Raw genomic sequence first — 72,089 nt, 5'->3', positions numbered from 1 at the left:
CAGTCGATGATCATTACCGGGCTTCGGATGGCTGTTGAACTGGGATCTCTTGGCTCTAGGATCCTCGGGGTCATCAACGGGAATAATCTTCAAGAAGGGGTTGTCCTTGAACAATGTTGGGAAATGTTCATAAGCCCACACCTATACCAATGTGAAATGATACATATAAAAATCAGTAAATTTTATGAAAAGGGTACATGTGAAAAATATAAATAAGAACATAAATTTAAAAACAAAATTACCTGGAGTAGAGTGAAATTCCCGACAAATTGGTTTGTAACCGCCAAAGAGGCCCTTCTCATCTCTGTCATCAAATGTGCCATTACCATGGTGCCCCAAGAATAGCTAAAGACATCTTCCAACGGATCCAAGTATTGAAGGTAGTTTGCACTAACCCTGTTGCCACTAGTGTCAGGGAATACCCTAGTGCCCAAGATGAATAACAGGTACGCAGAAGCTATATAACGAATCTGTGTGGGGTCCCATCCATCCTTCAAACTTCTTTCCTTTGAGTTTTGAAACTTCTCCTTAAGCAGGGTCAGCTTGATGGTCTTTGTCCTACTAAGCTTAGATACATGAAGCTTTCCACAGAAGTTTTATAGTCCCAACCAAGCAACTTTTTAGTAAGCTCGTGCAACTTCGTCCATTCTAGCTCAAAAGAATGATTATCTCCTTCTGCAATTGATTTGCCGGTAACACTCAAGCCTAGGATGTTCTGAGCATCATCAGGGATCAAGGTCATCTCGCAAAACGGGAAGTGCATGGTATCTGATTTACCATGATACCTTTCGACGAAGCAATTGACTGTCACAATATCTGGTTTCACATAATTTTCAACCAAAGGATATAGACCAGAATCCTTAACTATTGCTTGAACATATTCATGATCCTTAGACAAATCCCAATGAGCCGCGGCTTGGTTTCGGCAAACACGCACAACCTTCGTATGATCCTACAATTAAGAGATAATATGATTAAGAGATTATGCGTAAATACAAAATAATACATATACACGAGATAGAAATTCTAACATGGGTTTGACTTTGATATATAATATGAGCCCACAAGTGCTTGTAGCCAAATAGATACTCCGGATCATAAGAAGTTGCGCTCCAAATTCTACCACGATCAAGGTCGGGCATCATGTCATCAACATGAGGAAGGTGCGAACCTTTAACTTTTACTTTTCCTTTGACTTTGCTTTTCCCCTTGCCTTGTGTGGGTTGTTGACTTGGACCACCTTGTTCCACTACTCCTTCGCTTTGGATTGCTAATTGAGTTAGTTCAATCTCATTATCTTCCTCCTCACTTTCCTCTTGCTCATCTTTCTCATCTTCCTCCTCAACAGCTCCGGTTTTACTACGATCACGACCACTCTCCCAAATTTCCCCTCTTGTATTAGCACCCAAATTATTTTTTTCCCTCCAGGAGGCAGAGATCGAGGAGTATCAAGACCATCCTTCCTTCTTTTCTTAGTGACATCATCTTTAGATTTTCCTTTGTTAGCCTCCTTTGATATAGATTCCTTTTCTTTAGATTTATTTCAAAAGAAGCACGAAATAAATATAAGACAACTAACTTTAATTTCTAATACCGGCATAGATAAACCACATTACGGCATAGAATCATAAATACCGACATACTGAAAAAAAGTATCGAACATGCCGGGATACAATACCGGCATAGTATATCAAAACGATTACATGTCGGGAGCAGCTTCCGGCATTGATAAATAAGTTTTTAGGATGCCGGTTTACTATAGGAAATTCCTGGATAAGAAAACTCAAGTACCGGCAGCTACGTAAATAAAAATAATTGCTGGAACGGAGTACCGGCATTGAAACAAAATTGTCCAGGATGCCGGTAGTAGTTCTAAAGTTTTTGGATGCAAAAACTCTAGTACCGGCATGGAATCTAATATACAATGTACGCCGGAACAACTAACAAAATCATAGGGTTTTCTGTTGATTAGAAACTTGCTACCGGCGTACTCGTAAAAGTTCAAGTAAATGCCGGTACTAGGTTCAGAAATGGTGTTCATCCTAAATTCAATGCTGGAACTAAGTTCATGTGCGGTCTTCAACCTAAATTGAACACCGGAACGGGATACCGGTGTGGTCTTCATCCTAAATTAACTGCCGGTACTAGTTTCCAGTGTGGTCTTCATACTAAAATAAGTGCCGGAATTTCTGAAACTCAACTGTTTTTCACTTAGGGTTTCGCGATTTCGACCTAAACCCATTGCTACAAATCAATTGAAACACTAATTAAACAGTTTTAAATGACTTACCTTCTCACATAAGCCATATTTATGAGTAGTTGATCGTCCGATAACTCTTGTTCTTCGTTTTCTTGCTCTTGAGCAATCAAAGCAAGCCTTTTCTTTAATTTCTGTTGAGCAATTGATTTTGATTTCGATTGAGCATCTGATTTGTTTCGTGGAGGCATTCTTATTGGTTGGTTTTAATCAACGAAGAAATTTTTGGTTCAACGATTAATCGTAGTATATGAAAAACGATGAAGAAGATGAGAGGAAGATGGAAGAAAAAAATATTTTCAAAACCTAACCCTAAGTATCGAGTAAGCCGGCACAAATCAAATGGGGGATAACTGATTTTGATTTTAAGTTTTTAATTTAGTGGGGAGGGTATAACAGTCTTTTCATAATGTTTTTTAATTAATCTAAGGGTGTTTTAGTATTTTCGCCCCAAAAAACACCCCTGATGAGTGCTAAATAGTGCTTATTTATATATATTTTTGTTGGCATTTAACTCATCTTTTGTGCATTAATTCTACATTTTATCCCATATTCTGTATTTTCATTGTTTTCAAGAATAAATATTTTTCTTACTTAATTTTGCATTTTTAGGTAACAAATAAAATCTGGATGAAGTGCGGAGCAAAAAGAGCAGAAAAGTAGTGAAAAGCCGGGAGGAATTACGCAAGGAAGCCGCGAAGAATGTTGCGCACAAGACCAAAAAGCTAGGAATGGGCTCAAGAAGGAAGAATTGTTCTTAAAGAAGATATGGGCTTGGCATACCCAAGGCCCAAAACCCTTACCCAAATCCATTTCCTTTATCCATACCCATTTCCATGAGAGCCGTCAGATTGGATCCATCTTGTCATCCAACGGTCACCTCATCATTGTGCATCAAATCCCGATGATTCCGCCCAACACTACAGCACCTAACCTAATCTAGCACCGTTGACTTCGTTGTGTTCCACATCCAACGGTCGCTACAAACTGCTTCTCTCTTAGCCGTCCGATCTACCTACCATCTCCATATCCAGCGGCTCAGCTCGCCAAACATCGAACCAGATGCTCCCGCTTCACACCCTAGCGACCGAATCCTATTATCCACCCAAACAACCCATCGCCCCAAAACTTCATCTCCTTCACCCGACAGTTGCAGAGCTCTGCAACTCCACCACCTCCCCTCTCTGCCGCTGTCACTTCCGTCACCACCACCAGTTCCATCACTGCCACTACTATCTCTTCACCGACAACACCCCCATATCCCTAGCCTAGTTATTTTCTTCATCTCACAACCTCTGAAACCCTAGGTTTTGGGGTGAGTAAAATAACTCGAAATTAGGGGACAATAGGAGCAGAGGAAGAGCATCAAGGACTAGAGGAGGCATGGGTCGAGCAGATTTTGGGAGTTTGTAAGTTAAATTTTGTTTAATTTAAGAAAACCCTAATTTGTAATTTGGGGGAAACCCTAATTTTATTGTCTGGGTATAAATTGAGGGTTGGGTATCACTGTTAAAACTTGTTCTTGGACTAGCCAAGTTTCCACCCAATTTGGGTTAGGTTAATTCCAATTTCAAATTGCACTGTTAATGTCTAATGTGTGATGCTCCTGTTCATTTTTAATTGTTCTTGTTAGTTGCATTTTTACCTTAATTGCATTTGTTCTTGTTCTTGATTTTAATTCTCTGTTTATATGAATATTGTCATGTTAGTTCACCATGTTACTCACTGTTATGCTCACTGCCCTGTAATGATAGTGTAATGTTTGTCATGTTCTAAACCATCATGCTAGGGACTTGATGAATCCCTAATTTCTTATTGTGTAGTACATTGATCATATTGCTTTAGAAGGTTAAACAAGTTTAGGAAAGACTTGAACTTAGTTCATCATCACCTCACTTTCACAATGTATGCCAAGTATACTTTGTAGTTAGGTTCATGAGCTGTTGATAAGCTGCAACTCAAGCTGAATTCATAATCCTTTGACTAGTTGTGCTGTAGAAAGACAATTAGTGCTTTGGAAAGAATACCATAGTTGTGTTTAACTTTCTATAGGAGAATACATAATAAAAGTCAGAGTGAATTCAACCCCTAGTTCCCATCCATAATCAACCTTCCCTGTCATCCATAAATCCATCTTCAACTGTTAGTCTTGTTTTCTTTCACTTGTTTGTTTTACCTGCATTTTCTGTTTTGCATTTTCTTTACTACTTGCTTCCCCTCCTGCCACTTCTGTTGCATTTCTTCTACTGTTGCAATTGCTGCTGCAGCACTTGTGTTGCTGTGCTTTCCCTTGCTGCTGCCACTTCTTCTGTTGCTGCTGTAGCTTCCTCTGCTGCTGCTGCCTTTCTGCAGCTGCTGCTGCCACTCCTTGCCCTGTAGCTGCTGTTGCCTCCTGCATCTGAGCCTCTGCAGCTGCTGCTGCCAATCCACTTCTGTGGCTGTTGCATTGCTGCTGCTTGCTTTGCTCTCCAAGGCTCACTTCACAACTGAGTCCAAGGCCCTAAGCCCAATTCACAGTTGAACTGTTGAGCCCAAAGCTCAAATCAGTTCACTGAAACAAAGCCCAGCTTTCAAAGATCAAGCCCAGTTTCTAAAACCAAAGCCCAATTACTGTGAAAGACCATTTCACTGTTAAGGTGAAATTGAGCCCAAAGCTCAATCAAAGGACCAAAGCCCATTTGCACTTCAAAGATAACTGAGCCCAAGCTCAGTTCATTTTATCTTTAACAAACTCACTAAGCCCAATTCATTCAAAGGGCATTCAAACCCATTAGCACTCAAAGCCCAATCTAAGCCAAAAGGCTTCTAAGCCCAAAGCAAACTAGAAACCCAATTAGCTAAAACACTTCCGAAACACACCCGATCTCTGTGGATCGACCCGTACTTGCACGAGCTACAACTGACGACCGTGCACTTGCGGTATTACTGTAGGCCCGTTTTCATTGCATCATTTTTACACACTAGTCCGGACCTGCCAAGTTTTTGGCGCCGCTGCCGGGGATTGGTGCTGTGTTTTATCTATGTTTTTCTTAGATATTTTGCATTTCATTTCATAGCATTTGCATCTGCATCTGCTTCATTTCATTTGCTATTGGACCTGCTGATTCTGAACCTGTTTTTCCTCTGCTGGGACGCCACTAAGGAAAAGAACCAAAACCCAACTGGGTTTTTGCAACAATATCAGAGCAGCTGGGCTGTGCTACAAAGGTAAGCCTAAACCCATTCAATTGAGAGAACCCAACCTGTGGGCTTCCAAATTTTTTAATTGTGGGCTTGTAATAATTAACCCAATTTTTTTGGGCTTTTTATTTTTCTATTTTGGGTTTGTAATAATTTATTTTTGGGCTTTGTTGTTTAATTTGTGGGCTTGTATTTATTTTGTGTGGGCTTGTTTAAATTTTTCCATTGGACTTGTATTTTGGACTCTGGGTTTAAACCCAGCTGAGCTGATAACCGATTGTGGGCCGCAGCCTTCCTTCCATTTCCTTAGAGGCTTGCACAGTGGGCTTGCTCCCATTCAAAAACCAAATTTTACTTTTACTTTAAAAAAAAAAAAAAAAAAAAATTCTTTTGCTCCCAATTTTAAACCAAATTTCTTTTATATCCCACCAAAACCAAATTTTTTCCCAAAAATCCAAACCCATCAAAAACCAAATTTTTGAAAACCCTTTAAAAACCAAATAGTGGGCTTTGTGTCATTTCAAAATGGACCAACCTCGTGCTCTCCATGAATACATGTATCCATCAATACAAATTCCATTATCATGTATTGTCTTACCTCAAACCAATAACCCTTTTAAAATAAATGCAAGCATGATACAAATACTTCCTATATTTCGAGGGTTCGATTCTGAGAACCCCTATACTCATGTAAGGGAGTTTGAACAAATTTGTCGGACTATGCAACCTGATCATTTGTCCGAGGACTCTCTGAAATTGCGTTTGTTTACATTTTCTTTAAAAGAAAGGGCCAAAACATGGTTTTACGGTTTGAGACCACAATCAATCACCACTTGGGAACAACTCACTAATCAATTTTTCCAAATATTTTTCCCACACCATAGGACCATCGCTATTCGTCAAAATATCAATTGTTTTGTCCAATTGGATGAGGAAACTGTTTTTCACTATTTTGAACGTTTTAATGATTTGTTGAGTGAATGCCCGCACCATGGAATTGAGAAGTGGAGACTTGTCGTCATCCTCTATGAGGGACTAGACTTTAAATCTCGAACCATGGTTGAGTCTATGTGTAATGGTGAGTTTATTGATAAATCTGTGGATGATGCATGGAATTTCTTAGCCGAGATTGCAGAGAAAACCCATCAATGGGAATCCGTTAGGGAACCAGGAACAACACCACATGATATGAGTCACCCCCATGAATTAGAGTTTTATTCTTGTAATAGCTCCGACCTTAGGATTGAAAATTATCCTAGATTGCAAAATTCCTATCATGATGATGATGATGATTATGATGTTATGTTAGAAGAACATGTCTATACTGAAAATGTTATGGAACCTTTGGGTTCAAATACATTAGGCTTCTCTGCCCCGACCTTAATGCATGATATTTCTTCTAGTATTCCATGTGATGTTTCCCCTGATGTGCCGATACACGAAAATAAATCTGTTGATGATGTTGATAATTCTGATTGTAATCTTGCCAATTTGATTGATGATTGTGAGCATGATGTGACATGTGTAGATGATTTAGAAGATTTTGATTTGATTGATAATGATATGCCTATTCTTCTACCTAAGTCACAATCTGATGGTCTTCCACCCAACCTAGATTTGGTTTGTGCCAATATTGTCAAACCGACTTTTCTGAGAGTCCCTAATCTAGGTTTGGAACTGTGTGCTTCCCAAGTCCTCTTGGACTATTTTGCTTCTAAGTATAATATCTTTGAGGAACCACAGTTGGAATTAGCATGTTTGCCCGTCCCTAGCAAAGTTCACTTTGAGCTAGACCTTGTACATGATGAACCCCCAAAACTGCGAGATTTTGTTTTCAAAATTATATCTTCTGTAAAATCCAGGTTTGGGGGTAGCTCATTTTGTTTCACAGTTTCACTTGCGTTTCTATCATATTATTATTGTGTGAAGCTGTTGAAATGTCTACACTTTGTCTTTTGGGTTGATCCTCAACTCTTTAGATTGTTAGTGTATGGTGAATTTTTCTGTATATAATCCAGTAGATAAAAATTTTAAAAACCCTTTTGTTCCTTTTGTATATATTTTGCTAATCCAATATGATCTCGGCTGAAATATGTTGGATTTTTGCCTTGAATAACGGAGTTTTAATTCTGCTTTCGCCGAAATCGGGTATTCTCTCTCCTTTTACACTACTCAGCATGTCCCTTTCCATATGTTGCATTTTAATTCTTTCCATATTTTGAAACATTGAGGACAATGTTTAGTTTAGGTTTGGGGGTATAGAGTAGATACCACGATAATATGCCATAAATATGCCATAATTGAAAACAAAACTCCTTCTTTTTGAAAAAATTAAAAAATTCCAAAAAAATTTGAAAAATCAAAATTCAAAAAAAAACAAAAAAATTAAAAAAAAATGAAAAATCATAAAAATGGAGCTCATTTACCTTGAAATGTTGACTCTTGTGCAAATATGTATTTTTATTAGGAGTCTTAGTCTAGATATTTAGGCACCCTGATTCTAGCACAATTCACATAGTGATAAGAAATTTGCACGCGCACGATCTACCAATACATGTATGGCCTCGATCTTCAAGGTGTTGGATAGGAAGTTACGATTGCCAATCACTTTAGAATACTGAACGAAACTTGACTAGCTTGTTCTTTGGTTGGTTGGGATAGAAGATGGAGGTTACATTAAGAAAGACAACCATCGAATTTAACTGGGTGCATCAAAAAGGGCTACCTCTTGCAAAGTGTCATGTAATCTTTTGTTTCTTTATTGTTATGTATCAAAAGTGTTTCCTTAAAAAAAAAAAAACGATGTATATATTCAGAAAAAAAATATATCAGAAAAATACCAAAAAAAAAAAATCAAGTATTTATCAATTCCATCATCTCTTGTTCCAAAAAAATAAAAAGAGATTTGTCAATGTAAATAAGAGTCATGTAAATAGTCATCTTTTGTTGTTTCGTTGTAATAAGCAAGGAGGGTGTATGCCATTGATGTACAACGCGAGAAATTGTGAAATACCTCCAACTCATTCACAATTCTCGTAAAGTCCGGACAGCTAGCTAGATTTCGACCTCAGTTCTTAGCCTGAGAAACTATCTCTTGGTGATTAGTAGTCATGACTTCAGATCTTTCTTTACACATGTGTAGATACACTTTACACTCTTATCACATGTCTTTTTTTGTTATCAGTGCTAGGATTGTGCCTTCGATAGCTAGATTGACATCTCCATTTTGCTGTGAGCTTAAACTGTTTTGCACATGTCACGTTTGATGGAATATGAGCTTATATTTTGTCCTTAGGTTTTGTAGGCACACCTCTGGTAAACCTTCACGAGACTTCAACTCGTCCACTAGGGACACTTAGTGGTTTAAAAGGCTTAGTGCATACGCTAAATGCATTCGAGAGACCAGCGACAGTGGTATAGTTAGGATTTCCTTAGTTTGTTTTTACTTGAGGACAAGTAAAATTCAGGTTTGGGTGTATTTGATGAGTGCCAAATATTGTATATATTTATCCCTTTTTGTTGGCATTTAACTCATCTTTTGCGCATTAATTCTACATTTTATCCCATATTCTGTATTTTCATTGTTTTCAAGAATAAATATTTTTTCTTACTTAATTTTGCATTTTTAGGTAACAAATAAAATCTGGATGAAGTGCGGAGCAAAAAGAGCAGAAAAGTAGTGAAAAGCCGGGAGGAATTACGCAAGGAAGCCGCGAAGAATGTTGCGCACAAGACCAAAAAGCTAGGAATGGGCTCAAGAAGGAAGAATTGTTCTTAAAGAAGATATGGGCTTGGCATACCCAAGGCCCAAAACCCTTACCCAAATCCATTTCCTTTATCCATACCCATTTCCATGAGAGCCGTCAGATTGGATCCATCTTGTCATCCAGCGGTCACCTCATCACTGTGCATCAAATCCCGATGATTCCGCCCAACACTACAGCACCTAACCTAATCTAGCACCGTTGACTTCGTTGTGTTCCACATCCAACGGTCGCTACAAACTGCTTCTCTCTTAGCCGTCCGATCTACCTACCATCTCCATATCCAGCAGCTCAGCTCGCCAAACATCGAACCAGATGCTCCCGCTTCACACCCTAGCACCGAAGCCTATTATCCACCCAAACAACCCATCGCCCCAAAACTTCATCTCCTTCACCCGACAGTTGCAGAGCTCTGCAACTCCACCACCTCCCCTCTCTGCCGCTGTCACTTCCGTCACCACCACCAGTTCCATCACTGCCACTACTATCTCTTCACCGACAACACCCCCATATCCCTAGCCTAGTTATTTTCTTCATCTCACAACCTCTGAAACCCTAGGTTTTGGGGTGAGTAAAATAACTCGAAATTAGGGGACAATAGGAGCAGAGAAGAGCATCAAGGACTAGAGGAGGCATGGGTCGAGCAGATTTTGGGAGTTTGTAAGTTAAATTTTGTTTAATTTAAGAAAACCCTAATTTGTAATTTGGGGGAAACCCTAATTTTATTGTCTGGGTATAAATTGAGGGTTGGGTATCACTGTTAAAACTTGTTCTTGGACTAGCCAAGTTTCCACCCAATTTGGGTTAGGTTAATTCCAATTTAAATTGCACTGTTAATGTAATGTGTGATGCTCCTGTTCATTTTAATTGTTCCTGTTAGTTGCATTTTTACCTTTAATTGCATTTGTTCTTGTTCTTGATTTTAATTCTTGTTTATAGAATATTGTCATGTTAGTTCACCATGTTACTCACTGTTATGCTCACTGCCCTGTAATGATAGTGTAATGTTTGTCATGTTCTAAACCATCATGCTAGGGACTTGATGAATCCCTAATTCTTATTGTGTAGTACATTGATCATATTGCTTTAGAAGGTTAAACAAGTTTAGGAAAGACTTGAACTTAGTTCATCATCACCTCACTTTCACAATGTATGCCAAGTATACTTTGTAGTTAGGTTCATGAGCTGTTGATAAGCTGCAACTCAAGCTGAATTCATAATCCTTTGACTAGTTGTGCTGTAGAAAGACAATTAGTGCTTTGGAAAGAATACCATAGTTGTGTTTAACTTTCTATAGGAGAATACATAAAAGTCAGAGTGAATTCAACCCCTAGTTCCCATCCATAATCAACCTTCCCTGTCATCCATAAATCCATCTTCAACTGTTAGTCTTGTTTTCTTTCACTTGTTTGTTTTACCTGCATTTTCTGTTTTGCATTTTCTTTACTACTTGCTTCCCCTCCTGCCACTTCTGTTGCATTTCTTCTACTGTTGCAATTGCTGCTGCAGCACTTGTGCTGCTGTGCTTTCCCTTGCTGCTGCCACTTCTTCTGTTGCTGCTGTAGCTTCCTCTTGCTGCTGCCTTTCTGCAGCTGCTGCTGCCACTCCTTGCCCTGTAGCTGCTGTTGTTGCCTCCTGCATCTGAGCCTCTGCAGCTGCTGCTGCCAATCCACTTCTGTGGCTGTTGCATTGCTGCTGCTTGCTTTGCTCTCCAAGGCTCACTTCACAACTGAGTCCAAGGCCCTAAGCCCAATTCACAGTTGAACTGTTGCCCAAAGCTCAAATCAGTTCATGAAACAAAGCCCAGCTTTCAAAGATCAAGCCCAGTTTCTAAAACCAAAGCCCAATTACTGTGAAAGACCATTTCACTGTTAAGGTGAAATTGAGCCCAAAGCTCAATCAAAGGACCAAAGCCCATTTGCACTTCAAAGATAACTGAGCCCAAGCTCAGTTCATTTTATCTTTAACAAACTCACTAAGCCCAATTCATTCAAAGGGCATTCAAACCCATTAGCACTCAAAGCCCAATCTAAGCCAAAAGGCTTCTAAGCCCAAAGCAAACTAGAAACCCAATTAGCTAAAACACTTCCGAAACACACCCGATCTCTGTGGATCGACCCGTACTTGCACGAGCTACAACTGACGACCGTGCACTTGCGGTATTACTGTAGGCCCGTTTTCATTGCATCATTTTTACACACTAGTCCGGACCTGCCAACCCCTTAGCAGACACTTTTGGTTGGGGAAGTAATTCATATCCCCCAATTGCGCGTTCTAAAATTAACTGTGCAATCAACCAAAAATTGAGTTATAATAATACTTTGATATTATCTGAAAAATAAAAAAAGAAAAAGGCAATCATAATAGTAAAATATTACACTTCAGTTTGTGGGTGACTGTAAAGAATTTAACTATACAACCACTCATAAACAGAGGTGTATTTTGCTATTATGACACTTTTCTCTTTTTATTTTCAGAAATTTATACCCAAAAACTCAGGTGTAAAATTGATAGTGCAATCAATCAAAAACAGAGTTATAATAATACTTTGCTTTTATTTGCAAAATAAAAATAAAAAGAAAAAGCAATCATAATAGTAAAATATTACACTTGGTTTGTGGGCGACAATAAAGAATTGAACTATAAAATCACCCAGAAACAGAGGTGTATTTTGCTATTATGACATTTTTCTCTTTTTATTTTTCAGAAATTTATACCCAAAAACTCAAGTATAAAATTGATTGTGCAATCATCAAAAAGCAAAGTTATGATAATACTTTGTTGTTATCTGGGAAAAAAAAGGCAATCATAATAGTAAAATATTATATTTCAGTTTATGGGTGACTCTAAAGAATTTAACCGTACAATCACCCATAAACAGAGGTATATTTTGCTATTATGACACTTTTCTCTTTTTATTTTCAGACATTTATACCCAAAAATTGAGGTATAAAATTAACTGTGCAATCACCCAAAACTTGAGGAATAATAATATTTTGTTTTATATGAATGAAAAAGAAAGGCAGTCATAATAATAAAATGTTGCACTTGTTTATGGTTGATTGTAAAAATTGAAATATTATTTTGCTATGATAGTCTTTTTTTTTTCCTTTTAAGCCACGCTTCCTTATTGTCAATAATGTTTTTTTGAACATTCTTGAGAAATGAATTGCACATTCTTGATAAATGAATTGCATTGGTTTTTTGGTAGATGTATAAAGTTTTTCCATTAACGTTTCTGAACAAATTGATAATTCAAATATGTAATGAATGCATGTATTGTCATGTCACGGGACAGTAGCGGGATAATGATCAAGCATGGTATGCCTTGAGCCATTTTTCATTAATGACTGCTTCTAACTTGCCTCCATCCACCTTAATGATTTTGTAGTAGCCGGTACTGTAAGCTTTGGTAATCACGTAGGGACCTTCCCATTTCGGAGAGAACTTCGGTGCAGACATGTCTTGCTGGATGTGTTTGGCCGTCTTCAAGACTAAATCTCCTACTTTAAAAACTCGTGGCTTCACAGTCTTGTCATATGCCCTGGAGATCCTATTTTTGTACACCTGAGTACGTTCCTCTGCCTTGCTTCTTCTGGAATCCAGAGTGTCTAACTCAGCGATTCTGGAGTTAGATGCTTCAGCCTCGTTCCAGTGGACCCCACTTGCTGCTGCAATCCTGGCTGATGGGATCTTGATTTCTGCTAGGAGGATCGCGTCCGCACCGTAAACAAGTGAATATGTAGAAACCCCGATGGAACTTCCAGGTGTCGTCCGGTACGCCCATAACACCATCGGCAGTTGTTCGTGCCACTCTTTAGGATTGTCATGTATTGTTCGGATGAGAATCCGAATTAACGTTTTGTTGGTGCTCTCAGCCTGTCCATTCCCTTAAGGATAGTAGATGGTGGAGAAGACCTGTTTAATTCCATATTCTTCAAGCAATTCTCGTACCCGTTTGTTGGAAAAGGGGGTGCCGTTATCAGTGATAATATGCTTAGGCACGCCAAAACGACAGATGATGTACTCCTTAATGAAAGATGCAATCGTTGCTCCCGTAGTCCCTCGTAGAGGAATAGCTTCAGCCCATTTGGTGAAGTACTCCGTCGCGTTTATGATATACTCGTGCTGCTTCAATGATGGCAGATTGACCTTCCCAACAATGTCAAGTCCCCAGCTGTAAAACTGCCATGGACTGCTTATCGAGTGTAAAGGAGTGGAAGGTGCGTGAACAAGGTTCCCATGAATTTGACACTTGTGGCAGCTTTGGACAAATGCAGCTGCATTATCCTCCATGGTCGGCCAATAATATTTCTCGTGTATCTGGAGAAACAGTTTCCTCTTCCCTTGATGTTCCCCTTCATGCATCTCTTTCAACATGGTTGGAGTTTCTATCTCGGCCAGGCATCGTAACAGATCGCCTCCAAAGCTTTTGCGATACAGGATCCCCTCGTGAAATACGAACCGTTTCGCCCTTTGTTTCATCTTGACAGCCTCCTTTGAATTAGCAGGAATTACTCCGTCGCGGAGATAGCTAATATACGGCTCCCTCCAGTCCCCAACATGACTTATGCTGAAAACCTCCAGTTGGTGCGGCGGCGCTTGACAATTTGAACAAGACTTTTGGAGTAGCCGAGATTGAGTCTCCATTTCTGGACAGTAATATCCTAAGCATTGAAGACGTCGATAGCGCGTTACCACCAATGTTTGTCCACAAATTTCATCGTGAACGTGGTTAAGATGCAGCTGTGCTTCATCATCTCCGAGACATCTTGATAGGGAACCATCCGGGTTTCGATGATATAGCATACCATGAAGCATGAAGAAGCTTTGCAAGGCTTTGAGACTGACCTTTCCTTGAGAAAGCGAGCTGCTAAGCTCCTGGATGATCGGAGTCCGCCAGTCGCAGGTTCCAGTGTCTTTGCATTGTGAAAACCACGTTGATTCTGTCGTTCTTCTCTTCACAGTCAGGGTTTCTTCTAAACCTTCGAACTTTAATTTAGAAGCTAGCGTTGCTAAACAATCGACGTGTATGTTGTTGCTACGGCCGACATGATTTATGGTTGCATCAGCAAAGTAGTTTAGTAACCCCTGTGCTTCGGATCGGTATGGTGCCAGGGTTACCTCCTTTAATGCATATAATCCATTCATCTGATTAACCAGTAGATTAGAATCACCTCTTATTTCCAAATGTGTGGCCCCTGCTTGCTTGGCAAATAACAGTCCTTATGAGGAAGGCTTCATACTCTACTGAATTATTAGTACATTGAAAATCCAGCTTGAAGGAGTGTGAGAAGACTTCACCGGTAGGAGATACTAGGACTACGCCTGCCCCTCCAGTGTTATTGCTAGGAGTAGAAGAACCGTAGAAATATAACATCCAGGCTTCTTCTTCGACAATGGAGATGTCTGGAAATTCTCCAGGAAGATTCTCACGTAACGCAGTAGTGCCTTCCCCAGGGAATGCTGCTAGTAAATATGCAACTGCTTGTCCCTTAATAGCTCTAGGTGATGTACACGTTATGTCTAACTCCGAAATTTGGAGGAGATACTTAACCGACCTTCCCATCAGGACTGGTTTTGAAAGCAAAAACTTCGCAGGATCAGATTTAGATATGAGTACCACCTTGTTGGACAACAGGTAATGTCTAAACTTCTGAATGGAATGAATCAGGGCTAAGCATGCCTTCTCCGCTTTGGGGTATCTGAGTTCAGCATCTCTCAATATTCGGCTGAAATAATATATAGGATGTTCGATTCCCTCGTCATCTTCTTGAGCAAGCAAGGCCCCGACGGCGGTATCACTTAAAGCGGTGTATAGACATAGCGGTCTTCCTTGGACGGGAGACTTCATGATGGCTGGAGAAGGCAATATTCGCTGAATCTTTTGAAACGCTTCCTGTTGTATAGCGGTCTAAACAAAGCTTGCTCCTTTATTCAGCAAGAGGGTGAATGAAGCAACAAGTTGGGCTAGACCAGGTATAAAACGTCGAATGTAGTTCACCTTGTCCATGAAGCTTTGGAGTTACTTCACAGTTCATAGTGGCGGCATCGTGAGGATAGCTTGAGTCTTGGATAAGTCCACCTTGATCCCCTCAGCAGTTACCTGGAATCCCAGAAATTTCCACGAAGAAACGCCAAAAGCGCGTTTCAAAGGATTCATCTCCAATTTGTATTCACGGTACCTCTCAAACACTTGTCCTAGGACTCACGTGTGATCTTCCTGAGCTTTTGATTTGACTATTATATCATCCACGTAGTCTTCAACTTTCTTATGCATCATGTCATGGAAGATTGCCGTCATAGCGCGTTGATACGTTGCGCCGGCATTCTTCAAACCAAAAGGCATAACAGTATATTAAAATTTTCCGAGAGGAGTTCGAAAAGCTGTCTTACTTGCGTCATGCTCGTACATCCTTATCTGATTGTAACCGCTATATCCATCCATGAAGGAAAACATGACATGCCCGTTGGTGGCGTCTATTAACATGTCGATGTTAGGTAGAGGAAAATCGTCCTTGGGGCAGCATTTGTTCAAGTATCTGAAATCCACGCAGCACCGGATCTGTCCTTTTTTATCTTTTACTGGAACCACATTAGCCAACCAGGTCGGATGATGAATGGGTTTAATGAAGCCAGCAGCGAGCAACTTCTGAATCTCAGTCTTGATTTGATCTTCCACCTCGTGCCTGAATTGCCTCGGAGACTGCTTGATCGACTTGGATCTGGGTATGACATGTAGATGATAGGTGACCAATTTTTCATCTAAACCGGTAATTTCGTTATATGTCCAAGCGAATATGTCTTGGTATTATTTGAGAAGTTACACGAGCTTCGTTCGCTCATCCGTGGACAAAGTTGAGCTGATGGAGATGAGCCTGAGAGATTCTTCATCCCCAATATTAACGATTTCGAGCTCATCAGTCGTGGAGTTGGTGTCGTCTTGCAGCTATCGTGGAGCATCCAGCACCTCTTCCTGTGGCTCATCATTTTTGTAGCATTTCATTCGGCGGAGAGATTGGGCATCAGTATCCCCTGCTAATTGCTAACAGCGGCGGCGGTACACAGTTTTCCCTTTCTGATCACGGCTCTCCACAAAAGTTCGCTCCCTCTTCGTGTGAACGTGGGTCGCTACTTCACCAGGTGAGGGAGAACGCCTTGTTAGCGAAGATGCATCGTGAGGCTTGGCCCTCAATACGAGTCGGTCCTCTTCCTGGATTGACGCCCACGTGGGGAGTGGGATACAATGAACTTTGTCTGATTCCTCCCATGGAGCTTCTCTTGGTTCAAATAACTTCATTCCACATATTGGTGCGTAAGGAGACAACGATGGAGGAATACAAACGAATTCTTTATTCAGCATAGTCTTCAGGCATTGGTGATACGTCGAAGGGACAATCCTATTGTCATGAAGCCACGGTCTCCCTAGTATCATATGGTAGTCCGGCTCCTTCTCTATGACTTCGAATTTCACCTTCGACTGAATGGGTCCTACAGATAAATTCAGATTGACGTACCTGTATGTGTTGGTTTGGTTTCCTTCAAAGTCCGTCATCGTGGTAGGCCGTCGCACGATATTGCTTGAGCGGACCTTATCCGTATTGAGTGTCTTGAGAGTAATCACATTCGAAGATGCTCCTGCGTCGATGAGGGCCCACTTGAACTCTGAATCCTTGATGCGCGCAGTAACGTGTAGGGCCCGGTTGTGACCCTCTTCCGTCATCATGTCTTCTTCTGTAAATGTAACATTATTCAAAGATGTCTCTGATGTGTTTGATACTTCTGGACGCAAAGAAGTTAAACGCACGTCCAGGGCTATCTGGTTAATTGCAGCAAACGTCTCCGCCCGCTGATTCTTCAAAAGGTGTAAAAGTTCGCACAAACTTTCCACTAGAGAATCTGCTTCCTGATCCACTGGCCTCTGGTTCATAGTGAAATTGTTGATTTGAGGAGGATCAATCCCCAGTGCATAAGTCTCCGTGATAGGACCGCTCATCTCTGATGTCATCTTGATGAGGAGATCGAGTATGTCGTTTATCGTTTCTTTGATCAGGTCCATGTTCTTCGTGTGAATCTCCTGAACCCGTGCTAACTCGATCAACATTGGGATTCTTCCGGCTATACCATCAGATATACCATTGGGAAGGGGGTTATCACCATTGGAGGAACTTCGACCAGGATTTGAAGCTGTTGGGGCAGTCTCAAGACCAACCATTTTGAAATCAACCAAATGGGATTGGGTATTGAAGAAATTGACTTCACAACCGAGAGATTAATCTCCCACTGTGGTCGCCAGTTGTTTATGGGTGAAAACTGTTTCTGCTGGTTTTGGTAAATTTGGGTGTGTGGATGAGAAACGAATCTAAACCCTAAACAAATGCACTGCACGGGAGTGCTTTTGATTCGAGAGATCAATCTATACAATTCTGGCCTAAACCAAGAAATGGTCGTTCCAGACTTGCTTCGGTCACAAAGTGAAGGAGATGGGGTTGATCTTAGGGAGGGAAGCGAAGAAAGTGTTGAGATTGTGAAGGTGTTGTCTGTTTATGACTTGTATCAAAATATCGAACTGGCTTGCAATAATGTAAGCAATCGGCTCTAGGTGTTTGAATACGTTGTATCAACACTTGATTTTTGTTTGTCTTGGAAATAGAGAGGAGAACCTATTTATACAAGTTATTGAGCACAACCCTCGTCTCTCGGAGGAAGTGGAGTGATGAAATAGTGGGGTCGTGTTAGTGTCACACGATCAGTCTTTGCCCACTTCTCCCATCATCACTAACCGTCCATGCCTCTTGACACGTTCTTGTGATGGCGCGTTGCACGCTGCACGCTGTAAACCGCCAGACCAATACCCAGTAAGTATCCCCAAGTTTGTGACATGCTTGATGTCTCGAATGAGTGGATCGTAGGACCCACTGGAAGTAGCATATGGTGCTAAGTTAAATAACTAAGTTATTTAAGAAATCGATATTTATAACATATTGTGTGTATGCATTAATGCATTGAATATGATCAATATGTATGAAGCATCGTTGTTTTAAGGCTTAACCGAATAAGTCGCGGATTAAGTGTCTTAAAACATCATCACGTCCATCCATCTTCGAGTGATCGTTTGGAGGCCGCATGAGCGAGCCATCTCATGGCCGATCACTCCATGTGGAAGAGTGGTGGACGGTGATCACAAGGATGCTTCATTGGTCGTCTAGCTCTTAACCTAGGCTGTCCGACCAAGCTAGCAAAGTTGGACGGACGAGATGGTTTATGACCCTTATTTACGACCGTTGATGGATTTTTTTAGGGTTATAAGAGGTGTGCAAGCATCACCTCTATGCTTGACCGAATCCAATCTTAGGTGCAAGTTTTAGTGGGGACGACCAGGCATGCGTGTAGACGGACTTCCGGTGTATACGCCCATACCTCTTTGTCTCATGAAGGTACGATCTAGGTCACTCAATTTGACCGGCAAAGGTGAGTGTTCGTGATCGATTTGCGGCAGAAATCCATTGCCGCAAAGGATTTGGAAGCCGCCCAGCATGCCACTTTCGGGAACGCGTTTCGAGGTCGTCGAGTCCTAGTCTGCCTAGGCGGACCGTCTCCACGCAAAGGTGGGCCCACGGTGATCATGTTGACATGCTTGGGACCTTTTAAGTCTATATCTACACCCTCCATCTAAGCTTGCGAAGATGGATGGTCGTGATCGAACTGCGATAGTTAAGCAGCGCCGCAAACCCTAATTAGGGTTTTAAAACAGCCACGCACACACGACTTCCACCAAACGATTTGGCAAGTCTTGCTCCCTTTTTGAAAGGACCGATTATGTGGGGCCCACGTTGGGCCGACGGTGAACGTGTGTGCACTTCTCTAATGGTCTTAGGCGCAATCTAAGCCATCCAAACATGTTGGTGAAGTTGGATGGTTGTGATTAGTTTAAGATAATAGTGGAATTTTCGTGACGCTTGCAAAGCATCACACCAGCCATGTTTCGGGCATGCGATCTTGGCTGCATGACCACGCCGTGAACAAGTAGATCAGGTAGGGATAGAGTGGACCCGCCAATGTGCGTGTTAGCGCCTCCTCCATTTTTCATGGCGCGATCTAAGCCGTCCAATCAGGCTAGTGAAGTTGGACGGTCACGATCGTTTTGAGACTGTTTTAAGCAGTCCTGCTCGTTTGAACTTCTTCCAAAAGCAGCGCGGCCACCCTATTAAGGATGACGTTTTCAACATACCGGGAAGTAAAACGTGATGTTCGACCGTCCAGGGCATAAATAGGCCCGCTGGTGGTCATCAAGGTGTAGGGCTGCACATGGGCGGGTATGGGCGGGTATAAGCTAAAACCAACCTCGCACCCATAGATTGCGGGGTTTTTTTTTTCATGACCAACCCCGCACCCACAAACAGCGGGCGGGTTTTGTTACCCGCCCGCTACGGGTTGGGCGGGTATGGGTTTAAACGGGTTTAAACCCGCTTTATATTCAAGTATTTAGAGTAACTTCTATTCTCCTTGATTAAGTGAGAAAAAAAAAAACAAAACCCCCAAAATATTCATATCTAGGAAGTTCACAGATGAAGATTAAGTGTTGAATCTGTTGATTTTTCGATTGTTGTCGATTTCTGGTGAAGATTCGAAGTTGTTGTTGTGGATTTCTGGTGAAGATTTATGGTAATTGTCGTTCGTAGGTGAAGAAGAAGAACTGAGGAGGAAGAAGAGGAGAGGCCGAACAGAGAGAAGAGTGTAGAAAGTGAATGAGGGTTATCAGTTATCCTATCTACTAGTATTAGGGTTTCATAATGGACGACTATGATTAGTTTTATCTAATGATATATAATCTGCGGGTTTTTTGGGCGGGTATGGGCGGGTATTAGCTTAAACCAACCTCGCACCCACAGACAACGGGTTTTTTTTTCATAACCAACCCCGCACCCACAACGGGCGGGTATGGATTAAAAACCCACGGATTTAGCGGGTACGGGTGGGTTTGGGTATCGTGGGCGGGTCTTGTGCAGCCCTATCAAGGTGGTAGTCTGCTCCTGCTGAGGATCGTCTAGGCTGGTTAAATCATGCGGTCAACCTGCGTGGCCGTGATCATTTTTGAGACTGATACGGTCAGTCCAGATTAAATATGCTCAATCGTCCTAATATAAGCACACCGAGAGATGTTGCCTATACGGGTATTTCGTGCATGCCTCATTATTGATACTTGGATATTGATGTTACTCTATCAAGAGCAACACTCAGTCATCATGTCGCACCAATAGTGGGAGTTCCCGGAAACATCACAGGAAATATTAGGCAAACCATGCATTAATTAATAATGCTAAAAATTCACAGAATATTCGGGATTGTTGCTACATGCTCCGTTGTAGGTGAATTTTGTGTATTTAATTCACAGAATATTGGGATTGTTTCCACATGCTCAATTCTAGGTGAATTAATAAAGTGAAGAAGTATTTATCACTTATCAAATAGCTTTATCGTCTGCAGGATGTCAGCTTATTAAGTTTAGCTTTTACAATTTTAGCCTTGAACCAAAATCCACCATCAACAGGATGACAATGATAACGGGGATTATGAAGAGGACGAGGACGGCGATGATGAGGATGAATGATATTTTTCATTTGTGGTTGTTGCACTTTAAGATCAAAAAGTTAGAATGCTGCAGGTAGAAGTTTGAATGGACGCTAAACATTTTTCCCTTTCAATTATGCTACGCAATGTATGTGATTTAATTTTATGGGCATGTGGTTTACAATTATATCATGTTGGTTACTTATTATGGGTCGATGTTATATAGTAGTTGCAGTCGTATGGTCACTTCACTCAGTCTTTTTATACAGTAGTTGCAGTCGTATGGTTACTTTATTCAGTATTTTTATACAATAGTTGCAGTCGTATGGCCACTTCACTTAGTCTTTTTATACAGTAGTTGCAATCGTATGGTCATTTCTCTCAGTCTAGTTAAATAGTATTTCCAGTTGTATGATCACCTGACTCAGTCTAGTTATATAGCATCTGCTGTCGTATAATTACTTCTCTCAGTTTCTAGTTACATTCTATGGATTTGTGTTACAGTGGAAACATAAATTATTTATGCTATATAAATAGATCACACATAGTTCAACCATGAACAAATCAATTCGACCAACTTTCTTCTCTATCTACGATTATAAACACTTTTGTTGTCCTAATTGTTATTTACAAAACAACACCTTCCTTTCAAAATTATGGTGGATAATACTCTGGAAGAAGATGAAGAGACTATTAGTTTATGGGTCGATATTTTTCTAGAGAAATGCGTGGATCTCAAGTAAAAAAATACCACAAACATTTGGAACAAGATGCTGCAAAAGTTTATTAGAACTACCGGGAACCAAACTTACGAACGATTAGTTACCTTCAGAAAAGATTGTGCATAACCAGTTTAACTGTGAGAAGTATGTATCGCTACAAAAAGTATTATACCTCTTCAGGACACCATGCACTCCCGTGATCATAAGTGACTTATCGGTTACCTACAAATCATAAGTGATTTATTGATTAATTGATTTGTAAATTGACATTGTTTTATTTTGTTGTAGGAGGAGGCGGATAAATGAACTTACTAAAAAAAAGTTTGGGGAGAAATTTCAGTTTCATAACATTTACTTATTTTTGAAAAACAACCTCCCTGAGTATAACCCAGAACCCATGCAAGATGTTGTTTCTGAAAATTCTGATGAAGAGTGAATGTTTGGGCATAGCTCGGTTGAACCCACCAAGCGTTGGTATGTCAAGTTTGGTTGTCATATTTTAGTGAATCAAAACTCATGTTAAGAGTCGCTTGATTATGTACTAGAGTCAACTTCGTATAGGTTAGCTTGAAAGTATTAGGATAATGAGACATTACAAGTATTGCGAAGACTTGAATATGTGAAGAAGCAAGGAGCTACAAAGACAACAATCATCCTTCCACTTGAGGTTAGTGATATTTGACTTGAACTGCCCTAACGTATCTTTCAAGAGTCGTGCATATTTAAAACAAAACTGCGAAGCATATTTGAACTCTAGATAGACATAGTATTAAGGAATACAATACGAGGTTTATTGCTTAACCATTAAACTTTGTAGATAAGACATCGTCGTAATCATTTGAATGTTATTGTGATTATGTATAAGTATGAGGTGAGGATAACAATGTTTTACATGTGTTCTAAGGAAGTAAGTTCATAAACTTGTTTGTGAATCGAAAAAGAAATCACCAGGCGTTATTGGTTTTGTTATTCATTGCATATCTTATGAACAACCAATATGTGTGATTGAGTATAACCGTTCACAACTTGTTGTGTTCTTGGTAGAACTATTCACAAAGGCCTGACTTATGTATTGGTATGACTTTTATTAGTGAAACCGATCTTAAGAAATCACCTGAGATGGTATGATCGGGTTTTTGTTTTTTCTGACCAAATATGGGAAAGGGGAACCGATCCTAGTAAGAGGTGCAGTACATCACAAAGGGAAACCGATCCTTGTATAAGGTGCATCAAGGTTTATAGCAGAAAGGAGAACCGATCCTATGAACATGTGCAACACGTTTTTAGGAAAAGGGGAACCGATCCTATGGACATGTGCAACACATATAAGTTAGATACCATATATATTTGGGGAACCGATCCTAGTATCTAGTCAACCTAATTTTGGAAAGCTAGTGTGACTATGCACAGTACTCACATGGAAGGTAGAGCCCAAACTTGTTCTGGTAGAACTGTTAAACCCATGATTGTGATTGAATGTTATTTGATCAATCACATAGTTGTTGAAAGTCAGATGAACCAATTCTAAACTTGTTTGGAAGTGTGGCAAATCGGTTTCAAGGTTGTAAGTGTGAAAGAGAACTTAAAAAGTAAGGATATCGACATACTTTGAACACGTGCTGTGAATGTTTATTTCTTTAATTATTCAAAGTTATTCCTTAATAGCTAAGGGAAGAGAATCCCAGAATCGAAACATAAATAAGTTAAGAATCTTTTAATTAAGGTAATTAACTTCATTTTTAGGAAAATAAGAATTAGTAATGTGCATTTACTAATTAGAGATTTTCTGAGAGATTTCGATCATTATTTTTGGAGAGAGCCGTTCCAGGAATTATGGAAACCGAATTTGTGTTTTAATGAATATCTTCATAATATTTTCTGTTTAGAAAATTCCTTGGTTTCCAAACTTCCTTGTCTATAAATACTTGAAGTTTGCCTTTCTAGCAAACTAATACTTCGTAACAACAAGCTTCCTCTTTGTTGTGTTGTTACTGGTGTAGCTGCCTATTCGGAGAGGAGAGTAACCTAATTAGGCGAAATCTCTTATGTACGCTCAGTTTAAAGTCTTCTTTGGGATTGAGAAGCTCTAGCGTATACCATTGGTGGGGAAACTAGATAATTACGGTTTATCTTTTCTTTTCATTGATTTGATTGACTAACGGTGGTTGAACTTTGATTGCACCTAGTTTGTTTATGCTTGAGAATCTTCTCTTCTGATATAAGATTCACTCAAACTAGTTCAGAGTTTCGACATGGATCTTTAGACTGTTTGTAGTTCTAAAGACGATCTTGTGATAATCCATTGTTAACAGACTCCGTTATGTGCATGATTGATCACAAGATATTCAAGTGATTGTGTGTAGGTTATTATTGAAGATCTAAGAATATTTGAAGACGAAGAAGATATTGAAGATTTCTGATTTGTAGGTTCATAATCTTTTGTGTGCACAATACTTGTTTCGGTAAAAGAGGATCCAATTAATAATCGGTTTATCCTTGTGATAGATTGGATTAATTAATTGAGTAGATCGACATCAACACAATTCTTTGGATTAATAGTGTTGATTGGCTTAATCTTAAACGATTACTTTGGTGATTGAACATAAGATGAAGCTAAGGACCTGACGAAGGAGTTTATGTTAAGATAAACAGAAGAGCCTTTGTCCGACTCATATCACTTGGTTGAAAAGATTTGATACCAAACAGATTTGTTGTTCTTTTACTGTTTGGAATACGAACCAAAGGAATTGTTCCAAATACGTGACTTATTCATAAGTTGGAGGCGTGGGAATAAAGACTGAACTAAGTGAACTATAGGTTTAGTTGCTTGGTCTCAACTATACGAAGTTAGGTGTAATTTTGTGTAGCGGCTTAATTCTGAGAATATTCAATTCTGGACAAGGTCCCGGGGTTTTTCTGCATTTGCGGTTTCCTCGTTAACAAAATCTTGCTGTGTCATTTACTTTATATTTCCGCATTATAATTGTTTTATTATAATTAAAGTGAATCGCACAAACGTTAATTCCTATTTACTTGATAAGTGAATCCTATTGTGTTTGATTTAAGTCCGAACCTTTTTATCAAGTAACATACTTCGTTGTTGTATTGTCTTGATCTCGTATCCATATACGATCACACGAAGTGTGAACCGATTAGTTGTATTGTCTCGACTCAGTCCATAGACAATCACTTTCGGAGAAAGGACTTATAGGTAGGAAAAGTTTTAGCTTGAGGTATATTTGGGTAACCTCGCCTTTTCAGTGAACAAGTAAGATAATGATAGGTTTTGTGGGAATATCTCTCTATAAACCCTCACGAGACACAACTCATCCATTAGGGTTTCCTAATGGTTTAAAGTCTTGTTGCACATGCTCAGTGTAATATGAAAGTGGAAATAACAAGTATGCATTATTAAAAAAGCACATTACATCAGTTTAATCAAATTCAAACTCTTAAAATGACAACAACAATACCTATTACATTAGTTATAATACTTTTAGTTATTGAAATAACACAATACATCAGTTCATATTCAAACTCACCCATCAAACTTAAACATACGGACACCTAATCAGTTCATTCCACCAAATTACATCCAGGGCATTTCCAGAATCGCTTTCCATATGTTTTTTTTCCTACAAATCTATGCATTTCCAGAAACGCCTTCCATATGTGTTTTTTTATATATTTAATTCTAGTAATAATCTAACATTTAATAAGGGAAGTCATGACCTTTTCTTCGGTGTTCTAAATATTCTGACTTAGTCAAAACGGACACATAAAAAAAGGCTTTGGTTTGAATTGGCACTAAACCTAGAATGGAGAAACAGAAAGGTTTTCATCGAAGTGTGGCCACAACTAGAACAACAGTAAGAACCCTAAGAATGAGGTTTCTTGATCTTTCAAAGGTATATCACAGTGGTAAATACATTCATTTGGATCTTGAAGATCCAAGAGTTTTTGCGGAAAAGAAAAGAAAACGTAAGATCCCATTTAGAAGGGGCTAGGAATTTCCTTATTTTCCAAGTCAAGTTACGATAAATACAGATGCAAGTTGCGATCAATATTCCTTAACATTTGGGGCTGGAATTGTTGGTCGTGATAGTGGTGGTTGGACTATTCCAGAGTTAGAAGGATACGGTTGTGTTAAATATCCTGGAAGTCATCCTCCAACATCAAACTACATGGAGTTGTACGTTGTAAAAATAACACTAGAAGAAAATGATGTCGAGGAACATCCAGATATACTTGTTAGAGGCGACAATCAAGTATAATAACCTACTAAAGCCCTGAAGCATAACTTTCCGCATACCTAAATTATATAAAAAATCCAATAAATGATTAGCCAAAAGTAACAAGATACCGAGTAGAATTGCAGAGGCGTATAAGCTATTAAAAGTACCAAAAATAATACCTTGCAATATAAGGTACTGGGCTTATTGGTATTGTTCGATTTACCGAAATATATTCCAATATTTATTTTTACGGTACGTATGCTCCCTTATTATTACTTGGATGCTTATATGCATTTTCTTCTTCTTCTTTTTTTATCTTAGTTCGATATTTTTGATGGAGATTTTTTTTCTTCATAACAATGAGAATTTATCACAAAGCGTTCTCCATTAATAAAACGACTCCAGGAAGTTTCTCCTGAGATCGTTTGACTGTTAATGTCAACAAACACATTTCTGGAAGTAAAAAAAAAAGGCGATCTTAATAGAAAAATATTATACCTCAATTTATGGGTGATTGTAAAGAATTTGACTCTGCAATCACCCATAAACAGACGTATAATATTTTTCTATTATGATTGTCTTTTATATTTTTATTTTCAGAAAACATGTTTGTTGACAAATTTTGCTCCCGACAATGAGAATTTATCACAAAATGTTCTCTATTAATAAAAAAACTCAAAAATGTCTCACTTGAAATCATTTGACTGTTAAATGTCAACAAACATGTTTCTGGAAAGAAAAAGAAAAAGGCAATCATAATAGTATATTATACCTCAGTGTATTGGTGATTGTAAAGAATTTGACTATACAATCACCTAAAAGCGAAGGTATAATATTTTACTATTATGATTGAAAACATGTCTGCTAACAAATTTTGTTCCCAACAATGAGAATTTATCGTAAAGCATTCTCCATTAATGAAACAACTCCATGAAGTTTCATTTGTAATCATTTGAACGTTAAATGTCAGCAAACATATTTCTGAAAATAGAAAAAGAAAAAGGCAACTATAATAGCAAAATACTATACCTCAATTTATGAGTGAACGTAAAGAATATGACTGAGGCAATCACCCAAAAAAAGGTATAATATTATGTTATTATGATTGTCTTTTCTCTTTTTATTTTCAGAAAACTTGTTTTTTTGACAAATTTTGTTCCCAACAATGAAAATTTATCACAAAGCGTTCTCTTTTAATAAAACAACTCCAAGAAGTCTCGCTTGAAATCATTTGACTATTGAATATTAGTAAACATGTTTCTGAAAATAAAAATAAAAGAATTTGACTGTGCAATCACTCAAAAACAAATGTATAATATTTTATTATTATGATTGTCTTTTCTCTTTTTATTTTCAAAAAACATGCTTGGTGAAAGTTTTGTTCCCAACAATGAGAATTTATCACAAAGCGTTCTTCATTAATAAAACAACTCTAAAAAGTCTCACTTGAAATTATTTGACTGTTAAATGTCAGCAAACATGTTTCTTGAAAAGAAAAAAAGGCAATCATAATAGAAAAATACTGTATCTCAGTTTATGGGTGATTAATTGTAAATAATTTGACTGTGCAATCACCCAAAAAGAGAGGTATAATATTTTGCTATTATGATTGTTTTTTCTCTTTTTTGTTTTCAGAAACATGTTTCCCGACATATTTTATTCCCAATAATAAGAGTTTATTACTAAGTGTTCTCCTTTAGTAAAACAACTCCAAGATTTCTCACTTGAAACCCACAAGTAACAATTTGATCCACCATTAAAAGTCAATAATCTATTCTAGGTAATAAAGTTTCAATGATGATTTTTAAATAAAATTAAAACCGACCAAGATGCACTCTTATAATTGTACAGTCTTTATATGAACTCCAAAACATTTATTATAATTATATATTGGAAACCCTTACTTAAACCCTCTTCGATATAAATACCCTAAGACCAAGGTCAAACGCGTAGTTGACCAACACATCAGAAAACCGGAATTTTGATAGTCTGTTGTGACACATTCATATCAAATCAGAAACACCTCAAAATACAATAAAAATTGTCGTTGTAGAAAGATAAAAGATAAATGCTTAATTTCTTAGAAGACTTTAAGGTCTACAAATCAACAAATCGTAATTTAAAAACAAGAAATTCATGATATTTTTAAAATTTGAATGATAATCTTTTGGTTTAACACCGGTACAAAGAGTTATCTTAGAAATACTTATGCAACTCCTAAAATTCTAAAATTTACACCAAATGTTTCAGAAGATATTTTAAATTTATTATAAAATAATTATACCAAAACCTATTAAGGATTACATAATTTTAACTACAAAAGCCTATTTGTACTTATGCAACCGAGTTGACGGCCAATCTACTCAATCCAACTCCATTGGACAGAATAGTTTTACTCATATTCCATTCTCAAAGTTTAAAGAAAGCAACTTAATCAGACCAAAAAAAATTTCTTTTATTTTAATCACAAGTGTTGAACCGTCATGTGGTCGCATATGTATACAAAAGGTTTAAGCATGTAGTTCATCAAAAATACATTGAATGTTGATCACTCTCTGGGAGAATGTTGTCTTCTCGCAATTCAGGAGAATGTTTAAAATAAACACAAGGGTTTACTCGCCCAATAAAGCCTCGCGTGGGTTTACAAACTCAACCGTCCCAAGGACCTCGTCAAAACAAATCAGTCGCTCGCCCGAAAGATCCTTAAGTAGGTTTGGAGAAGATCGATCATTCCCAAGGATAATTCATATCCAGGATATTTAGGACTTGTTTCACACATATAATACATACAAGGTTCAGGAATACAGTACAACCACAATCATGTGCAACGATAAAATAAAATCATGAATTTTCATTTAACCTTATAATAGGATTCCTCTGTTTCTAAAAATTAGGCTTGTTTGGTTTGTACAAGGGTAAAGAAAACTAATCATTGTAGCCACTTTTTCATATTCTTTATTAATTTGTTCTTGGTCCCGTTAATTTGATATTATAGAAAAAAGGGGGAGAGAACTGGTCCCCTTTTTATGTTAAAAGAGTAAAAAAAGAGAGATAAGTGGTCCCTTATAGGAGTATTAAAAATCAACCCTTATTTAGGAGTATTAAAAATCAAAAGTATGACATGGAGATCAGACCACTTTTATCTAAAGGAGCACACACCACATTTCACTTGATAGTTATAATTGTTTTGACCGATGGATCACCAAACCATAAAAAGTTTCTAATTATCCTTTCACGCTCCTTAACAAGATTTTGGTTATATGTATTGGCATGTTATATATTGGAATGTTACATAGCATAGATTTAAGTAAAGTTAATCTAGGAGAGAAAGCAAGTAGCTTACTTATCCATCCAACCAACAATTTTTGCATCATCTCCACCATCCCCAAACTTGAGCTATTTTCACTCTTCCAAGATTCAAAATCAACCCCAAATACTTGTCAGGAAAATCAAATAATTTTGTTTATGTAGTCTCAGCTATACTGCTTCTTTTATTGTCTGATACACCTCCTACAAAGCATTTAATCTTCACCATATTCACTAATTATCCTGAAGCATTCGATACTTTGATAAAAAAGACTCGTTAGGTTCCCCAGAGGGCAGAGACTTCTTATTCCCATTGTAGAAAATAAAAATGTCATTCGCAAACAGTAAATAAGAAGACTGACACCCATTTCTGCTTAACATTGACTTAACAAGCCCCCTTTGAACCAATTTAGACAAATTTATACTTAGTATCTCCTCGGAAGTTACAAAAAGAACATGTGACAATGGGTCTCCCTGTCTAAGACCTCTTCCATCTTAAAAGAAACCACAAGTTTCCATTCACTAAAACATATATTCTAGTAGATTGAAAATTTTTCTTTAACCAATTAATACCAAACTCAAAGAAACCAAAGTGTTTCACTGTTTCAAAAATGAAGTCTCATCTCAAGGATCATGTGTTTGAGTAGTGTCCAACTTCAATCCCACATTGCCTCCCGTTCTTTTAGTATTCAACTCATTCACCAACTCTGAAGCTAATACAATCTTTTCATGTATACTTCTACCTTTAATAAAAGCACCTTGCTAACTAGAAACCACTTTTCCAAGTATAGTGTGGGTTGCACTTAGTGACTGCCTTATAAAATATTCTAAAATAAATCTACTAATCTAGGTTGTGAATTAGGGAAGAGAGAATTAGGGCATTCAGATCGATGTCGTTTTTATTTTTTAAGCATGTATTTATTAATAGAGAATTAAATTACAATTTCACGTGGATATGTGATACCCATAAAGTCATGAAAAAGAATTTGACCAATACTAAATGGGATTAACTGGTCCCAAGTTTTGATTCATACATTTCCCATTTGACTACCATCTACTACATGATTTCCCATGCCATGTGCTGCCTGATTTCCCTCTCTGCAGTTATGTTAGATAGAAGCTTGCAACATCTTTCGCTTTCAGATGGATGTGTGAATTAAACAAAAGGTGCACCAAAAATATTCATTTTTTTTTATCTATATCAAGTTAACTTAGATTTGTTTGTTTAATGTTCTTATGGTTACTTGACTTAATAATAGGTTGTCGGGTCCTTGTTAATCTAATAACTAAGTTCTCTTTATCCCAGACTTTTTGATTCCTCATTATAGATATCTAAAACTCTTCTTAATTGATCGATTTAAGATTGTTCTTGAGAGGTGGTTAATAATCCAGGCTTCTCAGCTAACTGGGTGTAAGTGTTCCGGATTTGTAAGCTTTGCTATCTTGTTTTTGAAAAAATATTTCCAAGCCTTTGATCTATTTGATCTAAAAGGAAATAAAATAAGCTTATCTGTTAGAGGAAGAAAACTTTCATTGAGGTTGAAAAACTCATAGACTGGAAAGGGCGTCGGCTAAAGGAATCAATTGAGTAGAGCCTTACGAGGTTCAAGATATGCAAGGAGCGCGACTGCAGAAGAATTTCTTGGAGGGTTAATTCAGTCTCAGCTACATTCTAGTTCGAAGGGTGATAGTAGGATAGTGTCTATATCGGCTTAATAAAGTTTATTGTTCACATCTGGACAAGGTCCCAAGGTTTTTCTGCCGGTGCAGTTTTCCTCGTTAACAAAACTTCTGGTTTCTTGTGTTTTTCCTTTTCCGCATAATATAATTTAATCTTTATATTAAGATTAGCACAAGTAGTATGTGATCAATATTAGTAGATAAGTCCATATTTAAAAGACGAGGGTACACAAATACACCACAATCGTTTTGTTTCAACATATAAGTCCTGTTAGAGCACTGCTCGGTCGAACTCGCAAGCGTTGCTATCTCAAGCTTGTTTGTCAAGTTTAATTTCCAAAACTATACGTCTTGATTTCTAGTCTACTTATAGCTAAGTCTCGGATTAGGATAGAAAGTGTAGTTGAGCATTAGACTTCACGGCGTTCATCGATTGAAGACGAAGAACTACTAAGGGGAGCTTGTGGAACTTCATCAACAAAAGGTATGTGGATACTTGAACTCATCTATCACTCAAAAGTCTATCTACTTTATCTCCTATTTGAGACAAAATTCGTATTGCTATTTTTCAATTATACACATTTGATATTTTGATTTGAGTTTAACTCGCTTACATATTTCTCAAAATATTTGTTGGTAAGCATTCGCTTTAACCAAGTTCATCTTATATTCTTGACGAAAGTCAAAAGATGATCATGTGAAAATCGTCTTGTAAAATCTTACATGATTTGTATGAGACAGTCATTTGATGTAGACTCGGAATGTTTCGTATTGATCATTCGATCAATTGAAAATTGCTTTGAAGTTAATAGTTTGTGTGAGACAGCTATTGTCGTCTTCCAAGAATTTTTCAATGATTGAAATGGGAGTTTAGAACAAATAACCATGATTGGATATAGCTATGCGTACTTATATGCATATTGTTGCGAGTTATTCCAAGTCCGGGAACCATAGTATGCATACCCGTATGCGTACTGGTTGGTTAATGAAAGTCCGAGAAATTAGTATGCATACCGGTATGCGTAGTGGCGTGAGTTTCAAGTTCCGGAAATTCAACGGGAGTTTAGAAGGTATGCGGACAGGCGAACCCAAACTTAGTCCAACCACTTAGTATGCATACGTGTTTGCATACTTGAGTAAGTTATGATATAAAATTGGTTTGTTCATGAACTAATACATTTATATAATAAGGAATGCAATCTTTTGCAAACCGTGGCTATAATGTTCATGAATTGATTCGAGTGAATTAACATCGATTTTGCTTCAATTGTGTCTTATATACTTCTATGAGAATATAAACAATTGAACAACTCTAGAACTAGTCTCATTTGAGTCATTTGAACTAGTTATGGTTAAGACGAATATGGTTGATATGAAAGTGTTCATATGGATACCTTCAGTTAACTATTGTTGAGCCAATAAGGTGTACACGTTTAGGTACGATTAGTCATATCTAAATGAAGTCACTTTTCATTTGTGTGTAACAAGCTAAGTTCGATCTAACAGTTGAAAGATAATAGCTTGATTCTAATCAGGTTTTCATTTAACGGTGAATATTGAATGCTTTGTTACCAAGGTAACATTGATTGCAAACCATGATTTGAAGACTATATAAGGGAGAACTCTAGCAACTGGGAAACCTAATCCCCACACCTCCTGTGTGATACTAGTTGCGACTAGAGTCTCTCCTTTAACCTTAGGTTTTTCCAAAACCCAGTAGGTGAACGACTTGAAGACTTCATTGGGATTGTGAATCCAGACCCAACTATTTTCTCTGTAGTTGTGTGTTCTGAGCTTGTTGTTTCCTATCGTGTTGATTACTATCTTATCTAAGATTTGCTCGAGATTCAATTTTCGATAGGCAAGATAAAAAGTAGTCACAAACATCTTCGTCTCATCGTTTGTGATTCCACAATATCTTGTTTCGCTATCTTACGATTAAGATTATTGTGAGGTCATTTATATTACTAGGCCGTTCTTCGGGAATTTAAGTCTGGTATATCAATTGGTTCCTGTTCACTTTGATTTATCAAAAGACGGAGCAAAACTCATAGGTATTTTTGTAGGAGACAGATTTATCTATTAAATAGACTTTTCTGTATGACATAGATTGGTTTATCAAGTCTTCGACTTTGGGTCGTAGAAATTCTTAGTTGTGGGTGAGATCAGCTAAGGGAATTAAGTACGCAGAATCCGGCGTGGTTCTAGAGGCGTAAGGAACGCGACTGTACCTTGATTAGTGTGAGATTGGTCAGGGATCAACTACATTCCAGTCCGAAGCTAACTTGGGGTCGGCTAATGTCTGTAGCGGCTTAATACAATGTGGTGTTCAAATTTTGACTAGATCCCGGGTTTTTCTGAATTTACGGTTTCCTCGTTAACAAAATTTCCGGTGTTTGTGTTATTTCTTTTCTACATTATATTTCTATATAATTGAAATATCACAGGTTGTGCGTAAGTTCAATCAGTTGTGAATCCAACCTTTGGTTGTTTATTAAATTGATTGACACTTGGATATTGGTTTTTGATACCGTCCAAGTTATCTCTTGTATTCAATCGGGCTCGCAAATTCCTATTTGTTTGATTGCAGATTGAATTAATAAATTGAGATATAACTCTTGGATGTACTTTTCTTAAGATTGGGTATGACTGTCTAGTTTATTCTCTTGAAAGTATATTGGAGTTAGTCCATAAAGATTCCTAAGCGAAATGTTGGGTGTGGTTGTTAGACCCCCGCTTTTTTAATTGGTATCAGAGCATACAAACACGTTTAAGACCGTATGGTGTGTTTGTAGCGATCTAACTCTATGGACAGAAATGTTATCTCTATAAACGTACCGCCTGTCTTCGATGGCTCGAATTACTTATGGTGGAAAAATTTTCTTTGTAAGCGCATGATTTTCAATCATGGGTTTATGTTGTTAATTTCTATAATCCTCCAGTTGTTACATAAGGCGATGTTACTGCTCCAAAGGATATCAATGATTATGATGCTGTCGAGATTCTTGCCACAAAGAAAAATTCTGACGGATTGAATGCAATCATCCATGCCATTACCTAGATCTTCAACACCATGTGACTATGTGCACTCGTTCTAAAGATGCGTGGGATATCTTAGAAACCGTATTTGAAGGGAATACCTATGAAAAAAAAGCTAGGATTCAAAACCTAAATTCTGATTGGGAACACTTCGTATGGCAGATGAAGATTCATTTGATGAGTTTAATCATAAAGTGTCTGAAATTGTTAATGCATCTTTTGCGTTGGGTAAGACTATTCCTGAAAAGGACATTGTGATGAAAATTCTCAGATCGTTGCCATCTAGATACGATTCTAAGAAACATGCCATTGTTGAAGGAAATAACCTTGAAACTCTTTCCAGAAATACTCTTGTTGGGAAGTTAAAGATCTTTGATCATGAGCATATATCCAAATCTGGAAAGGATATTGCTTTCAAAGCACAAAAGAACACTACATTACTTGATAAAAGTAAAAGTGTTGGCATCTCTGAAGATGATCCTTCTGAGACTGATTCATCAGATGAAGATCTTGACAGGTCAGTCTTTTTGATCACAAGACATTTTAGAGATCTCTTTTGAAGACAATTAAGAGGTTCATTAAAGATAAACCTAAGCCATCAGTTAAACCTCATAATCTTGTTCCTCCTAAAAACATGGATACTGACGATATTGATGACGAGGATATGCCACAGTGCTTCAAGTGTGAAGGTTTTGGTCATTTTTCAAATGAGTGTCTGAATCGTAGAAAATACACTGGAAACAAAGGTCTTGCTGCAACTCTTGATGAAATGTCTGATCACTATGATTCTAATGAAGACGAAAAATCAAATGTTGCACTCCTCTGTGAAATTTTTTATTTTGATAATTATAGTAATACTCATATCAATCTTGATATTTTCCCTGGAGAAACTTCTTCAACTCGGTTGGAGGATAAAATGGATTTTTCTGTATCTGCTGGAAATCCCATTTCTAATGTTTCAGGTACCACAATCTGTCTAGCAGCTTGCTCCGCTATGGTGTCTGAACCATCCTCCACTTTGACATGTTCTTACTATACTATATTAAGAGTCATGGACTCTCTAGTTTTTTCAAGTACAAGCATAAAGTAAGATATGTCAACAAACTTCAACGGAGACCAAATCGATTACCAAACAAGATTAAACTTGTTTAGAAGTCATCTGAGTTATGTAAACTCAATTCCTCTCCGAAAAAGTTAATTTCTAAAAAATTAATTAGACCTCTCCGGAAAAGAACAAGGTCTAAACATTCTGTATAAGAGGTTTTTAGGAACTCTTTCCAGAAAGTTCATGGTGGAAAAATTATTGTTCACCTCAACACAACTTAATTGTGTTGGCTGTAAATATTGTCTCAAGTGCCTGATTCCAAAAAGACAAGAGTTAAGCACTCACAGGTTTAAAAAAAAAGTGTTTTGTTTGTTTTTCTTTTCGTTTTGATTTCGGTTAATCTTTTCATATCCTAGATTGGTATTGAAAATAGGTTTCCATGTTTGTTCATTAAAAGAGGGGTAAAATCGATAATTCTTCCTTCTTTAGGGTTGAGAGTTGTGCGAACGTGAATTTTCTTACTTTGTATAAAGGTTCTGTAACCCTACATTCCTTTTTACTTATCTGAAAATCTCTTTTATCACAAGTTTGCTTGTAGAGCATACTTTGTGAATTTCTCTCACAAACCCATATTTTTATGGAGACTCCAAGCATTATGACTTCTGAAGGAAAAGAGGTTAATATGATTGTTAATCCATCAATCATGAAGGAAAAAGATATATCTCCGGTACCCTCTTCCTTGAAAAGAAAAAGGAGGAATGTGAGGAAACCAAGGGTTGTCCCTTCAAATTTTCAGAAGTTTTCTGGTGTTCTTGAACAGTTGAAGCAAACAAGAAAGGAGATACTGCAAATAAAGGCTACTGTTTTTAGGACTTTTGAAATTCAGAAGGCCCTGGTTCGGCGTCAGTCAAGAAGGTTTGTTGGAATTAACTTCTATCTTCACGAACCTTATGTTCCAATGGTTGTTGACGACAAGGAGTTCAGGGACGATAAAGAATTTTTCAAAGGCCTTAATGTCTAGGAAACTTCTTATGAGAATTTATTCTTGTGTTTTAAGAAGGATAACAAGGGTTTGGAATAAAAATTATTATGAGTACACATAGCTATTGCCAACGATTTTCGTCTTACAATGTTTTTAGATTTATTTATTTAAATTCTAAAGTTTATTTGGAAGATGATTTTGTAGTATTAATCTTTATTGATTTTATATATTGCAAAAATTGTTATGGGGTATGTGTGTTTACATCCGTGAACTATAATTGTCCCATATTCGTTAAAAGTTAAGCCTATTATGTCATTATGCATATATTGATGGAAGATGGGATGAACTTTTTGATTACAAAGATTAAGTCTATGATATCATTATGTAAATATATTGATAAAAATTGAATGAATCTTTGAATATTCCGAAGTATTGATCTTTCCCTGATCCACTTCTATGTGAATGTACTGTGCGGCTCCGTAAGTTCTCTTATGTTAAGCATTTCCGATTAAATTAATCATGGGTTCGCTTGTGGTTAATTTAATTGAGTTTTCTGGATACAAATTCATGTTTCATGTAATTTGTTAATGTCCAAAGAAATCCTTCTTTTCTTACAAAGTAAGGTCGCTCTTGTTGTTCTTTCGGGAATGACATTTTATGGGGGAGAGTTCTTAATTGAACTTGTGCTCAATTGACAAATATTTGTGGGAAGTGCGATTGTGGAATATAGTAGGATTTTCTTGTGTCTTTATAAACTCCTTGATGAATACACTAAGTTTCGACTATGTGAAATCATCGAAACAAAGTTAATATGTTCTCTTTAGTCATGAAGAATCTTTATGAGAATTTCATTGTGATCCCACTAGTTTTCGTACCTTTGCCATTTTATATTGACAAAAGGGGGGAGAATTAATGTGTAGTTCACACTACAAATACATATGGTTTACGGATCATTATGTAAGGGGGAGTGGTTTTCATTGTGAGATGAAGTATTGACTAAGGGGTAGTAATACATATCACCACAGTATTGTTTTCAAAGTTGTGATACAGTTGGACTTTGATGCTGTGTAATAATACTATGACCCTGTATAACAATGATTGAGAGCTACTGTTTTCTCATTGTTATTTCTACGGATCTTCAACAACTATGATGCTGAGTTAAACACGTTCAAAATCACCGGAGTACTTGGAAGTGACGAAGATTTCGAGTAATGTTGAAGAACCAAGGAAATCAAGCATTTGGATGAGAAGCTACAAAGTTTATTTATTTTGTAATCGATATGTATTGATAGTTTTGTCACTAAAATTGACAAAGGGAAAGATTGTTAGAGCACTGCTCGGCCGAACTCGCAAGCGTTGCTATCTCAAGATTGTTTGTCAAGTTTAGTTGCCAAAACTATAAGTCTTGATTTCTAGTCTACTTATATCTAAGTATCGGATTAAGATAGAAAGTGTAGTTGAGCATTAGACTTCACGACGTTCATCGATTAAAGATGAAGAACTACTAAGGGGAGCTTGTGGAACTTCATCAACAAAAGGTATGTGGAGACTTCAACTCATCTGTCACTCAAAAGTCTATCTACTATATCTCCTATTTGAGACAAAAGTCGTATAGCTATATAAACTTCAATTATACACATTTGATATTTCGCGCTAAGTTTAACTCGCTTACATATTTCTCGAAATATGTGTTGGTAAGATTTCGCTTTAACCAAGTTCATCTTATATTCTTGACGAAAGTCAAAAGATGATCAAGTGAAAATCGTCTTGTAACATCTTACATGATTTGTGTGAGACAGTCATTTGATATAGACTCGGAATGTTTCGTATTGATCATTCAATCACTTGAAAATTGCTCTGAAGCTAATAGTTTGTGTGAGACAACTATTGTCGTCTTCAAAGAATGTTTCAATGGTTGAAATAGGAGTTTAGAACAAATAACCATGATTGGATATAGCACAGTATGTGTACTTGTATGCTAACTGTTGCAAGTTATTCCAAGTCCGGGAACCATAGTACATATGCATACCCGTATGCGTACTGGTTGGTTAATGAAAGTCCGGGAACATAGTATGCATACCTCAATGCGTACTAGCGTGAGTTTCAAGTTCCGGAAATTCAACTAATTTTGGAAGGTATGCGTACCCGTTCGTATACTGGCGAACCCAAACTTAGTCCGGCCACTTATGTATGCATACCCGTTTGCATACTTGAGTATGTTATGTTCTAAAATGGTTTTTTCATGAACTAATACATTTATATAATAAAGAATGCAATCTTTTGCAAACCGTGGCTATAATGTTCATGAATTGATTCGAGTGAAACCAAATCAATTTTGATTCAATTATGTCTTGTATAATTCTGTGAGAATATAAACAATTGAACAACTCTATAACTAGTTTCATTTGAGTCATTTGAACTAGTTATGGTTAAGATGAATATGGTTGATATGAAAGTGTTCATATGGCTAACTTCGGTTAACTATTGTTGAGCTAGCAAGGTGTACACATTTAGGTACGGTTACTCATATCTAAATGAAATCACTTTTCATTTGTGTGTAACAAGCTAAGTTCGATCTAACGGTTGAAAGATATTAGCTTGAGTCTAATCAGGTTTTCATCTAACGGGGAATATTGAATGCTTCGTTACCAAGGTAACATTGATTGCAAATACTGATTTGAAGACTATATAAGGGAGAACTCTAGCAACTGGGAAACCTAATCCCTACACCTCATGTGTGATACTAGTTGTGACTAGAGTCTCTCCTTTAACCTTAGGGTTTTCCAAAACCCAGCAGGTTAACGACTTGAAGACTTCATTGGGATTGTGAAGCCAGACCCACTTATTTTCTCTGTAGTTATGTGTTTCGATCTTGCTGTTTTCTATCGTGTTGAGTACTATGTTATTTAAGATCTGCTCGAGATTTAATCTCCGATAGGCAAGATAAAAAGTAGTCACAAACATCTTCGTCTCATCGTTTGCGATTCCACAATATTTCGTTTCGCTATCATACGATTCAGATTATTGTGATGTGATTGATATTACTAGGCTGTTCTTTGGGAATATAAGTCCGCTATGTCAATTGGTTCCTTTTCACCTTGATTTATCAAAATACGGAACAAATCTCATAGGTATTTCTGTAGGAGACAAATTTATCTATTCAATAGACTTTTCTGTGTGAGACAGATTGGTTTATCAAGTCTTCGACTTTTGGTCGTAGGAACTCTTAGTTGTCGGTGAGATCAACTAAGAGAATCAAGTGCTCAGAATCCAGCGTGGTTCTAAAGGCGTAAGGAACGCGACTTTACCTTGATCAATGTGAGATTGGTTAGGGCTCAACTACATTCCAGTCTGAAGTTAACTTGGAGTTGGCTAGTGTCTGTAGCGTCTTAATACAATGTGGTGTTCAAATCTGGACTAGGTCCCGGGGTTTTTCTGTATTTACGGTTTCCTCGTTAACAAAATTTCTGGTGTCTGTGTTATTTCTTTTCCGCATTATATTTTCTATATAATTGAAATATCACATGTTGTGTGTAAGTTCATTCAATTAAGAATCCAACCTTTGGTTGTTGATTAAATTGATTGACACTTGGATATTGGTTTTTGATGCCGTCCAAGTTATTTTTTATATTTAATCGGGCCTGCAAATTCCTATTTGTTTGATTGTAGATTGAATTAAGAAATTGAGATATAACTCTTGGATGTACTTTTCTTAAGGACTGTCTAGTTGATTCTCTTGAAAGTATATTGGAGTTAGCCCATACAGATTGCTAAGCGAAATATTGAGTGTGGTTGTTAGACCCCATGTTTTTCAAGTCTTATACCTTGTGTGATTGTCTATGGACAAAGTCGAGACAATACGAAAACAAAATATTTACTTGACAATAGTTACAGTTTTAAAACCGATTAACTATAGGATCAAGGTCAGGTAATTCGGATTAACGCACAATGATATTATTTACTTTATTATAGCTAGACAATTATAGTGTGGAAGTAAAGTAAATTACACACACAAGATTTTGCTAACGAGGAAACGACAAATGCAGAAAAACCCCGGACCTAGTATAGTTTTGAGTACTCTAAGAATTAAGCCGTTATACAAAGAACAAAAGCCAACTTCGTATAGTTGAGACCAAGTAAACTACCCCTAGTTACCTAGTTTCCTCAGGATATCCGTGTCTTCGACCTTTTGGTCATGCATTATCTTGAATTTCTTTACCCAGTAACGTATTATGTAATCAACTCTTTTCTAGTATTCCAAATAATAAAGGACCAAATTTATTTGGTAACCGTTTCAATAATCTTTAGTTTAAAAGATTTGTTGAGTCGTCGACAAATAATCTTATGTTTAATCTAATAAACTCCTTTGTCGGGTAAGATCAATCTGAATCAGTAACTTAGATTCAGTTTCACAACTATCAGGTTCGAATACTGAAGAGCACCACCAAATTATAGTTGCCAATCTATTCGACTTTATGATCAAATATATCAAAGAAAAATTAGATCCAAGTCGGATCCTATCCGATCAAGATGTGTGCACAAAATTCAAAAGATACGAGAACTAAATATATATATCTTTTTCGTCTTCAAATCTTCAATTATCTTTAAAGTACCTGCACACAAAAACTTGAATCCTCTTGTGATCAATCATGCACAGAACAGAGTCTGTTAACAATGGAGTATCACAAGATGTCTTTAGATCTAACAACATCTTTACATATCCCGTTGATACTTTGATCTAGTTTGAGTGACCCTTTTGTCCGAAGAGAAGGCTCTCAAGAATAATCAAACTTGGTGTAGTCAAAGTTTCAACCACTATTAGTCAATCAAATCAATAATCGAAAACTAAAATAACAATGCAATTATCTAGTTTCCCACCCATGGTACTCGTAGAGCTTCTTGATCCCATAGAAGTATTTAAACGAGCGGTCGTAAAAGATTTCGCCTAACTAGGACACTTTCCTCTAAATATGCACATTTGCAAATATTCATTGTTCTAGATCTATGTTTTAGTTGCTGGTAAATTAAAACATATAGAATCGAAAATCTTAATTAAAAGATTCTCAATATTTCGGTTTGGGATCACCTTGAGTATCAAGGAATATCTTTGAACAATTAAGAATAAGATTTGTGCACATGTTCAAATTATGTCGACATCCACACTTTCCTATCTTAGCAAACCCCAACTCCAAACTCACACAAAACCGTGAAGTAGTATGTGAACTTGAGATTCGGTTTTGCGTTTGGGACCGGTTCTACCATAACACCTAACATAGGTTAAGTTTTGGTTATACCAAGTCTCCAACATAGGTTGGGATCGGTTCCACCTTGTATCCTAACATAAGTTAATAAATCGGTCATACCAAGTTTCCGAAATGGGTAGGAATCGATTCCACCTAGTTCCCAACATAAGTTAAGAATTGGTCATACCAAGTTCCCAAAATGGGTAAGGATCAGTTCCACCATGGTTCCTAACATAAGTTAAGAATTGGTCATACCAACTTCCCAATATAGGTAAGGATCGATTCTACCTTGACTCTCAGCATGAGTTAACGAACCGGTTCTACCACATATCTCACCATAGGTATGATTCGTTCATAAAAGATATTCATGAGAAACCGGACCAACATACCTATTGATTTCCTTTCGATTACGAAACAAGTTCGTATATGTATTTATTTTAAACAAATGTTATAAAATATTTCTTTCTAGGATGAAACCACACCTATATCCCATACACACAATCAAGTAAAGTTACATAGATTATGTTTATGTTGCACTTACGAAGTTCAAAAGATAAGCTTTTTACTTCGTAATCCAATATACTTTCCTTGACACTTTGATAATAATAATATGACCAAGTATAATGCTAGAGTTTCACATACATGTATAACTTCGCATGTTATGTTTTCAATCAAAAGCGGCTTGAAAAATACGTTATGAATGGAAAAAAGATCAATTCAATATTGCTAACCTCAAGTGAAAGTACGATGTCTTCGTTGTAGTCGATACTTCTTCACATTCTTTTGGTCTTCATAGTAATACTTGTATGTCTCAAAATTCCTAGACTTTCTAGTCTAACCTAAACGAAGTTGACTCTAATAATTAATCAAGCGACTCTAGATGAGTTTTGATACTAAAATATGACAACCAACATTGACATACCAACACTTGGTAGGTTCAACCGAGCTATGCTCTAACACATAGTAATTGGGATCTATTATGAGGCTCGTTCTTGTAGAATTCGTATTCTAAAAAATAGATAACAAGTTTCATATTTGGCAGAATTCAGATCATACTATTTGGATACGACTAGATTGATCTTGGATATTGAATTTTGAGATCGTCCAAGTACTCTTCTATACAATCAGGTTCACAATTTTTTTTTTCTTGATGTCCTGATTGTGAAGAAAAAGAGATATAAACTCTATATACATAATTGTTCAACGATCTTTAAATATGTGGTCTGCTTGTGAACCTAAAAACTGATGGTATACTTGGTATCCTCTCATTTCTAAGGTTGCTCTCGCATATAATTTTTTTTCTTCGTATAACCATGTATTCTCAGTTTCCGTCATTATAAACCAAGTAAATCAGAGTTGCTATAAGGATTGGTTTTTTGACGGTCCTTAGGTGCGAAACAACAAATCATAATACTTGCCTAATAGCGCGTTCATAAATAATATCATGACTTCCAAAAGTCAAAAAGCAAAATGTTAGTTTGGTTATAAAATTTCAGAACAACTTCTATGAACAAAAAAAAATGGAAGCAAAATGTCACTGCTTCTGACTCGTGACTTCTAGTATCCAAACGTGCTATAAGATATCTCGTTTGGTCCACACATCATCAGCACTAGGCACGACTCGCACGACATTAATTTGCTCCTCGTTCCGCTATGGCTTTTCAGGTTTTTAGGATAACCACACTGGAGATGGACGGACCTTGGCTTAAAAAATCAAACAAAAACCATGTGCCGTCTATTAAGTTTCCCATGAATGAAGAAAGCAAGAAATTTCAATCAATCAATAACTAATAAATTATTCTGTTTTCTTCTTCCCCCATTCAAATACAAATCCGGATTTCCATTCAACTCTGGTTATTCTTGGTCTCTCTCTTCGTCCACCATCTCTCCATCTCTTCCTCAATCGGAGAAGAGACCAAAAGAAAAAAAACCTAGTCAATCCCGATTGAAAATTCTAACTTAAATCTCCCCAAATCCTCATCCAGATCCACCAAGTAATGAAATTGTTGTAAAAATTTAGAAGAAAATGTCGTCTGAGATTGAGGTTGTTGTCGAAGAAGAAGAGATCGAGAAAACAACAACAAATAATGGGAAAAATGAAGTGGTTTCATCAACGGAGACTAATAACAAGAATGATAATGATGAGAGTTTACGGAATGATGTGTATACAGCAGCAGCATATGGTGATATGGAGAAGTTACAAAGATTGGTTGAGTCTGAAGGTTGTTCAGTTTCTGAACCAGATGGTTTAGGTTATTATGCTTTACAATGGGCTTCGTTAAATAATCGAACTGCTGCTGCTCAGTATATTATCGAGGTCTTGCCCTAATTTTTGGTTTTTTGTAAAAAAAAAATTGTAATTTTTTTTGGGTTTGATATATTTATGTGTTTTATTGTATGTGTTTTGATGAATAACAGCATGGTGGAGACGTGAATGCATCTGATCATACGGGGCAATCAGCATTACATTGGAGTGCTGTGAGAGGTGCAGTTCAAGTTGCTGAGTTATTACTTAAGGAAGGTGCTCGCGTTAATGCCACGGATTTATATGGTTATCAGGTTAGATTTTTTGAGTATTCGAATTTCATTAGACCCTTACTTGTGTTGAATGGTGTATAAAGAGAGGAGAGAGCTAGTAGATGAGGAAAAACATAGTCCACTTAAAACTTATGTATGATAACTACTTTAGACTAAGTGGTCGAAAAATTCTTTGAAGATTGGATTTGGATGAGTTAATAACAAAAGGCAAATTTGTATATCTTGATTGTGTTTAGTTAGTTAATCATGTTTTATAGTTGGAATGGGGGAGGACCATGAGGTTGGTAAGTTAATTTGTAGATTGTTTACTTTAACTTTTAGAGTCTAATTGTTGTGTATTTTCGTATTTGCTTTGCTGAATGAGAGTAAGAACTCTGTAGGGTCTAAGTAGGAAAGGCTTTCGTATGAGGAAGGAAATTCTTTTATTGTATATTCAACAAGAGCATCAGTTATTTAATGTGAAAGTTAAACTTTTAAGGCAGTATGTATTGGGCTTGATAGCCTTAAATTGATTTTTTTAAGGGCTCTACAGAGCCCAAATTAAATGAAAGTCCTGCGTGCTGTTTTAGTATTGATTACTACTTGATACTTGTAACTCATAGTGAAACGATGAATATAATAGATATCTTGTTTATTTGGTAAAAATGTTGAAATTTGTGGTTTCACTGTATCATTCTTTTTAGTGTGTCTTCTTACAATTTCTGTGTCGTTGGTCGCGCTGATCACATGTCACTTGGTTGCAGACGACTCATGTTGCAGCACAATATGGTCAGACAGCGTTTCTATATCATATTGTTACCAAATGGAATGCGGATCCAGATATGCCTGATAATGACGGAAGAAGTCCTCTGCACTGGTACTTGAACTATTTGAAAGGCCTTACTACTTCATTTATTTCGTTTCTTATACTGCAAAGTTTGCATTTATTCTAATATCTTTATAAACTTAAGCAATTTATCTGCTTTTTTGGAGCTTCTTGCTTTTGGTACATTGATAGTTTAGTAGCTGCAAAAATATGCGTAACTGAATCATATTGGTGGAACACTTTTCTGTCTTGTATAGTAAGGAAACTAGGAGAGATTTTCTGACGTTATGGATTTGGATTTGTTTTGATAGAAATTTTAAGTGGAAGAAGTGTTGAAGATGGATTACTTGTTGATTGGGATATACCTCTAATTAGAAATTTTGGAATTATTGAAGTTTTAGATCCTAGATATAAAACCTGTCTCTAGATTAGCTAAACTTGCTTGTTGCTTCAGCTTGTGTTGGTAATACTCAAAAAAATAGACCTTCAATTGCTGAAGTTGTAACTATTTTGAACAGATTAGAGATGCAGTTATCTTTGGATCTCATTATGCAATGCTCATGGGGTAAATTTGTAACTTCTTAAGAATGTCTGAAATATCAATTATATAACTTCTTAGGATAAGCCTATGTTTGCTAGATGGTTTTGGCATGTAAAGTAAATCAAGCATAATTACTAGTTAGAACAGGAAGGAAAACTATTTACCTTCAACTTTTGCACTCACATGTTAAACTCGAGAGGCTAAAGAGGTGAGACAATAAACTGAACAACAACATCATCAGGAAATCCTAGACACCATTCAGAACCTAGCCTTCAGTCCTTCTTGTACAGTTTATGACAAAAGTAAATCTTGTTTTTGCTTTTATTATGGTTTAACATGTTCTATTGATGTATCAAAGCTGTTGTTTGCTGATGAAAACATACATGATGAGTGGTCTTTAGTTTCTTCTCTCTTCTGAGTAATTTCGTTTCCACTATTGTATCACTCGTCTGATATTCCAATTCATTGCTTTCTGATTCAGAGTATTTTGAGGATGTTTTTCGTATATAAAGACAGCATCATGGGTTTTATTTTGATTTTTAATTTTACTTCTGAGGTCCGTAGGGCAGCGTATAAAGGTTTTGCTGATTGTATACGCCTTCTTTTATTTCTGGATGCATACAGAGGACGGCAAGACAAAGAGGGTATAATCTTCTTTATTTTTTGTGTTTTTTGCAAATTGTAGTTAAGGAATCACTGTGATTATTTTTCATGACTAAAGCCGTCGTGGTCCTTTACTTTTAGGTTGCACTCCTTTGCATTGGGCTGCCATTAGAGGGAATCTAGAGGCATGCACGGTGCTTGTTCAGGCAGGAAAAAAAGAGGATTTAATGGTGACCGACAAAACTGGCTTTACACCAGCACAACTTGCCTCTGATAAGAACCATCGACAAGTTGCTTTTTTTCTTGTAGGTATTTTAATGCCAAAGCATGCGTTTTGATTGATATTTCATATTTGTGTTGCAAAATGATGTTTTCAGTGCTCTGGTGGAAGAAAAGTCTTGAGTAGGAAAACTATAATAATCTGTTATTGAAGGATAGCAACTTCTCTTTAGGTCTTTTATTGTTATATTTATCTTGTACTTATTGGCATTCAATATGGATGCTTAGGTTTGTATTATATTTGATTGTGCAGGGAAATGCAAGAAGATTGTTCGATAAACGATGTGATGGGAACACTCGCCTTGGTAAAATAGCTAAATTAGGGCTTGCACCTCTGTTGTGGTGTATAATTGCAGTGCTTCTTGTGACTTATGAACAGTCAGTTATCAGGGGTAGGTCTTTGTTAAACTTTTGTGACTAGAATTTATTTCTTGGAAAAATATTTACTTCAGTGGACATTACTTTTATTTATATTATCTCATTGGTTGCAGCATCAAATCTGCCTCAGTTATCATTTACATTTGGGCTTTTTGCATGGTTGGGAGTTTTTCTAGCAACTGGCGGATTGCTTTTGTTCTATAGATGTAGCAGGTATGTCTTGTAGATTTCTAACTATCTGACTTTTAATGGCGTCTGTGGGTTATAATTGACGGTGGTTAGATTTATCTTGTTTGCATAAGGGGTTACAATTATATCTATGGGAATGTAGCTTTTGAAGGCGAGCTATACGAGCAATTATTAAGCATTGGTAAAAAACGAAAATAAATAAAATGAATCCGCGTTATCAGTTTAAAAAAATAGCTTATTCTGTACCCCAAAAGATTAATTTCATTATTAGTAGTGTCCATTAAATACTGCCCCAGTTTTAGTTTTGGGTTGTCCAGACTCCAGCCAAGGTTGTAGGTTCCTTGTTTGATAAATGCTGATACTTGGGACGTTTCCAAACTACTTAAACTAGTTTCTGGTATGAAATGATAAAACTCATAATTTTCTCATTTCAGTCACCATTTAAACTAAACTAAGACATCGCAAAATGTTATATGACTTAAAGTAACAAGTATCGGGTGAATCAGCACCTTGATGGTCAATATTCTTCTTGCTCCCCGGCTTGTAGTGCCCTCATTCATTAAGAAATAAGATGCTACTTTTATCTGTTTTAATTTGAAAAGGGAGGTAACAGTGTTTCTCTTTAATCCTTGTAAATTTCACAAATAAAATTGAAAATTTTCAGATATATTAACTGTTTTATCTCATGACCAACTACTTGCGCTTTCACCATTACTTTCTGTTATGATTTAGTTCTTTTATGCAACGTAAGTTTTTCTTGAAAAGCATAATGTTGATGTTCACCTGCATGTGTTGGCATTTGGCATCATGTTACATTTCACTATTTCACATATATGTGACTGAGCTATGTTTTGTTCGTTATTCACCAACGCTATTTTTGTTTGTCTACTTATTTGGTACTTCTAGGAAGGATCCAGGTTTCATCAGAATGAATGTACATGATCCGCAGAATGTCAAAGATGATGTGAGTTACATTTCTTTCCATTGGTCAATTTGGTCCATTTACATTCCTTCTGCGAGACATGTGAGCTAATGTTGACAAGCGTTTTACATCGGGAATGTCAAACCTGCTATGGCATGCTTACATTTGAACAAGCTCTTGCAAATTTCCTGTTTTTTCTCCAAGACATTGCAGAGTGTGAGTTTGGTTTATGATTTTAAAACAGGAGCCTTTATTGAAGATTGAGGTTAACAATCCTGCTTTGCTGGCTGGGAATTGGTCTCAGCTTTGTGCGACATGCAAGGTTTCTTCTATCTAAGATTTAAATTACTTCTTTCCTGTAGCTCTTCATTGTCATATCTAATTCGTGTATCTGGATTCTTGTTTAGATTGTCAGGCCACTTCGCTCTAAACATTGTTCTACATGTGATCGCTGTGTTGAGCAGTTTGATCATCACTGTCCTTGGGTATCAAATTGTATTGGCAAGGTAATGTTAATCTTACTACAGCTTAGGTTTCCAATTGTGTTTCTCATGATATTTTTATTTTCCCGAGTTTCTAGCTGTTGATTATGTTCACCTGGTTAACTGAGTATCATTTTTTTAATTGCAGAAAAACAAGTGGGATTTCTTCTTGTTTCTCATTCTAGAAGTTTCTGCAATGATGGTCACTGGCACAGTCGCTTGTATAAGTATGTCTTCGGTGGTGTTGCTCTTTTTCTTTAGTATTAGCAAGACATTGAGTTCGTCCTACAAGAATTAATAGACTACTAATGCAGGAATTTGGAGCGACCCAATGGCTCCATCTACTTTTGGTGCGTGGATGAATCATGCTGCTATTCGTCATACTGGTGCTGTACTATTTCTGGTTGTAGACTTTTTTCTCTTCTTCGGTGTTGCAGTTTTAACTGTGGTACAAGCTTCACAGGTATGTCAATGAAATCTAGAGTCGTAGTTCAGATAAAAGCGTAAAACTTAGGAAGTTATCACTTATCTTGACCTCTTTTTATGAATCAAATTCCATCTAGTTACAACCTGGCTTGGTAAGATAAACCCATTGTGTACAGAATTGATCAGAATGGGTTGCACCTGTTTAAGAAATTATATGGACACATTTACCCAGGTTCTTTTGGAAGCTCCAGCCCCAAATAATCACCACAAATATTATGATTTACTCCCTTTGTCCTTTTAAAAGAGATTACTTTCATTATTTGCACATTAAGAAAATTAAGGGAATAGTGTTTGATTCTTTTTGCCATTTCTATCCTCAAATAATATCCTCGACAGGAGTAAGTTTAACAGTAGTGTGGGAAATACACCCCTAAGTATCTCTTTTTTAAGGAACGGAGTACTATTTATAATATGGTCTTATAAGGCAACTTAACTCTTTTATCAGCATAGTCTTTCTGTGATTTAGACTTTGTTTTAAACTCCCACTCAATTCTGCCGGCTTAATATATTACTGAACCATCTTCATATGCTTCCCCAACTAATATTTCTCCATAAAAAGCGAGGAATTTAGCTTTGATTTGATTGCAATTTTCTGTAACGTTTATTTGAGACTCATGCTGCCATTTTGACTTTCCTTTCCTACTGTGTTATGAATCTGAGACACATATTTTACAAGATTACACCATTTTTTTTAGTAGCTCAACTATCTTTGCTATTCATATTTGCTGTAGATATCTCGTAACATCACAACAAATGAAATGGCGAACGCTATGCGTTACAGCTACCTTAGAAGTTCTACTGGTCGCTTCAGAAATCCATATGATCACGGGATCCGAAAGAATTGCTCTGATTTTATATTTAAGGGCTACAATGAGGATGTGGAGCTGATTGAAGACCAAACTGATTCCGAGGGAATAGTAATGACGCCAATGACAAGAAATTCAACTTCGCTAAATGGTGAGGATAACACGTCAAACAGTCACGTATCTGTTGACATTGATTCTAAGAATACAAGACATCAAGGACACGTGCATTCTTCTCAGTGCAACCACAGTAACCATAGTAGTTCCGATCACAAAAAGAATCATGCGCAAGCATCTGACAACACTCCATTAGGATTAGGTCTTGGTCTTGGAAGAAACCAATCACGTTCTGTTGTAGCGCCATAGAAGTATGTACTGTGTAGTTAATTGTTGTGTTCCTTTTCATTTTTGTAGTTCTTTTGTTTATAAGCATACATCTTATAGCTTGTTCCAAATAGGTTATATCATTATTTGCAGGTTATGCAGTTTCACTCATAGAACTTGGCCGACTGTTTCAGTGGTCTTTCAAATTTGTTATTGTATAATTATAATTTTTAAGGTCGGGTGAGGTGTATGGTGATGGATTTTGTTGGCTGTAATCCAAGCTCAATTTTCTTGGGGTACCTCCTTGATCCTTTTAGACATTGCATTTTGATGTTTCCTTGAAACAGAATCAAAGAATATCGATTCTATAGCAGGGCAGATTTTTGTCACATGAGAATTTAGTGGTAAACGAGGCCTGAGTTACGTTGCACAAATTGATCTCCAGAAAAATTTCTGATTAGTTTTGATTCCTGAGATTTTCCATTACAGTAATGAGTTCCAGATTTGGGTTTTGAGTTCTTTTTAACATATCACTGAGTATTTCGTTAACTAGTAGTGCCTTAGCAGGGCAGGTTCAAAATTAAAAAGCTTCTGCGCAGAATCTCATTTGGTGCAGTGCAGCATGTGCGGAGTTGATTAAAACTGGAGAACATCCTGTAAATACTGTGCAATGTACTGGGTTTTACTTGAAACCTGCCAGAAAAATAGATTTCCGAAAAACCTACAATTTACTCCCAATTTTATATGAACAATAGATTTGAAAAGCCGCACAGGTTTCTTATTCCAAAATTAAAAGTTTTAAGTTCATAAATTAAAGGAAGAAAATATAACATTAACAGAAGAAATTGACAGACAATAGAAAGTGTAAGAGGGATTTAGAGGGAAAGGTCGGCCAAATCGAAAGTTCTCGAGACAGCTTTACACCAAGACTCCACTCTTTTCTTCCTTAGCTCCTCATCCAAGTTAGGCTGGAAAGTGGTAGGTTTCTCTTGCTTGGCTTCGTCAGAAAAGACATCCTGTTCTGTCCAAACTCCTACAGCTAACCCAGCAGCATAGGCTGCTCCAAGAGCCGTGGTTTCAATGTTAGCTGGTCTAACGACTGGACATCCCAACAAATCCGCCTGTTTATATCCAATTAAGATAACAAAGATTAGGTCCTTGGACTGATGACAATGTTGAACAATTTGACAAGGGTTCTTAGTTATTTTGAAAGCAAACAGTTCAGAATCGCATCTTAATCAATTTGTACGGTGCACTTCTTTTACAATATGAAAAATAAAGTAGCATTAGAATAGAGTTGAATAGGAATCAAAGAAACTGAATTTTAAACAAAATATATCAAAAGAACCAGCAAAATATTCCTGGTAAAGTAGAGTAGTATCCTCTAACGTTCAAGGGTTTATAGAACTAGAAAGAATTTCCAAGATTAGAACATGGAATGTCAGTTAGAGATTGAGTTAGTGACTTATGGTTCCTTTTGATCAAATATTCAGAAAACTATATCTACTGGTCCTGATCAAAATATAGCTACAGAAGAAATAACGAGCATATTTCCATTCTTAAACGAGTTAAATGAGGGAATAGGAACCTGAATTTGCATCAATAGATTGTTAATAGTTGCTCCACCATCAACTCTGAGCACAAAATCTCCATTCTCATTTTTCACTTCGCCCTTCTCCCCAGCATCCTTGTGCATTGAGTCTAACACATCTTTAACCTGGAAACACATGCTCTCGAGAACAGAACGTGCGATGTGAGATTTGTTAGTAAATCTAGTGATCCCGATGCAAATCCCACGAGCATCATCACGCCACCAAGGTGCAAATAGACCATTAAACGCAGGAACAAAATAAACTCCACCAGTGTTCTCAACTTTCCCTGCCAGTTCTTCAATCTCACTAGCACTCTGAATTATACCAAGACTATCCCTTAACCATTGAACTGCTGCACCAGCAATAGCAATTGAACCCTCCAAAGCATAATTCGTTGGTGCATTAGGACCGAGTTTGTAAGCGAGAGTAGTCAGTAACCCATGGGTTGAAGTGACAGCTTCTTCACCAGTATTCAACAGTATAAAAGCACCAGTTCCATAAGTGCTCTTCGCCTCACCTTTCTTACAAGCCTGACCAACCATTGCAGCATGTTGATCACCAAGACATCCAGAAATAGGAATACCAGTAATTGGCCATCCTATCCCAATTTTACCAATAACTTCGGAATTACTAATGATTTTCGGTAAGATTTCAATTGGAATTCCTAAAGTTTTCAATGTAGCTTCATCCCAACTCAAACTTTTGATGTTCATGAGCATCGTTCTAGATGCATTCGAAACATCAGTTACGTGTAAACCGGGTTCGGTTTGTTCTCCGCCACAACCACCAGTTAAATTCCAGATCAACCATGTATCGATTGTTCCGAACAAGGCATCCCCATTCTTTATAGCTGTTTTCACTGCTTCAACATTTTCCATTAACCACAGAAGTTTCAATGCACTAAAGTATGTACTAATCGGCAATCCACATGTTTCCACAAAATGAGTTCTTCCTCCTGATAATTCTTTCTCTAATCTCCTATTATCACAAATGACCCAAACACAAATTCAATTCAACAATCTTAAAAAAGAAAAAAAAAAACTAGGCTTCTATAAATTGAAGAGACACAAAGTCAGAATCATAATCTGGATAAACTCAAACATGGGTTTGAATCAAAATCCAAAAATAAACATAACCCAGATCTTAAAATTGATCAAAGTCCAAAAATTTACCAACAGTAATTTCTTTCTCAAAGAATAAAAATTTGATCTTTTTTTTATCAAAATAAAAATAAAGAATTACCTGCAAATACTAGTAGTTCTGGCATCCATCCAAACGATAGCATTATGTAGAGGTAACCCAGAAGATTTACTCCAAACAAGAGTAGTTTCTCTCTGATTTGTAATCCCAATAGCTTTTAATCCTTCATCAACATTATATCCATCAGCTGTTGCTTTATCTAATGCTTTTGCCATACAAAGTCTCACACTTTCTAATATCTCTATTGGATTGTGTTCTACCCATCTGTGATCATCATAACCCAAACACAAATCATTAAAAACAGAGAAATTCAATTAAAAAAAGATGAAAATTTTGATGAATTATTATTACCCTGCTTCTGGATAGAACTGAGTGAATTCAGTTTGATGAGATGCAATAGTTTTAGCTGATTTATCATAGATAATAAATCTTGTACTTGTTGTTCCTTGATCAATTGATCCAACATATACTTGTTCTCCTTTCTGATCCATTTTTTCTCTCAATTCTAAGTTTATCCTGATACCGAGAAATAACAGAGAAAACAGAGTAATGACTAATAAATTTCTAGGGAATGGAGACTTATGATTTTTATCTCTGAAAACGAAGAGATAATAAAATAATATTGTTGGATTGGATTAGGATCAGGATTAAATAATGGATTCTTGTTTGGTTAATTTTGTTAACTAATTTACTGAGAAAAAATTACACATTTTAAGGAAAAACGAAGTTTCTGTTTGTTTTCTTATTCGGCAAAATTTTCTAATTCTGTGACGTTTATAATTTCCAGAGATCTTGGTTCTGATTTTCAGCAACAAATAACAACCCACGAGCTCAACGGCGATGTCAAGTGACACGTGGAGGAATGTAATTGGCTGCTTCTTTTTGTTTGACTTCGATTATTATTTGACAGTTGTCATCGTGTGGGAAAACTAAATTTCTTACGTGGCATGGATGAAAAAGTGTTAAATGAGTGTTTTTTACGAAAATGCTAGTTGGCTCCCTATTCTCCACCTCCCTATAATCTAAGCCCCATATCCATATCGTGATCTGCATTCAGGTTCAGGTAGAGTTCACCATTCCCTTAATGTGGAATTTAGATTATAGGGAGGAGAATAGGGAGGTGGAGATTAGGAAGCCAAATAGCATTGCCGTATTTTTTACTATGTTTAGATGACAAAAGAAACTAGTCTATCAAGAAAAAGAAAAAAGTTCATAACAAAAACTAGGAATGGTAATGCATTTGTACTGGAGGTTGAGGGGTCGTTCTTTCGGTAAATTTTCGTATATTGACGTGGTCAAGTATGGCATGGATGAAAAGGTCCATGGTTATTACCTGTCATAGAAATTAATTTGGTGTTGTAAGAGGAATCGATATACTCGTCTGTTAAAATAATGATGAAGGGAAATTGAGAGAAATGAAGGGAAGGAGCGAAAAGAAGCACTCTACCTTGAAAGAAATTTTTCATGGTTTCATTGAGATCTAAAGAACTAAGATTGGAGGAGAGGAAAATTAATGGATTTAGCTCATAGATTCCGTTCTCTGCGGATGTTGCTTGTTGGTTGGTGGATGTTTTAGAGGAAGCTAGAATTTCATCTTGTGAAGGGGAAGAAGATGGCCAAAAAGAGAAGGTGAATCTTTGTATCTCTGTGAGGTGAGGGAGAATGAAGCAGGTCGATATATGAGGATTTCAAGAGTTAGGAGAGGGGATGGGGTTAGATCTTATGCTTTGTGCACTATGTGGAGAGGGAAGATTTTATTGGGCTATGCTTTGCAAGGAGATTCATAGGATGCTGAAAGATAATAATCTGCTTTGGAAAACCATCCAGCCATTACCAATTAGTTCTGATTTTGCATAAGCTTTACCAAATAAATAAATTCAAATCAAACCTTATGTGGGGATGATTAAAGTTGAAGGATTTGTTAGATGGTAGAGACTGACTAGGGAGGTGAGAAATCGGCTGATGGGACTCCTTTATTGATTTTGAAATTACTGATTAGCAATTTGCGAAAGTGGTTCTCCAGAAGGAGTATTGGCTTGATATATAAAGGCCAAAGAAGATTATTGTGGACAATGTTATTGTCAACATATCTCAATTCGTTAATCGAGAGGAATCAATTATGAAGAATTTAATGTCAGTCAAGTCAGTTCAATCACGTGATCACATTATTCCAATTCAGGCTACGGTAAATTTTGGAAAATGGTTAAAGATCCGTGATATTCCTCAAACATTTTTGAATTCTAAATTATTCAGATCTATTGGAGATTTGTTGGGCGGATTAATTGAAATTTCTACTTGTTCTTTGAAGTTGGCAAATTCAAATTTCTTCAGAATCAAAGGGGATTTCTCAGATATTCGACGATTCTTGTGGTGGAAGATGGAGACCAGAAATGGGCAATCTCGATTGAATGGGATTTCAAATTCGATCCTAAGAATAAGGTGCCAATGAAGGAGTATATTAGGCTACTTAATGAGTTTGATTGGAAAAATTCAAATTCAAAAATATCTCCTCCCGCTTTTTCAGGGGCTAAATCAGTCTGAGTCACAGAATCGGTTTCCGGCGAGTCAGATCGGGTGAATTGATGTACAAATTCAATTCTTGGATTGGAGAACAAGTCAACTTCTATGACTAACCCGATACACTTTGAGGGCTCGTCTCTAGCAAGAAAAGATCAGGGAGTTGATCATTTTCTTTGTAGCTCCAGGGGTTTTGTTGACGTTGAGTTCAATAAAGCTTTTGTGAGAGAGGTTAATGACTCTGTTTTTGAGAATATTGGTGATGGGATAATTTCTCAGAATAGAGTTGTAACCTCTATTGTCAATAAATTTCAAATGTTAGATGATGATGGATGTGCAGGTGTAATACCCATCGATCCATTCTAGGTTGGAATTAATTGATAGTGTATTGGCTGCAAAGGCTGCTAGAACACAAAGTCAGTTTGGATGTGGTGCTGTAGTTCCCAAACACTTTGTTTCTCAATCAAAATATGGTAGTCAGTCTTCACCCAGGAGAGAGGGATATACAGGTGGAGTTCTCTTTCTTCTGGTGTTGAGGAGTTTTTGGACTTAAATGCAAACCAAAGGTTTGATTCCCCATATTTGCCTAATGACCTACATTTGGTTGTGCATGAGAGTCAGGTGGGTGAGATGGCTACGACTGCAATGGATGCTCCAGCTTCCCATGTTAATCTTTTTAATGTGGTGGATGATCAAATTTTAATCAACCTGGGGGATATTTAGGGAACCAATATTGACTCCAATGAAGTAATTTTTTATACTTCTAAACTGGTGTTTGAGCTATGTAGGAAGCTTGGTGGTATCACTTCAAAATATGAAACCAGGCAAATGAATTTATTGAATAAATCTTGTTTAAATATAGAGATACATACATAACCACTGCATATGGTAAGAAGGTTCAAGATAGTTGTGAATCTAATGACTCATACAGTTCTAAGGAGTTGAATGAGAAATTGAAAGAAGTTAGTTGAAGGGAGATTGTGGTTTCTAATGGGAAATAAAATCTTAAATTGGAACATAAGAGGATTAAATGTATACAATAAACAAATAACTGTTAAAGATTTGATTGCAGCTCATAGATGTTTGATATGTACAATCCAAGAAACTAAAATTGCTTATTTTTCTTCTTGGTTTATTAGGCAATTATGACATGATTTTTATATTGGATGAGAGTTTATACCTTCACAAGGATCTGCAGGCAACAGTGGTGGTCTTCTCATTATTTGGGATAATTATAGCTTGGGGTTGTTAGATAAGAGGATATGAATTAATTATATATCCTATCTTTTTAGATTCAGAATGAGTAATGCTGAAGACCACCACTTCAGGTTCATAATGAGTAATGCTTATTCTTCGTGTGACTACAACATGAGGGAAGCTTTTTGGAAAAATCTTGAAGAAGTAAGACATTGGTCACATGAGGTTTGGTGTTTTGTAAGTGATGTTAATTCTGTTAGAAGTGATGCTGAGAGAAACAATGCTGGTGGAGATGCGAGGAATAAGAATTTTTTAAATGATTTCATCTCTGAACAAGAATTAATTGATTTACCTTTGAATAGTGGATCTTACACTTGGAGCAATAAGCAGGATGATCCATTACTTTGCATACTCGATAAATTTCTTAGTGTTCTTCTTTTGATTCTAAATTTAATGATGCAACTCAAACTGCGCTGGTAAGAACTATCTTAGATCATAATGCTTTGTTGTTGGATCTTACATGCATCTCATGTTAAGAACAAATCTAGTTTCAAGATTGAGAATCATTGGCTTCAACACCCTGATTTTCTTAAGTTGGTGGATGTTTGGTGGAATACAGTGGAATTTACTAGGGTACCAAGTTAAATTCTTTTTAAGAAGCTGCAGAATCTGAAATTCTTTATCAAGAATTGAAGAAAAGCCACTTTTGGTAACGTGAAGAAGACGGATGAGGATTTGACTGAGAAGATTAAGGTGTTAAACCTTGCGGAGGAAAATACAGCTTTATCTGCTTCACAACTAAAAGAAAGAGCTGATTTGTTGCAGAATCTCAATAGAGTCAAGGTCACTAGAGCTAGAAGTGCTTTTTCAAAGGCCTAAAGTCAGGGGTTTCATAGATGGAGATAAAAACACAAAATATTTCCATCACATTCCTAATGCTAAAAGAAAAAGAAATTGTATTTTAAAGTTGGAGATTGGAGGAGTAGATGTTTTCAATCAAGAGATTATCAAAAGAGAGATTCAAAAATACTACTCTAATCCTTTCACAACAACTTCTTTTGTGTCTCCTTCTTTTGAGAACTTGGAATTCAAGAAAAATGATGTTGTACAAAAAAGTTGGCTTGAAAGACATTTGAGAAGGGGAGGGGTGGGGTTCTTAATGTTATCAAGAGATGTGGAGCTAATAAAGCACCAGGGCCAGATGGTTTTAAATTGGAGTTCTACAAAGCATGTTGGTATACTGTGAAAAGTGAAGTAACGAAGGCAATGAAGGAGTTTTATAATAAAGGTCATTGACTGGAGATTGAACATGTCCTTCTTAAAGCTTATCCCTAAGAAAGAAGACTCAACAACTCCAAAGGATTTTAGACCTTTAAGTCTAATAAGCAGTAGTTTCTAAGATACTTACTGAAAGACTAAAGATGGTGATTCCTGGTTTGATTTCTAATACTCAAGGAGCCTTTATAAAATATAATCAAATACTTGATGGTATTCTAATTGCTAGTGAATTTATTTATATCAAATTAAGGCAAAAGAAATCCGATATTTTTTGTAAGATAAATATGGATAAGGCTTTTGATAATGTCAATTGGAATTCTTTATTCACTATCTTAGACAAAAATGAGTCTGGTGAGAAGTGCATCCAGTGGATAAAATGGTGTATCGCAGGTGCTCAATTCTCAATACTAGTAAATGGTGAAGAAACAAATAGAATATAGCCTTCTAAAGGTATAAGACAGGGTGACCCATCGTCACCATTTATTTTTCTTGTTGCGGTTGAGGTTCTCTCTATTTTAATTAATGATGCCGTGGATCAGAATAGACTGGAAGGTTTGAAGGTGGTAGAAGGTGGTAGTTGTGTATCTCATTTACAGTTTGCAGATGATACAATCATCTTTGTAAATGCTTCAAATTTGGAGGTTAGGAAACTTCTTATAATTCTTTTATTGTTTGAAGGTCTTACTGGTTTAAAGATCAATTTGGAGAAGAGCTCAATGAATAGTATTGGAGCTGATGATTTGGTGCAGAATCTGACTTTAGAATTGGGTTGTAACTTTCTATCACTTACTTAGGAATGCCTATTGGTGATGGTAGAAGAAGTACTGTGATATGGGAAATTGTGATTCAAAAAATGCAGAAAAATCTTACTCCTGGAAGAAGAAATACCTAAATAAAGCAGGTAGGGTGGTTTTAATTAAGAGTACTTTAGAAAGCCTAGATGTTTATTTTATGTAAAGATTATCTTCCAGTTTCTGTGGAGAAAACGTTGAATATAATCATGAGGAAGTTTTTGTGGGGTGAAGATGAGAATCAAAAGAAGATGAATTAGGTCAACTGGAAAAGAGTGTGTACTTCAAAAAAGAAAGGTGGATTGGGTATTAGGAATTTAGCACTAGTCAATAGATATTTGAGGGTTAAATGACATTTAAGGTACTATATAGAAGGATAATGTGTCCAGGAGACTAAAGCATCTGAGCATGAATTAGTTCCCTTGCAAGTTAATGATTCCATTGGAAGGATCTTGTGGTTTGATATTTTGAAATCTAATATGGATTTATTTGATGTTGTCTCTTTCCATGTGAAGAATGAAATTTCTATAAGATTTTGGCATGATTGGTGGCTTGAAAAGAGGTATATGGAAGACAAATACCCAAGACTCTACAGAATTAGTAGAAAAAAGAATTCTTCGTGTCAGATATGAATACAGTCGGTTGGAGTTTGTTCTTTTCAAGAGAGTTAAATCTGGCTGAACGGATAGATTACTTGGAGATTAAGTATGACATTAGGAATATTTTGTTAACTCTTGACACAGAAGATGATATTATTGGAGATTATTCAACTAAATCTATTTATACTTTTCTCACGGATTCAGAATCTGATTGGGAGTGCTCAAGAGTCTTAGTAAATAAGTTTGCTCCTCAAAACGTGATTTTTCTTTTTTGGGTTGTGCTGCATTATTCTGTTCCAACAAGAAGTATACTCCAAGACAGAGGTGTAGTGATTCTCTCCAATTTATGCTTGTTTTTTAACGCTACCCTGGAGACTCTGGATCATCTATTTATTCACTGTAAATGGGCAAGTCATCTTTGGTACAACTATATTCTTCTTTGCATATCAGTTGGGTCATGCCAGGTAATTTCAAGGAGCTAATGAGGTGATGTAGAATATATTTCAGATCGAAGAAATTGAAGGTAGTTTGACATCTGATCCCGTTTGCTATTTGTTGGGAGTTATGGATGGAATGTAACAGAAGAGTTCAGTGAGGGCTAAATCTAAGGATGAAATAATTCATTCAGTTAAGGTGAATATTCTTTTATATATGGAGCATAAATACAAACATCTTTAAATATGTCTCCTCAAATCAAGTTAGCCATCAGTGGAAGAATGTAATGCTGGTGCAATTTGTTGTTTGAGTTTATTCTTTGATGATCTTTTGTCTTTTATACAATTTCTTGTAAATATTTTTCCTCTTTTAATATATCCTTCTTTTTTCAAAAACAAATAAATAATGATAGTAAAGCTCCAGATTTTTCTCAGGTGCTTTAGGAGGCATGGATATGCTGGTCCATGAAAAAAAAAATCCTGGAAACCCCCGTGGTTTTTACCTGTCACAAGATTTAGTCAGGTGATCTAAATGGCATCAATATACTGGTCCGTCAAAAATAATGCGTATATATGTTGAATTGGTTTTCGGAAATGTCATAAAATACCTGGATAAATTGGGGCCTACTATGATTAATTTGGGCCTATAGATTTCTACACCCACCCAATGGAGAAGGATACGGGGTGTCTAAATTTGCTGAAACTACCAATTTACCCCCTAAAAAATATTAATACTACAAATTCCCCCTCATTAACTCTTAATAATAAAACCCAAAACTGAAAATCAGTTTCAATTCCTAACTTATAAACCGATTCTTCTTCTCTTCTTCTCCCTCTTTTTTCATTTTTTTGAAACCAAAACATCGTCGATCATCGACGATCCAAAAACGATTAATCGTTTTTTTCTTCTATAAAATGTCGAAATGACCAAGATTCAAACAATCCACTGGAATTACTTATCCTAGTGAGAGTAATCCCGGAATTGTTCAAGCGATTGGAAACAAACCGAAGAAGAAAACAGTTGAGGAAGTTGAACCATCTTTGATCGCACAACAGGAGGAAATGGGTCGAATCAGGTACTTTTCTATCAACCAAATCCTCTAAACTAGGTTTTAGTAACATGCAATCGGTCAAAAATCGATAATTTTGATTTCAAATATTTTCGGGTTTACCAGAATCGGTTAATGTTAGTGTACATGAGAACCGTTTATATTAGGAATCGGTTGTTGTTCATCCCCACATACCCCGATTGTGCTGCATGTGTTTTCTGGGTCGAGAAATTTGAACTAGAATCGGACAATGTTAATACCAACATATCCCGATTATGTAACCGTAGGGATAACCGTTTTTCCGTATCTTTTTTTCTCTAGAATCGGGTTACATATGTGTCCACATAGCCCGATTGTGTAGCCGCTGCTTAGTCACAATCATATTTCATTTGCATATATAAAATCCGATTGTTGATGTGTAATGTTACAATCGGGTTTTATAACAGTATCGAGTAAACCGATTATTATTAAGAAAGAATTCCCAATGTTTGTGTAACTTTTTATTGTTAGAATCGGATTACATTAACACTTATATAAACCGACTATAGATGTGTTATGTTAGGAATTGGTCTTTATATGTATATCGAGTAAACTGATTGTATACCTTGAATTCAAAAATATGCATTGAATTTCATTGTTATTTGTCGCTTATCTCCGTATTTTACAGGCCAAACAAGGGCAAGCAACAACGTCAAGCCGAAAAGAAATATAAGAAGAAAAATGACTTTGATACTCCTTAGAGTTTGAGACCTCGTCGGGAGGGTGGTCAAAATTTAAATGCTTCTCAGCGAAGGGGCTCGGGGAGTAAAGCCAAAGCGATCCACATCAATGACCCACCACCTCAAGCATAGCAACCATCACAAGAAGAATCTGATTCTGATACACATACTGAAGAAGGAGGTGGTGATAGAGAAGTTTCTGAAGAATAAAGTGGCGAGGAGGAAGTTAATGAAGAAGAAAGTGGTGGCAAAGAAGGTGATGGAGAAGAAAGTGAGGATGAGGATGATGGAGAAGAAAGTGAGGATGAAGGTGATGGAGAGATATGAGAAGTTCAACAACAAGTCCAAGGAGGAGAATCTCAAGAACAAGTCCAAGGAGGAGATGCTCAAGAACAAGGTAAGACAGATGGAAAGAAAGATAGTCCAAAGAAGAAGAAAGGGGTCCACGTGCCTGACCCGGAGAAGATGTTTCCTCGCGGCCCTAATGATTCTGTTTTAGGGTTACCCGGTGATGGAGGACGGGTGTTATGGGGGTACAAAGAGAGTTGGGCCGCGATCGTCTGTCATACCATAGTAACTACCTAAATCTTATGCTATGTAACATAAAAATTATTATCCTGTATTGTTTTGATTATTGTCCATCGTATTTGTTTTGTTTTATAGGATCACAAGGATGCCGTTCATCGTATGAAGCCAGGAACGTCAGGGACTATGATGAAGAGCTGGCCACTGCAAGCAATAGAATCAAACATCGGAGAAGTTGAGGAAGTAATCGATCTAATCCAATCTACGGGGATGTTGCCTGCAGTCTAGAATTTGGATCTTGGTTACGACAAACCTCTTTGTTCCGCCTTTGCCGAGAGATATTACGGGGAAACGATACTTTTCATCTTCTGTTTGGCGAAATGACGATGACTCCAAATGATGTGAAGTTCATTATCGGGCTAAGCATAGATGGTAAAGCCGTGAAGCACAAACGGTATGCGCAAGATCTTGAGTGGGACAAGATTTACGCGTTCACCAAGGAAGTGTTCCAATGGGATGAGGAGATGACCAAGTCACAAATGCTAGTAGGAAAGTATAAGCAGAGTATATTCCATCTCTCGAAGTTGAGGGCACTCTTCAGTGGAACAAAGAAACTTCGTGCTGAGGGAAAATAGGTGACCAGAGACGTATCTTCGCCACGTCCAATGCGTATGTCCTCTACGAGTCTACGTCCTAGGATTTGTTATCTTTCCCGAAGTTTCCGGTGCCCGTGTGAATGCCAACTTTATTTAGCTGTTGCAACCATTTGATGAGATTCACAAATACTTTTGGGGCACTGCCATCCTTGCATACTCGTTGAACGAGTTGAGAAAGGCTTCTAAGGATGACAGGAACTAAATAGGAAGAAATATGGCTTTTCTGCAGGCGTGGATATATTTGCACTTCGCAATATTTGCTGCAAGGGATTTTGAGAACCAGGAATGGGACGGTAACTCTTATAGAGACATGTACATCTACAAGTGTAAGGAAAATTCCCAAGATGCGGTTTATCAGAAGTTGAGACGCCAGTTGGACAACTTGACGACGAAAGATATTGTCTTTGACCCTTACAAGGAGGGTTTGGCCAAAGGAAAGATGGTTGGGTGCGAAGAGCAAAATAGTTATTTTGGGCCGTTGTTTCACCTAAGAGGAAATGTAATGTACAACCCGACAAGAGTCGCAAGACAATGCGGATACGTACAAAAAATCCCACAGGAGCACAAGAAGTTTAAAATAGATAAGAAAAACCAAGTCATATGATAATGATTTTGACATTGTTCACGACCCTTAACCATCATGTAAATATTGGGATAAGAGAGAGTACAACGGATATGCTATGGATGGTCGATTGAAAACAAATGATGAGGCAATTCCGGGTTACATGCCATGGTACCTCAATATTTCGCATACTCGAGTGATACGAGTAGATGCGAGGCCCCAGGTAGAGGAAAAAAGATACAACTCTCAAATTCCTGGTGCGTATTACTTCTCAATTAAGGTTTTGTTAATTGTTTTAGCATTATTTGTTTAATGTTTGTTGTTTAAAATGGAAACAGAGAAGACGAGTTAGGCACTTGATAAGCCAAGCATAACTAGCTATCATGGGAGGGAAACATGTTAAGGCCAATGAAAAGATGATTGCTGAATTGAACAGACTCGAAGATGTGGAAGCGGGTGCAAAGTTTGGGGAACGGTGGAGGAGGAGGATCCAAATAAAAAGAGGAAGAGACACCCCCCCCCCCCAAAAAAAAAAAGTATTCTGAAGGTGCATCGAGCAGCTCCCAACATGCTAAACGAGGACGAGGTGGTCGTGGTGGGGATGTTGATGAATGAATGGTTTCAAACTTATGTCTTTAGTTATGGATAATTATGGTCTCAAAACTTATGTCTTAAACTTATTGTCGAATCATGTTTGGTTATATCCTAGTTTATGAATGACTGAATCTGGTTTCTTTTGAAAATTGTTTGTGTTTGTCTAAGACGCGACAAAAGAACCAACTACAATATGTGTGTGCAAAAAATGCATGACTCTGGAAGTTTTTTCTGCCACAATCGGTTTACATTTACCTGTAAAAAATCCGATTCTGACATTTCACCAGGGGTACAATTTCAGAATCGGGATTTGAATGCGTGCCGAATAGAACGATTACATAAATTTTGTTCGCATGGTTTTTAAGTTTTCAGAATCGGTTTATAATGATACTTTTAAAGTCCCATTCTGACAAAACAAAAAAATCCGGAGTTTAGGAATCATTTTATGTTGGCATCACATGTAATCCGATTCTTGTGAGGAAAAGTGAAAATGTTCCTGTATCTTTTTTTTTTGACAAGAATCGGATCATAAGTGACATTTTAAAGACCGATTATTGAGAGGAATATTTTGACAGCCTTCACAATCGGTCTATGTTGGCATCACATGTAATCCGATTCTTGCAAGGAAAAGTGGCAGTTCTTCTGTAAATTTTTTTTTTTCCGAGAATCGGGTTACATGTGCAGTATTAAACTCCGATTATTGAGAGCCACATTCTATATGATTTTGCAAGGAACGCAATCGGGCTATGTGGACATACCTAAACTCCGATTATTTGAATTGAATTTGAAAAAAATAGCCGTTGAGTCCTTATACCTCTTTGAGCCACTCCCATATCACACACCTAGCCTAGAAAATGGAATGAGAACCGTATGAAAATTTGTGTCTCGTTAAATCGTTTTCTAATACATTCTGTCAACGTCCGAATGAAATCTATTCAATGTTTTGGAAGAGAGTTAAAGAGTTCTTTCTATTCAGTAACCGCAAATGAAAATACTTGGCATTTCGATTCAATTACATAAAAAGTGCAATGCAAGAGTACATAAAAGTTAGAAATATGTTGTACGACTATCATCCACGAGCTCCTCTAGGAAAAAAGTGAAAAAAGTGAGTAATCCGATAATATTTATACTTGTGTCATCGTTAAAAGTTCGCATACTAACATTTAAGAATTCGTTGAATGTTAGCTGAAACGTTTCAATGGGCTATGGAGAATTCGTAATGGGAAAACTAAGTTCATTCACCATAAAGAATATACAACGTTGTATCGACGTGCTTGAAGGTTCATTGACTAACACTTGATGTGTCAAATTCTAGAATTCCCATACTGAATTGTCCTATATATGTAATGCGCTAATTTCCTAAACTATGTAATGAATATTTTTTTTTCTGAAAGTAAGGTATAATCGGATTATGTGGGCATATATAAACCCCGATTCCTACAATCGGTTTATTTGGGTATTAAAAAAAACCGATTCTAGGATTACTTCATCCTTTGAAAAACTCAGTCAAGAATCGTTTTACAACTGCACTAACATCAACCGATTCTGGAGCGAGTTTTGAAAAAAGAAATTAATTTTTTTTCAAGTTTTGATGATGAATTAATGGTAATTGATTTCAGAGTTAACTTGATTAAACATCATTTAATCACCCAAATTAACACTAATCAATCAGGGGTAGTTTTACCATTTAGTAAAATAATTGGATAAGGGGTTATTCATTTTACCTCAAATCATTCTTTTTTGTCTTGTAATCGTTGGTCCAATTAATTACAGTAGACCCCAATTTAGAAAAATTTAAGTGCAAATTATCTTTTCAAGTTTAATGCATGTAAACGGAATATTATGGATCAAGTGGGATTGGGATACGCAACCTGGATGTAAAAATATTTTGCATGAGCTATATATCCATTTAGCAAAACAACAACTCATTATACGACGCCATGCCCAAACCACAACTAAAAGAAAGAAACAATTTCCACACAATCATACAGCGTATACGCTTAGAAATTGCAGATGAAATCATTCACGTCCCTAGCAAATCCTGATTCCAAACTTTGGAATATCACGACGTACGTACCACTTTTTTTTTTTTTTTAAGCATATGTACGTACTACCTAACACATATACATTACGAAAATGCTATTCACCTCCCTATGTTCCACCTCCCTACTCTGCTCCCTCCAATCTACACCACACATCCAGGATTTAAATCACATTCAGGTACATGTGGGATTCACCATTTCTCATATGTGGGGTTTAGATTGGAGGGAACAGAGTAAGGAGGAGAAAAATAGAGAACTTAATAGCACCACCGTTTTCATTAAATGATCAATTATTGTTCTGTAACAAAATAAAATAAAGAGGGATTTTGTGTTTCCCTCTCGAAATAGATAGTTAATTTGCATTTTCCCGTTTAGAAACTGATAATAGGTGAAACCCTCTTTTCTGTTAACTCTATTGTGACCATCCAGTTAAATGACCACGTGCAGTTCACATGTGTGTCATACAAATTTTACTCTAAAAAGAGAGGTTAGATCTGTATATTAATCCAATCCAACAATCTAAACAAAACACCTAGACGAACCCTAACAAACCATAGTCATCTTCTTCATCGCCTGCTCCCTGACCAAGTTCCCATCCCACGATCTCCACTGCCCCCATCGCCGAGATATCTGCAACTGTAGGTCTTTCACCATGTGAAAAAAATATGAAGAAAATTAGGTTTCAAATGGACTACTAATTCGTACGAATTTTGTTTTATGGGACATACATGTGAACTGCACGTGATTATTCGGATGGGTGGTAACGGTAAAGTTAACATAAAAGAGGGTTTCACGTGTTATCAATTTCTAAATGGAGAAATGCAAATTAGCTATTTATTTTGATTGGGAAACACAAAGTTGCTCTAAAATAAATTGTGTGTGAACTTGTGAAGGGGCATTTTTCCTTTTTTTCATACATTTATTTTGTTCACACATGAACGCTGACTTGATAACAAATAATATTAAAGCAGTTCCGCGTCTCTGTCTCGCTGAAAGATACTTCTGGATAAGTCAGTGTATCATACTCTAGAGACTTTAAGAGATCGACAATTGGAGCTAGTCATGACTTTCATCCTTCGATAAGCATCATATGAAGTCTGAAGTCTCTAATCCGGAGATGAGGGATCTCATGAAAAACCCGGTTACCAAGAAAACCATTTTGACAAATTAGTGCAAAGTCCACGAGTCCATCTCTTTATAAATTATCCGGAACCGGAAGAGTGTTTACATGACATCCAGAGTCAGAGATACCTCTAAAAATGTAGTGTGAAAAGAAAAAAGAGGACAAAGGAGGTATACAGCTGCAGGTGCCATTATAATACAGCGGTAAAGTCACTGATTGATAATACCAGTGACCTGAATTTGAAACTCGCCAGCATCAAATTCTTTACCGATCAAAAAAAAAGACGATATGCAACTTTAACAATAACTCCACTGTCCTGTGGATAATGATATCATAAATAGAATGGATAAACGACGTTACCATCTGTCATGCACATTCTTAATCCTGTCTTGTGCTTATAATAATTTTTTTCCCAGTTTCATCAGAAAAAGAGTAGATTTTCTCTCTTCCAATTGTGTCACTCACGTTCACATATCACCTTTTCAATGAAAGTCCTATCTGTTTTTTCTTCTTCCCATTTTAGGATAGGCACGAGAGGAAGTTTATGGAGGTGGTAAACGCCAACTAATTCAGCTACTTAAATTAGTCAACAAAATCCAATCCAATGTTTAATAAAAGACCTATCCTTTTTTGATGCTTCGAATAAAAAATTAGTCATGTGAATGGAAAACTGAAATGGGACAAAACAAAACTAACAGAAAGCATAAAAAGTGGGTAACTTTTTTTTTTCCGGTAGTCAACCATCCCGCAGTTACCTTGTTAACGAGAAGGGGCATCAGCTCATCAGGAGAATCAGATACCGATGAAGTGGGATAATTGGCTATGGCTTTAGTGGAGGCCCGAGAACCAACAGTTGCTCAAGCATGCAAATTATGTACGACGAGTAGAGAGTTTTTAGGGAGTTATATTCTACAATGGTCTTAGGTGTTTTGTGGTGTTTATCTCCACGTTTATATCTTACGGGTTTGTCGCATATTGATAAGGTTTTATCTTATTAGTTTATCTATTGTAGGAATTACCTATAGGTACTAGTTTAGTGATATTAGTTAGTGGCAGGTCCACCCACTAAAGCCCAGTAACTAGAGGTCCATAATATAAAGAAAACATAAAAATGGACCCAATTTTTTATCACTTGGTCCTGTACACGTGCGAAACTAGGAAGATTTTTTCGGTAAATGTCTGGATTACCCTTCATACATAATAACGATAAGACTAAATCAGTTACAAATATTTTCATTTTCATTTTCTTTTTCCACGACTCGAGCTCTGTGTTGAAGATCGAAGAAACTCCGTTTGAAAGCATCACCGACGAGTTTTATTGAATGAATCATCAATAAAATCCAGCAAATAAGGTAAGTTTCATCTCTTTTGATTGTTTAATTCGGTCGTAATCCTTGATTAGAATTTACAAATCTATGGTTTCAAAAACCCTAATAACACTAATTCACTTTGAACTCCTGGCTAGATTCACAATTAGTTTTTAGATCTGTAATCTCATTTCCATTCTCGGTGATTTTAGTTAAAGATTGGTAGTATAGATCTGAGTTGTTGATGTTTGATTGTAGATCCGTGATTGCACGATCTGGTAGTACATATATCTCGTACTGATGGTTTTATAGATCTTAGTTTTTATTTATTGATGGTAGTACACATAGATCTTAGTTTTAGGTTTATTTTTGTTTTGGTTTGTTTTTTATGAATCTTGATCGTAATTACTCAATTTTTTGGTTAGATTATGGTGTTTTTAACATATTTGAACTATCGCTTTGATTATCTTGTTGTTTTCGCTTCTTTATTTTATCAAATTCGTGCTTGTTTGTTGTTTCAGGGATATTATCCAGCAGTACATATGTTGCATACTGATACAAATTGCTTTTGATTCTGTTTTATTTTTAGTTTTATCTTATCACTTGTTGTTGTTCGATCCATAAGTACATATCTTCGATACTGAAATAAGACTCTCTCGATTCCGTTTTTTTGATAGATTCATTACACATGGTTGTTTTTTAGTTCATGAATTAGCAGTACATATGTGTCATACTGATACAAACTGCTTTTGATTCTGTTTTATTTCTTAGTTTTACCACTTGTTGTTTGATCCATAGGTACATATATGCGTTACTGAAATAATACTATCTCGATTATATTTCTTTTTATAGATTCATTCCATGCAGTTGTTTTAGTTCATGAATCAGCAGTACATATGTGGCATACTGATACGAACTGCTTTGGACTTTTTCATTTGTTGTTGTTTCATCCATAAGTATATATATGGATTCTGTTAGATTCTACTACCCAATGTAGTATGTTCGAAACTAGAATAAAACATGGAAAACATATAAGGTACATAAGAACTGTTCTGGATTTTTGAGCAGTGCATAATAACTCTACTGGATTTTATCTCGAAGTAATTTTTCTTCTTACTGCATACCTGTCTTCACACTACCGAATCAATGCATAATCATCCACACACATATGAAATATTGTACTATGTGTTTCGATTCTCTTACTTTACACAGACCCGTCACTTGTATTGTGATACAGTTGATATGTAGTTCATGAATCTTCAGTACATATATCGCATACTGATAAAAATTTCTCTTAGTTGTGTTTGATACCTAACAGGAGGAGACTACTTTTGTGAAGAGACATCTTACTGGTGAACTTGAGAAGAAATACGAATGTAAGTATAGTTGATTTAATTTTTGGATTGCTTTGTTTTGAACTGTGCATGAAAATAGGTATTGATTGTTGAGATTGAGTGTGGTTTTTAACATACTAAGAATGAATTAATTGAGTGCATATTTGATATACTGAGAATGAATTGAATACATTTTGGGTGCACCATATTTTGGCAACATGGATCCATGGCAATGTAATGCTGCCAGACCCAATGTTATGTCCAATTAAATGAAAACATTAATATTCAGATGAATTGTTTGTTCTTTGTGGTAACATGTTGCTGGAATATAATGGTTACATCATTTTGTTTACAGTTGTTTATTTATTTTGTTTGTTAAATTAATGAAAAATCATAGTGCATAGATGCTGCACCTCAGAGAAAGTTGGTGCTAAATAGCGCAAACACAAATCCAGGGTTCACAACATGGTATTTGTATGATCTATTTTCTAAAGTGTCGTTGTTTGTGCAACAGTTCATACAAATTAGTCAACACCATTGTTTGGCAATCTATGCATCCCTAATAAATTAGTGTAACACCATTGTTTGGCAGTATTATTTGCATCTGTTCTGCGGCGGAAGGAAGCTTATTCGGTCATTGTGGATGGATGTGCACAACATTGTGATGATTTGAGGACCGCAGAGATTGACAGGTACGAGTTTTGCTAATGAAATTTATATGTACTATGAAGACTTTTGACATTTGAGGATCGTATCAATTGCTGGACAGTGTATAAACTCTGGACTCCAGATAAAAGCAGTGTATAAACGATGTACAATGTTATTTTGTCAGTGTATAAACGTTGTACTGTGTTATTTCTCGGTGTATAAACTCTGCACTCCATAGAAAATCAGTATCCAAACATTGTTCATAAGTGCTTCTATTTCTATTTAGATTTTAACCCATAAATATAGGGAACTGCTTGGCTTGTTGTTGCACTATTATTTTGATAGAGAACATGTTGTTTTTCCCTGCAGAGTTGCGTTTGATGCAGTAGGCGGTGGTAATATTCAGCTCATCAATATTGTGCGCCTCTGCAATCTCTGTTGTTGAACACAAACTGAGGGTGATGTTCAACAAACATTTAAGTCTTGAACATAGAGTTGCTCTACTTTCCCTGCGAGAATACTCTTGGATTCATGATGCATTAATGTAGAATAGACCTGAATCCTTCAAAGTTTATATATTTGTGAGAGGTCTCGTATTAATTGCATTAATTCAATTTATACACCATGTGATTTGTACTATCTTAGTCTAGTTTATTGTAATTAATAGGTCATTGGTTCAGGGTTCGGTGAGCTCATGTAATTTTATCTCCACTTTAAGAACAGAGAATCTAATTGTAACTGATGTGCCTGTCGGTTATTCGTTGTCTATCAAATTTAATAAAATCTGATTTTTTTTAGTATCACTATTGATCATGATGTATAAATCAATTAAAATGACCTTGGAATTTATTCCCGAGCGAACAATATGTACTGGCAGTTGAAAATGTCAAAATTGATCTAGTTTCTTCGGTACAACCAATATGTACTGAAGGTTAATGATAGCAAAATTTTCAGTATAGCTAATATGTACTGAAAAGTTGAGTCAAAAATTTCCAGTATAGCTAATATGTATTGAAAAGTTAAGCCAAAAATTTCCAGTATAGCTAATATGTACTTTTCAGTATAGCAAATATATACTGAAAGTTTCTAATGTCAAATTGTTTTTAGTATTTATCAGTACAGCGTATATATACTCTAGAATCATGCTGTAAAATCGACCCTGTTTTTTTTCCCGGAATTAGCAGAATCGTAGAAACTAAACTAACTTTATTTTGTTTAATCAACAATTGCCGGTACACTGGCAACCAAAATCCACATCATGATTAAAACAAACAAAGAAAGAATATAGGACATATAAGAAGAAAAATTATACAAATTTAACATATTTACAGATCTTCCATCCAGAATCCTTCACCGTCGCCACCACCATCGCCACTACCTGTTGTCCACCACCATTTTGAAATTAAACAATGTTCCTTAAACACAATCATATATGGAAGCATAAAAACATTCATCAGTATTGGACTTATGTACTGCATACCCAAGATTATTATCTTATAAACCAACTTAATGATTTTAGAGTACAAAGGCACGATTATACCTCAATACAGCATATATGTACTGGTGTGCAGCGAAAAGAAGAATGAAAGAAAATACCTCATGTCACTTTTGATTGTTATTCGATAGTTTTTGAGTTATGTACTGGTAAATCTATGTGCAAGAAACACAAACAATCTTATATAGAAGCATAACCAATGTTACATAATCAGTATTGCCCTTATGTACTGCATACTCATATGCCTAAAACACCCAAAATCACATGTGAAAGCATAATAATGGTTACTATTCAGTATGTGAGTTATGTACTTGACGTTCATAGTGCCTAAATCCAATGAAAGCGTAAAAAAACCTATTTCATAAGTACTAGAGATATGTACTGGCGGATCATTATCTCATCAACCAAAAATAAACAACATAGTGGTTTTTTACCTCAGTATTGTATATATGTATCGTTGGATATATGTTGTCAATACAAATAAAAACACACCGCATGTCTTTGATTGTTATTCAACAGTTTTTGACTTATGTACTCGCAAATCTATGTGCCAGAAACACAAACTACAAACACAAACACAAACCGTACGTCACTTATGATGATTTTCATCAGTTTTTAAGTTATGTACTGGTGATTTGAACAGTCAAAAGCTAAAAAACCATCTTATACACAGTGATGTATCATATTGGTTAAAGATTTTTCAGTACAACATATATGTACTACTGATTCATACCTTTTCTGCTATTGATTTCAGTACTCTTATTTTATTTTTTGCTCGTTGATTTGGTTTTTGGTGTTGGTGATTCTTCGTAATCATCTTCTTCTTATATGAGAGCGGTACTATCTTCGTAGATCTAGAAAAAAATATTGATTTAAGTTGGAAAATCGAAATCTTTTTGGATTTTTGAGTATTGGTTTCTCTTAGATCGAAATCTACGTTTTTGGTTTGTGATTCTCCGATTGAAACACAAGAATTTCACTTAGAACAGAGAAGAGAAATGAAAAACGAAGAGAGAGGAAGAACACAGAGATTGGGTTTTCTATGAGAGAGAG

The 72,089-nt window shown here is 36.6% G+C and overlaps 3 protein-coding genes across 3 annotated transcripts in view; 1 reads left to right on the top strand and 2 right to left on the bottom strand.

The window, feature by feature from the left end:
• LOC113359314 overlaps window positions 1–14,352 on the bottom strand; it is a 19,924-nt gene extending 5,572 nt beyond the window's left edge. The window contains exons 1-3 of the mRNA XM_026602971.1: window positions 13,667–14,352; window positions 13,156–13,378; window positions 12,662–13,080 (exon numbers count right to left, since the gene is read on the bottom strand). Of these exons, the coding sequence (XP_026458756.1) occupies window positions 12,662–13,080; window positions 13,156–13,378; window positions 13,667–14,352 (1,328 nt within the window). The remainder of the gene's footprint in view (window positions 1–12,661; window positions 13,081–13,155; window positions 13,379–13,666) is intronic.
• A 28,355-nt stretch (window positions 14,353–42,707) lies between these two features.
• On the top strand, window positions 42,708–49,673 carry LOC113355897 (protein S-acyltransferase 24-like). The gene is made up of 13 exons (XM_026598869.1): window positions 42,708–43,341; window positions 43,443–43,583; window positions 44,306–44,418; window positions 45,473–45,552; window positions 45,653–45,816; window positions 46,044–46,182; window positions 46,282–46,381; window positions 47,264–47,321; window positions 47,524–47,601; window positions 47,687–47,785; window positions 47,910–47,988; window positions 48,076–48,224; window positions 48,979–49,673. The coding sequence occupies exons 1-13, from the start codon at window positions 43,051–43,053 to the stop codon at window positions 49,414–49,416; spliced, it is 1,929 nt and encodes a 642-aa protein (XP_026454654.1). The 5' UTR covers window positions 42,708–43,050; the 3' UTR covers window positions 49,417–49,673.
• A 414-nt stretch (window positions 49,674–50,087) lies between these two features.
• On the bottom strand, window positions 50,088–52,931 carry LOC113355896 (glycerol kinase-like). The gene is made up of 4 exons (XM_026598868.1): window positions 52,518–52,931; window positions 52,209–52,430; window positions 50,963–51,944; window positions 50,088–50,495 (listed from the first exon to the last, which is right to left on the bottom strand). The coding sequence occupies exons 1-4, from the start codon at window positions 52,655–52,657 to the stop codon at window positions 50,250–50,252; spliced, it is 1,590 nt and encodes a 529-aa protein (XP_026454653.1). The 5' UTR covers window positions 52,658–52,931; the 3' UTR covers window positions 50,088–50,249.
• Between the last annotated feature and the right edge of the window lie 19,158 nt (window positions 52,932–72,089).

This window comes from Papaver somniferum, chromosome 3, assembly GCF_003573695.1.
Source record: "Papaver somniferum cultivar HN1 chromosome 3, ASM357369v1, whole genome shotgun sequence".
Lineage (NCBI taxonomy): Eukaryota > Viridiplantae > Streptophyta > Magnoliopsida > Ranunculales > Papaveraceae > Papaver > Papaver somniferum.
The sequence above is the reverse complement of the archived record's forward strand: the minus strand, read 5'-3'. Positions and strand labels throughout refer to the sequence as shown.

Excerpts from the sequence above, each read along its gene's own strand:
- LOC113355896 (XM_026598868.1), bottom strand. The coding sequence starts at position 52,657 with ATGGATCAGAAAGGAGAACAAGTATATGTTGGATCAATTGATCAAGGA. Across the intron at positions 52,431-52,517 it reads CAGTTCTATCCAGAAGCAGG|ATGGGTAGAACACAATCCAA; the intron begins GTAATAATAATT and ends TGATGATCACAG. Across the intron at positions 51,945-52,208 it reads AGAACTACTAGTATTTGCAG|GAGATTAGAGAAAGAATTAT; the intron begins GTAATTCTTTAT and ends TTGTGATAATAG.
- LOC113355897 (XM_026598869.1), top strand. The coding sequence starts at position 43,051 with ATGTCGTCTGAGATTGAGGTTGTTGTCGAAGAAGAAGAGATCGAGAAA. Across the intron at positions 43,342-43,442 it reads CTGCTCAGTATATTATCGAG|CATGGTGGAGACGTGAATGC; the intron begins GTCTTGCCCTAA and ends GATGAATAACAG. Across the intron at positions 47,322-47,523 it reads CGCAGAATGTCAAAGATGAT|GAGCCTTTATTGAAGATTGA; the intron begins GTGAGTTACATT and ends ATTTTAAAACAG.